Genomic DNA, 72,089 nt, shown 5'->3' with positions numbered 1-72,089 from the left:
TTTGGGCGCGGCTGGGAGCGCCGGAGTACCGTTCGTGGTAGGGGGTGCCGGGATAGCCGCCGAGGATGTGGACGGGGGTATGTCCAGATCCATCGCCGAATCCTTCGACAAATCCTTCTCCGGGATCGGAGGTGGTGCGTCCTTTCGATTCAACTGTTTGAATTTCATGTTCTTGATGCGCTCTTGGAGCATTTCTTCCTCTCTGTCTTGTTGGATAGGGGAGGAGTCCGCTGAGTTCGGGTTTGTTTGATCTGGTAGGTACAGTCATTTTGATTAGTTATCTATAAGTCTTTCTGTTTATATATGGTTATTCAGAAAGGATGACTAACTTATAACGGGATCAACTTCTTTTTCAGTAGCGATATTGATACCAGGAGTAGCAGCAATATCGCCGACTGCGGTGCGGATAGATTCGCTATCGGAAGCCACTTAATAATAGAAAAAGAGATTAGAATGTTAGTTCGATATAAGTAAACTTAAAAGAATAGAGCTTACTTCTTCTAAGTCTCCTTTGTTCGCGGTGATAAGCGCGGTGATTGCGAACTAGTCCGTTGATAGCTAGTCGAGCTTCAATGTCTTCTTGCTCGTGTATGTGCGCGTGGTAGACCGCAAGTTGGATTTGTTCCTCTTTCGTGAGAGACTCCCAAGCAGTAGGAACGTAATTGCGTTCTGCTTCTTCTTTGCGTAACCTGAGATATCGAAGGTAATACGCGATCAGTTCGGCGTTTTCTTTTAGGTTCACTAGAAGAAATAGATATAAAAGAATAATTCAATATTTTTATATTTTTTATGTTATTTCGATAGAATTAGAAAGATAAGAAATGAATTAGAATAATTTTTTGTTGGTTTGGTTTTTTATATATAGAAGAGTATGATAGGAGCCGAGTAATATGAGGATTACGAGGATCGTTCCCGGCCAGACCCCCAGTTGTCAGCCTCGGTGATGCCAAGAACAGCTTTCTTCTAGCTACACCGGGTGATAGCAAATAAAAGGGTAGGTTTTTGAGGTTGTTTTGTTTGGAATAAATAAAAGAAATATATATTTTTAAAGGAGGGGCCTGCGAACAGGGGTTGTTTAGATCCCTCCTAAGATAATAGCTGGGGCCTGCTAGCAGGTGTAGTTATATTCCCAGTCTTACAGTTAAAAGGAAATAGCGGCGATAAAGAGAAATGGTTTCTTACTTACTTATAATAAGGAACCAATCTGTTATCGCTGCAAGAGATGATCGAGAATTTACGGAAGGCTAGAGACGGCGAATGTTCGAAGACGAGATCGATCGAAAGCTGAGAGGAAATCGATGAGATACTGGTATTAGAATATCGGTGGGTTGTCTTAAGCTGAGGAAAAAATGAAATGAGGTCAAACAGACCTCCTTAAATATTCTTTCCTTATCTGGATTCAATGGGGATACTATTTCACTCGAATGTCTTCGCGGGCTGGGGCGGACAGTATTTCTCGATGACATTCGATTCTTGATGGGGTTGTTGCTTTTCTGTCAGTTTATCTTTCTCGAGTTCGGATGGGGCGGTTGGTTATCGAGGTCTATCGGCTTATCTCTCTAGAACTTGGTTTATCGCACTCGAACTCGGATAAGGCCTTATTTTGTCTGGAGAATATTATTTCTCAGACACAATATTATAAGTGACACCTGTCAACTGGATGTCATTGACATTTTTGTATGTAGCTCACGCACACGGGTGTAGTTTAATATTCACCCTGACTATATTTCAAATATTCACTACTTTTCAGATTAAACTTATATGTATTTATATCTTTATATTATAAGTGACAGATCAACTAGTTGTCTGTCACAAAAAATTCTAAATATCATTTATAATTATTTATACAAGTGTTACGCTGGCTTGCGCTGCGTAGCCGGCTGACACAAATCGTGATTCTAGAACTCTTGGCAGCCGCTCGTACAAGGTGATGCGGCATTTGATCAATGTTGTAGACACGTCGAACGTCGAACACATTGGAAATACGCTCGGGAGGCCTTCCCTTCGCGGACAGACACAGAGCATCAATCTTGCTCCATCCACTCGATCGGTAGCTAAACCCAAAACTCAACTGATGACCATATCAAAGCCAACAGCGGGAGACAAGTCGACTGCCGCATGCCGATTGGTGCCTAACTTGAAAAAAGTCAGCTCTTCCCAGCCATCAGCTCTACGACCGACCGCGAGTGCCAATCATGTTCAGAATACGACCTCAATCCCGGCTGCTGCCAAGATCATTGTAGAACCGTTCCGCTTGTTCCCCAAAGGGGCCGAGCTTAACAAAGCCTCACTGTGAGAGCCCCGCAGGGTCTCTGTCTCACAGAGAGGCTTACCTGGAAAAACCTGTACCTGGTCTGAGAGCCCCAGGAATATCCACCTGTATTAGGCTTTTTTCACATTTTCCTTTTTTAAAAATCAACCGTTCATCTGTTGAAGTCGCCCCTCGGGACTTAAGGAGTGCTCGGCATTGCGCTTCTTTTGATGCAATTTGAGCCTTGTAGCTCCCAATATAAGGCCCGATCCTCCCGGTTGAAATTTCCAATCATGGAGGAAAAGTGGCCGTGTAGGGAGTGAGATTTACTGTACAGAACTGTACAACTCTATTAGTCATCTCCAAGGATTCTTGGAAAGTGAGCTCCTTTGAGCCAATCTCCAGCTCATGGGAGGAGGGCAATGGTGGCAGGCCTACCACCAATTTGAAGAGGAGATGCAGGTCTTTCACCGGTTCAAGAGGCGGGCAACATGCCCTCTGGGAAGTGGGGGATTTGGGGGCACAAAGTTGGCCACCATCAAAAAACACCAACTGCACACGGGGCTCTCATGCCAGGAATCGTGGATTGCACGCAAGTCCCTCCCTGACGGGAGGTCGCACTTCGTGCGAGGCGCTTCGCGCCCCTGCCCCCCTGCAGGCAAGGGACTTGTGCTAAGTTCACAAAGGGGCTTGATTGCGCAAAGTTGTCAAATCCGAGTTTCAAGGGCTGTGTCTCCCTTCAGACAAGCGACTAGATTCATATTACTGGTTTCAACCCGATTGATTCAAATGCTCAGCAGATACTGTTAGGAGGCGAGCATACAAGCTGATTAAGAGAGGGAACACCGGCTTATGGAAGTGGGATGAAAAGGGTCAAACAGCCTGCTACACTGCCATGAAGAAATGCGACCCAGACTGTCAGAAATCAACTTTGCGCGCTGATTTCTCTGGATGGGCTACAATTAAGGTGGAAGGATCACCGCCCCCTTTGATAAAGAATCTACCAGCACAAATATTGAAGACTTCAAAGCACTTTCAGTGGTATTGGTACAAGGACCGCTGGCTCTTATTTTCGCTTCACAAGACATGATAGGGATCTTCTTTTTCCCCCTATTTTTTTACATCCATTCTTTTTTTTCCCTGTTTTTTTTGGTGGTAGCAAATGTCAGCCTGCAAGTAAATACAACATACCTCCAGCAAGTTAATGTTATATTTTCTACACAGTCTACAATAGTTATCTCCCCAGTTACTCTACCTTTACTTCATTATGGTCATAATATGCTTGTATAGAGTTAGTCAATTCATCATCTCTATATTAGTTGTACCTTGTTCATTTCTATGTTCCCCAGAAATCCAAGACAAGACAACATCATATCTACTTTCCTCCTCATCTTCAGATACATACTCAAATCACTGTCTCAAGATTGCCAGTTCACAATAAATATCCGAATCACTGTCAGAACACCGGCTTTGGATCTCTCACATCATCAACCAACTGTCGCACTAGAGACGCCGGCTGACACCCCCACTACCACACCCACACCCCTCAAACGCCCATCTACCAAAACACTCAACAGTGCCCAAGTCAACTGCAAAGTGGGCCCAATTTTCTTGAAGTGGTCAACAGCACCTGCTTGTTGTAAGTATTTGACAGCTCTGTTTATGAAGCTTAGGGCTAATAACCCTTCAACATAAGGGTTTTGGGCCCTAGCACTATAACTGTGCTGATGTAAACACTGGTAATTTGAATTACCAAACTTGTTACGTGGTAAATATGGCCACTACAAGGGTTTAAGCACTCTGTAACAGAGGAAGGATTAATTATGTAATTAATCCAAGTTTATTAAAATCACAGAAACACAGAAGGCAAGATCAAAGTTTTTGCCTCTGCTCATTAGCAAAAATCCCATAAAAGTTTAAATTAATCCCCAAACACCCCGGAAGGCACCTCGGATTGACCCTCCAGCCCGTCCCGGAGCAACAGGCAAAAAAAGGTCGGTCAAAAATGTAATCAAGGAGGCCCTAATCAAGTGATTGGTGGGCTCCAGGGAGGGGGTGGGGCAAAGAGGGGCAAACAGCTTCTCTCACACCCTTTAAGTATCTGAACCAGCTGCACAAGACCTGGGTTCTCATGCTTTGCACCCTGAGCACCTCAACTGTGGTTGCCAGGGCCCTGCGCCTGGGCAGACACAATGCTGGCCTGTACACACTCGTCCGAGTGGTCACAGGTCAGCTCAACGGTAAAGAGGGGACTCCGTCGTCAGTACATATGCAGTACAGTTATGTCTATGACCAATCTGGACCGGTCATCAAGGGGACTCACATCTCTGCTCAATGACCGGTCTGTACCGGTCATCGGGACTCACATCTCTCCATGACCGGCCTTTGCCGGTCATTGAAAGGACACATCTCCGCTTGATGACCGGTCTTTGCCGGTCATCGAGGTGACTCACATCTCTGGATGACCGGTCAGACCGGTCATCAAGGGGACTCACATCTCTTGATGATTGGTCTTTGCCGGTCATCAAGGGGACTCACATCTCTTGATGATCGGTCTTTGCCAGTCATCAAGGGGACTCACATCTCCTCTCAATGACCGGTCTGTGCCGGTCATTGAGGGGACTCACATCTCCTCTTGATGACCGGTCTCTGCCGGTCATCAAGGGGACTCACATCTCCTCTCAATGACCGGTCTCTGCCGGTCATTGAGGGGACTCGCATCTCTCAATGACCGGTCTGTGCCGGTCATTGAGGGGACTCACATCTCCTCTTGATGACCGGTCTTTGCCGGTCATCAAGGGGACTCACATCTCCTCTTGATGACCGGTATGGTGGTCAAAATTGTAGTCAATCGTCAAGATCAACCTTCAAGATCAAGACCCCGGTTCCAAGATGCTCAAGACTCAAGATTACCTTCTCAAGCCCTCTCAGTTCCCTCCTCCTCCTCCATCCTATTTCTCATTTCCAATCCACCTCTCTCAAATCTTTTCCACTGTCTCCCTTCTCATTCACTTATCCTTACATTTCTTGTTCCTAACACAGTTTATCTGTGGGTTTATTTGTTTGTTTGATTGGCTTGTTTTGTTTCTTCTAGCTCTGCTTCCCTCTTCTTTCTTCTCTGTCAGTGTTCTTATTTCTGGATTATTTTCTCCTCTCACTCTTCAATTTATCATGTCTTCTATATTTGCCTGCTTTCGGTTTCATTTTTTTTGAGTGTTGTGTTTTCTTTCTTCTTTTCTGTTGTTTTTTGGTGTGTGCGCGCGCACGGCGCGCGAGGAGATGATGACATGCTTGTGACAGGCCTCCAGGAATCCAAGTTCCAGGCGAACTTGGAGTATAGGAGGCCATAGCATCTGCTCTGATCCAAGGCGGCTATCAAGAAATTTATTTGATCCTCGATCTTTTTCCAATCCATTTCCCAATTTCATTGTGCGATACAACTTCCAACAACAACTGCCAACGAAGATCCAACCTTTGTTGTTCCCTCCAAAACCACTTCCCAGCTATCAATTTTGATCACACTTGTCTCACATCAGGACCATTCTCGAGGGCAGCCCCCAAGGCACTTTTCCCCTCCCAGCGCTGCCGCCGGCCTAGCACCGGACGGAACGCCATATTTGGTCCCCCGAGCCGGGATCGAACCAGCAACCTCAAGATTTACAGTCTTGGACTGTGGTTTTTGAGGCGCCTGGCGGTTATATTTTTCTTTTTCGCTTTTCTTCCTTCTTGAGCAGTCTGGTCAGCTTGTGGAAATCTCAGCTGAAAGGGATCTTTTCTTTTGTTCTGTACGGTCTATCATACATTCTACTTCGGATTCCGTCCATCGTTCGCCTCTCAGCTCGTTACCCGGCAGCCTCCTTGGTCCTCGTTTCAAAGGTTCAAGACGTTTCAGGGCTCGAAATCTTTTCTGTTCTTTCATTGTTTTTTTTTAGGTGTTCAGTCGCGGGGCATAGGAGAAGTAGAAGTAAGTCCCCTCCAAATCAGTAGCACCTTCGAAGTTCTACGTCTTGTGTCAAAAACATCCCGCTACTTCGTGAGCCGCCCTCGATTTCCGCTTTCTTCCCTCTTTCAGATCCTCTCACGATGCCAGAATCCTTCAACACCGCTATAAAGATGAAGAAGATCAAGCCTCAAAACAAGACGTGCATCTTCGACGGAAAAGACGTTGAGGAGTTCTTGGAGTTCTACGAGTTATCCGCAGAGATCGATGATGCGTTGGATTACAATCGAGCTCGTCAGGCAGGATGTTTTGTCACTGCGGATATATTCAAGATTCTCGTCACGCTCAATGGTTACAAGCCGCCGGATTGGGCTAAGCTTAAGGCCTCAATGCTCTCATACTGGGGAAAGGTTGATAAAGCATTGTACACCGAGCGCGATTTAAGCAAGCTGGTCGAGACTTGGCAAGCCAAGGGCGGAGTGTCAACGGTTGCCAAATACCAAGAATTCTGCAAGACGTGGGCTCCACTTCAGTCCTACCTCGTTTCTCGAAAGCACATTGATTCGGTGGAGGAGATTCGCAAGGAGTTCTACCAATCCTTCTCCCCCGGTCTTCAGGAGCGCATCAGAAATCAGCTAATTAAGGACAAGGCCATGCTGACCACTCTCGATAACCGGCGTCGGCTCCCAGAATTCAAAGTCCTCAAGGCCGCGGTCGATGAAGTTATGGATGGTCAGGTCGCCCTTACCTTCGAGGATTCTCGATCTACGGTGCCCGTGGCCTCACCCTTCCAGGCCTCGAATGAAATCATGAAGCAGATGGGGGAGGAACGGAAGCCCGTGCCAGCTAAAGCGACGTCGGCGCCGCCGCCCTCCATGGACGAGTTGACTCGGATGTTTCAGTCTCTGGAGCAATATCTGAAGAACAATTCCTCTCAGAACACGACAGATAAGCCTCCTTTGGTTTGTTTCTATTGTCACCGCGAGAGGCACGGTACATCTCGGTGTATGGAGCTTCAGAAGGATAAGGAAGAGGGTCTAGTCGAGCAACGTGGGACGAATTTCTTCCTTCCTAACGGCGCACTTATTCTATTCGACCGCAGTCGCCCAATCAGACACGTGGTGGCCTCATTTCAAGGGCCTCCTTCCTCCAATCCGCCGCGTCCGCCGACTCAAACCCGTCAATTGGCCAACGCGGCCTCCTCAGAGTACAAAGCCAGTTGTGGATCTTTAGAGCCGATGTGGTACCCACCTGCGGTCTCATCCCAGTCGTTCGCTGGCGCTTATGAAGCTGATCCGGCGGGCAGGAAGCGCCACGAGGAGTCTAGACCCTTTAAGGCGCCATTGGCTCCTGCCTCGCAGGCGAGACGGCCGATCCGAAAGCCCTCCCGAGAAGAGGTTGAGCCCAGCAAGACCGATCCGACGGAAGATCCCGAGCTGTTCGATCGGATCATGAATGGACCTGACTCCGATGCTCCTGCCGCTAAGGGCGTTCCTAGCCGACCAGCTACCCCGTCAAAAGCTTCGGGATCTCAGCCAAAGGTTCGGTTCGAGCGAGACGTCCTGAGGGAGCAGCCTGAGGTGGTCGATGAGCTGCTTCAAACAATTGGTGATTTGGAGGTTCCTCGGGTGACGGTTTCCAAGCTGTGCGCCGCGTCTCCTGCCATCGCGGAAGGCGTGAAGAAGTGGGTATCTCGCCGTCGAGTGGAGGTCGGATCCGAGGATCTGAAGGTCAATTCGGGTACGCTGGCTGAGGGAATTGATCCAGACGGTGAATTTGACCCCATTCTTTATTCCTGTCCACTCGGCTACCTTAACCGCGGCGTGGGAGAGGGAGAGGCAATCTCGTCGCCGCTGGTGGACTCGGGCTCTCAACTCAACCTTATCTCCGACACGATGGCAGCCAAGCTCAATCTTACGCCACGGGTCAACTTCAGCTCAGCCGTTTATGGGATCAACAATCAGGCTTGCGAGCTGATCGGTGTTGCCAAAGAGGTACCTATAAGGATTGGTTGTTCAATAGTGGGCTCCTGCCACTTCTGGATCACGCGGGCAGACGGGCCTTTCATCTTGGGAAGGCCCTTCTTGATGGACTTCAAGGCGACATTGACGTTCTCTTCGACGGCAGGCGAGAAGCTCATCCTTCCCGATCCGAGCGGGCGCAACATCGAAGTGACACTGTGCCCGGTCGATAAGGGGCGTTGGGAGCGCAAGTTTCCAGCCTACGGTGTGGAACTACTCAAATGGGAGAATAGAGCTGGGAAGGGAAATGTATAACTACACTAGTACTAATGTAAGCTATGCCAAGGATGCTGATATAAGAGCTGCCTTCCTGACTAATACTGCTGGGGATGAGTGTAACACTAAGAAAAAGAAGAAAGGTGTAGCTTTTCTACTATAATCTTAGACTGACTAATACTATGAGCTGACTACTTGTACCTGTAGGGTATGAGGAGGAGAGGAGGAGTAGCGGGGAAAAAGATGAAAGGTGGTGTCAGCCTTAGAGTCATCACAGCTGACCTAAAAAGCTGCCTGTTCTACCTTTGTTACATATAAATTACTTTATATCTTTTTCATCTTAAGAGATATCCCTGTTTTGACTTCATATTCTGTTTCCTCATGCAATTTTAACCCTAGTTACAACTTACCAATTCATTGTAACTATACTCCTTCCCTGAGTTACTGAGTTGTAGCGCCCTTGCGCAGTTGTGACGTGTCAGCGCTACTAGGCGCGCCAAACCACATGTACATATGTAAATTACATAAGCAAACTGTGAAAATTTTCGTAGTCAGGATCCCCCTTGCCTGAGGCGGATCCACAGACTTCAGTACACCAGAACCACCACCCAGATAACTCCAGGATCACCACCAAAGAGCCTACTCTACTCCCAGTATACCTACCGTCACAGGCGCCTAGGATATTGACAGTAAGTAACCTCTTTCACTGAACCTTGATTATCTCAGAGGTACAACTCTGTGTCTTGCTTGATCTGCCTTTTCTTCTTGCTTTGCCTCCTCCTTGATCACAGGGCTGTCCCTCCAATTCTACAGGCCTTTGCCTCTATCTTGATCACAGGGCTGTCCCTTCAATTCTACAGGCCTTTGCCTCTATCTTGATCACAGGGCTGTCCCTTATAATCACTTGGCCTTTGCCTCAAAATCTAGGTTGCAGGGCTGTCCCTCAGGTTTCCCATTAAGAACCTTGACTGTCCAGAGAGAAGTCTAAAAAACTGTGGCTGGATTAAACTTATCTAATCCAGATACCCTCCTGAGAGGAAGCTGTAGCACTTCTAGCACAGATTAGCAGCACTCTTCTGAAGAGTAGCATTGCCAGTGGACGTGCATTCCCACTAGAATAACCTAGTACTTCTCTTCTATCTTATCCTGCTTGGTTTCTTTCTCTCTCTTTCTCTTTTTCTCTTACAGTTGTATTTTCTTTATCCCAAGAAATCAAACTGTTGTCCCCCATTCCTTGTGTCCTGCTGTCACTATAGAGACTCAGGCTCACAATTGGGGGCCTCATCGGGAAATATACTCACCTTTTCATAATTCTAGACTGCTATAAAGCCAAAAGACTGATCCTCTTGACTAAATCAAACAAAAAACTCTAAAAATTCGAAAAATCACCTTAAAAAATTTTTTCTACATATCTTTCTAACGCTAAAATTCTTCTAAAATCATCCAAAATTGCTTTCACATTGATAAATTTCCTAACTGAACCCTTGAAAATTTTTTTTACGTCCTGTGTACTCGTGAAAGTGCAGAACTGCGACTCCTCCGCGCCGCTATTTATCCCTTTGTCGGACTTATCCTCCCCAGAACCCTCTATATCTTCGGATCAAGAAGAGATAGAGAAAAACGGAGTACGCTCAAAAGATTCTCCTGCTTCTTAACTATAATTGCCGCAATTGACCGTAAAAAAATTCGTAACGGCGCAGACTAGCGCAGAAGACGAAAATTGCGACGACAACCGCGTAACTGATCCGAAAGATGTAAGCCCTGCTCACCATAGGCTTACACAGACATGTCACTAGATTACATAATCCTAGTTCTCCCTTGTACTTAGTCTTCACCCTCTGCTTCCTTAGTCCGGCAGAGAGCTTCCCTCTCTCCCGGCTAGGTAAGCTCCTTTCCACTTTCTCTCATTCTGTCTAGTTGTACTTACCAGAGAGAGCTTCCCTCTCTCCCGGCTAGCCCTTTGCAATCGAGTCCCCCACCGTTTGGAACTAGAAAGTTCCCAAAGGCTCCGGCCTCATCCCCTTTGGCCCCGGTTTCCTTGTCTTCATCAGTGAGGGTCTACTGGACCCTTACAAAAGAAGGAAACTGGATCAATAGTTCCTCTTGGACCCCTATTGCTACTACTAAATACCCAAAAGTCCGTCGCCGCAAGGTCACCGCCGCTGTTAATATCTCTGATTGGACCTCAAAATCCGCCGCGAAACCCAGCGCAAAGGAAACTAAGAAAAAAACCTCTACTACAACGCGTAAAAGTAAAAGGTTATCTTCTAAACCTAAGTCCCAAGGTATTTTAACCTTGAATTAATTCTTAAAAACTTTCTCTTTCCGCTTAAATTAACCTCTCTTACTCCTTATCACGATGCCTCCTCACCTTAGAAATGGCCGAGACCTCTCCGAAGAGCTCCGCCACCGGTACCGCCTTAGCCCAGCCGCCGAAGAACGGCTTCGAAGGGCTAGAAGCAGCCTTGCCGCCTCTACAGGAGGATTTCCTCAAGCTCCCGGAAGAGGAGCCGCTCCCCCCAGATACCGGGATCCCTCCGGCTCTATACCAGCCGAGAGAAACGTCCATAGCTCTAGCGTCGAGCAGATCCACGCCGGTTCCACGGCCTGTCGGCAGGGAACAAATAGATTTGACGGTGAACCCTCCTCAGACGAGTCAGCCGCCCTCCCAGCCTATCAACCCAGAGGGCATGAGACCCACGGCGCCGTCCAATCTAGCCCTCCTTCCGTACACTCAGAGCCCTCGACGGGAAGCGTCCTCAGGACCCATGGACCTTATCCCGGAAGAGGAGGAGTTATCCAGCCTCATCAGTATGTTCAACAAACAATTCGACCTTTTTGTCCGCGCCAGGGAAGCGCAGAACATATTAACTATGAGGCGTCTCCTCTCCCAAGCCTCAATGACCCAAGAAATGATCATAGATCTGGTTGGGAGGAACGACGGGATACGCCTGTGTCAGGATTGGATCCCCAGAGAGGAACTCAACAATCTAGAAATATCTCTGACGCGCCAGAACAACGGCAACGGGCCGCCGAACTCGACCGCGCTACAAATCCGAGCTCCTTCGCAGCTAGCAATGATACCGCACGCCAGCCAGCAGCCTTTACTAGTCACGCCGACTCCAGAGCCTATGGGTTTTCAGCACCGAGCCTTGGCGCAGGAGTTCCAGGCTCCTATCCTTCCCAATCTTCCAGAATCCCGTCCACAGACGCAGCCTCAAATGCGCCCAGAGAATCAGAACTACCAAGGAACTCCCTTGCCGCCGCCGCAACCGACGCAGACGCTCCAAGCGAGGCAGCCACCAGCTTCTATACCGCGAGAGGTGGTTCAATTATTCCGCCCCAGCCCGCATCTTCAAACTGGCGGCTACAATCCACCCCATTATCCGCAAATGCCGCAAGAATTCGCAGGCCACAACCCCCCTCCTCCTCAAAACAACTGGAGAGGATCAGGGAGGAACTGGAGACGCCCTCAGGACGACACTCAGAGAGTTCTAGAAATAGGAGAATACTTGATGAGAGCCACACGAGGAGTGAGGAGAGGCTATGGACGAGGGAGAGCCAGAGGGAGAGGCCCTTATTAGATGAATCTTTACCTAAAAGTTCCTTAAGTAGTGATTCACCACTAGGCCTCAGTTTAGATATTGATAATCTCTCTGATCCTTCAAATAGAGAATTTTTTCTCAATAATCTTAACTCTGAAATGTCTAGAAATGGCCCCTTGTTTCTAGAAGAAAAATTACAAGTATTGTTCTCCAAATTTCTCTCTGAATTATCTGGTACTGTTGAAACCATTCCTGGTACTCTTCTTGAATCTTGTGTCAGCAATTTTAAAGATGTCCTGAATCATTCCATTCTTGATCTATTTAAAAATGAATTCATTCCCTTTTTGCTTGATCAAATCCTGAACAACATAGGAGAAAGTGCCAGAGAGAAATCCACAGTGAATAACAATGTGTTAGAACAACTGAAGAAACACATAGATGATAAGTTTGAGACAGTTCAAGATTTGATTCTGGTAAATGAATCACAATGTCATTCTAACATGGATACAATTGGCCAAAATCTGAAAGATTTTGAAGAGAAAGTGAGCAACAATCTTACTTCCATTGATAATCAGATCAATGACCTTCATGCCAATGAACACAACAGGTTTGAACAATCTAAGAGAAGATTCAGTGACATATCTTCTGTAGTAAACACCGTGAGCTCAAAGCTGGATTCCGTGTTAATACCAGATGACAGAGACCAACCCCCTCATCTCTTGTACAATAATCCCTTCCAGAATGTCCACCATGAGCAACAACAGGAACACAGACCAACTCCTCCTGTTCCTACTCCTGAACCACAGAGACCACCAAGAGATCACTTTACTAAGCCTGCTAGCAATACTACTGATACTAAGACCCAAGAGGAATTCCCCTACATTGATCATGGAGCTATAGACTTTGAAATGAGGAAAGAACTGTGGAAAGGTATCCCCAAAAATGGAGACTGGGAGAAATTCTCTGGAGAATTGCCTTACAATCATGAACTTTGGATTAAAAATACTGATATCCTGGTTAGAGACTACTTGATGCTGGATAACATGATAATCAGTAGATTAACAATCTTGTTAACTGACACTGCAAGGAATTGGTACCTAGGCATCAGAGATGAGTATGGAAACAAATCTTGGGCTTGGTGGAAGAATGCCATCAGAAATAAGTTTGGCACTGAGAACTGGAAATGGAAAATGCAACAAGAGTTTGAGAATGATCACTTTGCCTATGATGGGAGGAAAATCCATAAATGGTTTGGTAATCAGAGAGAAAGACTGAAAGCTTATCAACCTGAACTCAGTCAGTACCTTATTTGTGAGAAGATCTTAAAGCAGTGCCCTCCAAACCTTGAGCATGCTATTAAAAGCAGATACAAAAGAGATGCCACTGAAATGAGTTTTGAGGATATGGTTATAATTGCTGAAGAGGTCATAGACAGAGTCATGAAAAAGAACAAGCCTGTGACAAATAATTATAACACTCCAAACAGATCCCAATGGAGAAGCAATCCTGCCCCTGAGAAAACTGATAAGCCAACTGACTCCTCTGCCAAAAAGAATCCTGTCTCTGCCCCTGAGAAAGAAAAACTTATATGCCATTTCTGTAAACAAACTGGTCACTTCTCCAGGGAATGCCCTAAGAAGAAGAACAGAATCAATAATGTAGGAATGGATGATGATGATGATCCCAAGAGTGACAATGGAGAAGACCAAGGTGAACCACACAAGTCTGAATCAGAACTAGATGAAGAAGAAGAGAACCATAGAACCAATCACATGATTCTTGCCATGGACAATGGAAATGGTGCCAATTATGATCCCTTAGTTGATTTTGACTTTGGAACACATGCTGTAGAGTGTGAGATAAACCAAGACTTCTCCATTGCTGAAATTCAAGCTGAAACTCATCAACCTCAGACCTGGGACAAATCCTGCCAGTCTTCCCACATAGAAGATGCTAGACTAATGAAATTCAAGCCTGATAGAGGAAAAGCTCATCTTACTGGAAAAGCAAATCTTACTACTGTCCTCATTGAATCCAGAGAACAATCATGTCTTCTTGATAGTGGAGCTTCTTGCTCAATCATCAGCAACAAATTGCTAGATTCTATATTACCAGAATGGGAAAACAAGCTCATGCCAATTAACCATGCTAAATTCCACAGCTGTAGTGACCAATTACAGCCAATGGGCATAATAGAAATGGCTTTGATTTTTCCTCACACTAAAGGTTCTATTAGAATTCTAACAGAATTTGTAGTCATGAAAAATGCAAGAATTAACTATCTTATCCTTGGAAATGATTACATGTCTCTTTATGGCTTTGACATCACAAACAGCAAAGAGAGATTCTTTACCATTGGAAATGAGAACAAGAGGAAGAAATTCAGCTTTAAGTCTCATCATCTGGAGAAAATGAGCCCTTCTAATGAAATTTCTGCTGTAAAGAAGTCCCATCCTCAACTGCAGAAATTTATTATAGAAGAACTCTGTGAAGCCAAATTCAGTGATAAGTTGACTATTGAGCAAAAGGAGAAACTGTTTGAAGTCCTCTACAATAACAACCTTGCCTTCTCCAACACCAATCAGCCCCTTGGTGCCATTAAGGGTCATGAAGTTCATATCAAGTTGACAACTGAGAGACCTTACCCTCCTCTCCTCAGAAGACCTCCTTATCCTGCCAGCCCCAAAAGCAGAGAAGCTCTTGAGCAACACATTGAAGAGCTAGTAAAACTGAATGTTCTAAGGAAAGTTGGTCATAATGATGTAGTTGAGATCACTACTCCTGTGATCATTGCCTGGCACAATGGAAAGTCCAGAATGGTAGGAGACTTCAGAGCTTTGAATTCCTACACTGCTTCAGACAGGTATCCCATTCCTAAGATCAGTGAGACTCTGAACAATCTGGCTAAAGCTAAGTACCTGACTAGCATGGATGTACTCAAAGGTTTTCACCAGAATGTCATTGCAGAAGATTCCAGACATCTACTCAGGATTATTATGCACAAAGGAATCTATGAGTACCTGAGAATGCCCTTTGGGATCAAGAATGCCCCCTCTCATTTCCAGAGAATGATGGACATTGAATTCAGAAAGGAAATTGATGAGAAGTGGGCCATTATCTACATTGATGATATCATCATTATGTCCAACACTTGGGAGGAACACCTCAATAGGATAGACAGGATCCTGAAAGTTGTTATTAACATGAACATGAAAATCTCCTTGAAGAAGTGTAACTTTGGATTCGATCAGATCAAAGCTCTAGGTCATCTTGTGTCTGGTATTGCCATAGGAATAGACCAGAATAAAGTAGCTGCTGTTCTCCAAAAGCCTGTGCCTAGTAGTAGGAAAGAAATGCAATCATTTCTTGGTTTTGCTGGCTACTACAGACAACACATTGAGAAGTTTGCAGAGATAGCAAAACCTCTGACTGAACTGACAAGGATTGATGTCATATATGAGATGACTCATCATAGAATAGTAGCCTACAACTTGTTAAAAGAGAAACTGACCACAGCTCCATTGCTACTGTTTCCTGACTGGGCCCATCCCTTCACACTATATGTAGATGCTAGCATGACTGGTCTAGGTGCTGCTTTACATCAAGTCCAAGTCATTGATGGAGTGAGAAAAGAAGGACCCATTGTTTTCATATCCAGACAACTGAAGGACAGTGAAACAAGATATGGTGCTAGTCAACTTGAATGCTTATGTCTAGTCTGGGCCCTGGAAAAACTCCATTACTACTTAGATGGCAGTGTCTTTCATGTTGTAACAGACTGCACAGCTTTGAGATCACTGCTGAACATGAAGACTCCCAATAGACATATGCTCAGGTGGCAGATTGCTATTCAGGAATACAGAGGCAATATGACCATAATCCACAGAGATGGGAATATTCACAAGAATGCTGATGGACTGAGCAGATGGGCTTTGCCAAATGATCCTAGTAACCCTGCTTATGACCCAGAAGACAAGGATGATGATAGATTCCCCATCATGGGCATACATGTTTCCACTTTCAAGAATGAGTTCTTTGACTCAGTGAGAGAAGGCTACAAGCAAGACAAGAACACTACCATATTATCTGAACTTTTGTTGAAAGATGCTAAAGATGCCCAGCTGAAAAATTCCTTACAAGATCCTTGGAGAAAGCTATATGATGAAGGAAGGTTCTCTATATTTGATGGCCTCATCTACTTCAGAGAGAAACACAACTCTGTCCTAGTCCTAGCTGACAAAGAAAGTATCAACACCATCTTGCATGAATGCCATGACAGTGTATACTCAGGTCATTTTTCTGAAGACAGGACTTTAGAAAAAGTAGCTGATACTGCTTGGTGGGCTAACTGGAAACAAGACACTGGTGAATACTGCTCTTCCTGTGATAGATGCCAGAAAGCAAATAAGGCCACAGGCAAAAGATTTGGACTGCTCATGAAAATTGAAGAACCTTCAAAACCATGGGATGTTATTAACATGGATTGGGTAACTTCTTTGTCCCCTGGAGGAGCAGCTAGTTTCAATGCTTGTCTGGTAATAGTGGACAGATACTCTAAGACCCCTATATTTGTACCCTGCTTCAAGGATGACTCTGCTATGGACACTGCCATACTGTTTTGGAACAGAGTAATGCCTAGGACTGGCATCCCCAGAATCATCATCTCTGATAGAGACCCTAAGTTCACATCTGAATTCTGGACTGGTTTACATAGTATGCTGGGAACAAAACTCTCCTTCTCCACTGCTTACCACCCTCAGACTGATGGATTAGCTGAGAGGATGATTCAAACACTTGAAGACATGATCAGGAGGTTTTGTGCATATGGTCTAGAATTCAAAGACAATGATGGTTACACTCATGATTGGGTTTCACTTCTACCAATCCTTGAGTTAGCTTACTGCACCAGCATACATTCAACCACTGGAAAACCTCCTGCCATCCTGGAAAAAGGCTGGATCCCAAACCTTCCCAGAAATTTCTTGAAGCAAGACTCTGTAGACATTCATCCTACTGCTCTTGCTTATGGAAAGATCTTTGAGAAAGCTAGAAAACATGCTGAGCAATGCATAACAGAAGCTACATCCTACAACAAAGAAAGATGGGACAAGAGTCACAAAGAACCATCTTTTAAAGTCGGTGATAAAGTCCTAATATCCACAGCAAACTTCAACAACCTGTCTGGCCCTAAGAAGATGAGAGACTCCTTCACTGGACCATTCCTTGTGAAAGCTTTACATGGGAAGAATGCTGTAGAAGTGATACTGACTGAAGAGTTTAGCAGGAAACATCCCACATTTCCTGTCAGCTTGGTGAAACCATACAAGGACCCCAATCCAGACAAGTTCCCTTTGAGACAAAAAGTCAAAGTTGTCATTCCCCCTATGGATAAAACCCCTCAGAGTAAAGTCATACAAAAGATTCTCAGAGACAAGAGATTGAGAGTGGAAAACAGAGATGTTATCATGTACTTAGCTAGATACAAAGGTATGAGTGCTGATCATGATGAATGGCTCCTTGAGAAAGACATCCCAGACTCTGCTATCCTTCTCAGGAAATTCAGAAGTGACAAGAGGTCTAACCCTGTGGTTTAATTTCTTACAGAAATCCAACCCTTTTGGTGGTAGGGAATGTCAGCCTTAGAGTCATCACAGCTGACCTAAAAAGCTGCCTGTTCTACCTTTGTTACATATAAATTACTTTATATCTTTTTCATCTTAAGAGATATCCCTGTTTTGACTTCATATTCTGTTTCCTCATGCAATTTTAACCCTAGTTACAACTTACCAATTCATTGTAACTATACTCCTTCCCTGAGTTACTGAGTTGTAGCGCCCTTGCGCAGTTGTGACGTGTCAGCGCTACTAGGCGCGCCAAACCACATGTACATATGTAAATTACATAAGCAAACTGTGAAAATTTTCGTAGTCAGGATCCCCCTTGCCTGAGGCGGATCCACAGACTTCAGTACACCAGAACCACCACCCAGATAACTCCAGGATCACCACCAAAGAGCCTACTCTACTCCCAGTATACCTACCGTCACAGGCGCCTAGGATATTGACAGTAAGTAACCTCTTTCACTGAACCTTGATTATCTCAGAGGTACAACTCTGTGTCTTGCTTGATCTGCCTTTTCTTCTTGCTTTGCCTCCTCCTTGATCACAGGGCTGTCCCTCCAATTCTACAGGCCTTTGCCTCTATCTTGATCACAGGGCTGTCCCTTCAATTCTACAGGCCTTTGCCTCTATCTTGATCACAGGGCTGTCCCTTATAATCACTTGGCCTTTGCCTCAAAATCTAGGTTGCAGGGCTGTCCCTCAGGTTTCCCATTAAGAACCTTGACTGTCCAGAGAGAAGTCTAAAAAACTGTGGCTGGATTAAACTTATCTAATCCAGATACCCTCCTGAGAGGAAGCTGTAGCACTTCTAGCACAGATTAGCAGCACTCTTCTGAAGAGTAGCATTGCCAGTGGACGTGCATTCCCACTAGAATAACCTAGTACTTCTCTTCTATCTTATCCTGCTTGGTTTCTTTCTCTCTCTTTCTCTTTTTCTCTTACAGTTGTATTTTCTTTATCCCAAGAAATCAAACTGTTGTCCCCCATTCCTTGTGTCCTGCTGTCACTATAGAGACTCAGGCTCACAGGTGGTGTGCAAATGTGAATGATATATGCAGGGGGATATATTTCTTGGTATGTGTGAAAGTGTATAAGATGTGTGAATGGCAATGTTATCTAATGGTCTGGTGAAATGTGTACTGATGAAGGTGTATCTAATGGTGTGGTGAAAAGGTCATACAAGGTGTATGGGGTAGAAAGTGCCTGTGCATGAAAAGGTCATACAAGGTGTATATCTAGAGGGGAGTATATATGTGAGGAAATACAACAAGGGGAAATCATGATGAGCACAATGTAACAAGGTCTGAAGATGAGCAATGATGAAATGTAATTATGGTGTTCAAAGTTGGTTTGCATAATTTTATGCATGCATAAATCATAAAATCATAAAATATTTTTTGCAGGGGATATGACTGTCTGATTATGTAATACAAAATTTCCTCACCAAAATATTTTTATGATTTTATGATTTATGCATGCATAAAATTATGCAAACCAACTTTGAACACCATAAATGATGAAGTGAAGTAATGATGAGCACTATGTAATGTAATGATGAAGTGAAGTAATGATGAGCACTATGAGATGTAATGATGAAGTGAAGTAATGATGAGCACTATGAAATGTCTATGTATAGTGAGTGAGATATGTAATGTGTAATATATGTAGCTATGGTGATGATGACTGGAATATGTAATGTAGATGAAATGTAAGAAGCAGAGAAATACCAATGAAACTGTATATGCTAATAACTTCTGATCCAAAGGGAATTTCAGGGTGGTATGAGTGAGTGACTAGGGGTAAAATGAGGTGTAGAATCTGAATCTGGAATAATAATGATGGATATGTGAGAGATATGTATGATATGAGAATGGTGATATGAGTGGGAACAGGGTTACCACAACGGCCGGAAGGGGGTGCTAGCGCATTGCGGCCGCATCTGCAAGGACTCGACTTTTTTATGAATACCGTCGGTCAGGTACTTGGCAGGGTTAATCAAGGGCCTCAAGCTCTGCCCAAGGGATCGACTTATCACTCCAAGGCCCGTTTTCCTTCTCAAGACCTTTCTTCTGCTGCCTCTTTAGTCCTCTCTTCTTCTTCTCAGTTTCCCGGAAAATGTCAAACTCAAAAACATCAAGATAACCCAAAAATCACTAAAAACAGTCTTTCAATTTCTTTTCGGTCTCTGCTTCCTCAGTTGGCTCGGCCCTTTGCTGCGCATTCATCAAAAAACTTTCGAACGAGTTCCAAGCATGGGAAGTCCGCAGGGGCACAATCAACAGAAGTAAGTCCCCTCCATGGTGTGCATCCCCGGGTAGCTACTACCAATGCTGCAACCAATCTGATCCAATCCTTGTATTGGCCAATCCAGGTTATCGGATTGTTTTTTCAATACAGAGTATTGAAAACTGTGGATCGTATCGACTTCTCGATATGATCCCACGGGATTGTATCAAGAACCCAATAAAAAGTATTGGATGTATTGGTATCACATCACGATACCGATCCAATATAGATACAGGCTTGAAGGGATCCACTTTTAGGCACGTAAAAATTTAGATTTCATTTTTACTATACATAGAGTTGGTTACAGATTGCTGCCGGATACAATAATGAGGAATGCACTTTAAAAAACAATGTGTTGAAGTCTGAGAATCAGCGCTTCTCAAGGGCCTTCTGTGCGGTGGCCTGGGTGATGATGCTCTGAGCAGCTTCAAAATTTTTGTCCGGTTGAACTCCTTGGACGACCCATTGATGTGAACTGACGCAGCGTTCAATAGTTCTTGCGGCTAGACTCCCTCGATCGCCGCTGCAGGTATCGGCTGCAGCTGAGAAGCACCTCTCAACGCTTGCAGAGGTTGCCGAGCAAGCCAGATAGTTGCGGGCAAGGAGGGCCAAGGTTGGGAATTTTCGGCCATGGTCCTATCACATAAGTGAAGCTCAGAACCAATCGATCCTTTTAGTTCAAAGATAAAAAAGGCTTACTTTCCACCAATTCAAGCATTTGCTTGCTTCAGCCGTAGGTAACTTATGCTTACCCTCAAGATAGATAGTCAGCTCATCTGAGCAAGGAACATTGACCGATTGAGGAAAGTAGTTGATTTCTTTGCGAACTGTTTTGCTTGAGTTGGCTTTATCAAGAACTGGCGGGGCTGGGCTTGCACTAGACACTGCATCAACTTGAGCTTTCCGAGTGTTGAAGAGATTGCTCAGTAAATCAAAGACATATCCATGCTTGGCAGGGAAATACAACTTAAAAATCGACATTCGGAAGCTGGGATTGAGAACGGTTGCAATGAGGATCGCATCACATCTCATTGCCTCGTTAAGATATGTAGTCGTTTTTGTGAGCATCCTTGCAAACATTGTGTTGAGTTCGGGTTCGGAGCAAGATTCCATCTTCATCTTGATGAAGGTTTTGATGTGTTGATACTCCGAAATGATTAAGCACGCCGAGGAGTAGTCACCCTCCATTTTTTTGGTCAGATAATAAAATTCCTAACAAATGAGATGTTCCATGGTCTATTAGTGTTTTGTGCAATTGAAGCAAATAAATCGAAGATTGACTCACACTGAGAGTTTCATTCAATCTATTTACAATCTTCCACTCATATGGGAGTATTTCAATATTGGTGAAGTAGTGATTTCCACCCTCTCGTTCCACCCAATCGTTTTTGTTTTCCAGTAATTTTGCAATGATCTTTTGAGCTTTATAACCTCGATCCCGGCTTTGGAACTTAATGTTCCAGCGAATACCGTACCCGGCAATGAGGCTGGGCCCGTCGAAGTCAAGTTTTTTGCACCACGTGTCGTACTCAGATTGTTTGGCTGCTGAGGATGTGATCCTCTGGATAATAAAGTCAACCTAAGCGGAAAAACCAACTGTTAGCTTTGGAAAACAGCCAACATGCAGAAAAAGCGTGCCTTTTTTAAGCTTTTGTCAATTTGATTCTTTCCTCCATCAGGTATATCCCAGGAATCAGGCTCGTCTTCACTCTTGTATTCATCAGACTCCTTGTCATTGTTCTCCCTGAATTCGTTGTTGTTTGATGATCCCAGAATGGTGTCCTCAGTCACATATAGATCGGCTTCGTCGACTTCTTCAGATTCTTCTGCAATGGGGTCCAAGGTTGGGGTGATTCCGAGTGGGCCGTTTTTCGATGTGACCAACCCTTTTGTTGGTAGCTCAATCGCCCGAAGCCCCGCGTTGAGTATCAGTGCAATTTTGTGGCAAAAACACCTAATGTGATTTCCTGAAAGGTCGGGATCGACACCGGTCTTGGTGAAAATGAGCCTATCAACCTCTGAAGCCATTGTGAAGTTATTTGAGCCTGAATCAGTTGTTTGAGCTAAAATGTGTTAACAACAATAATAACCGATATGTTAGTTCAAAAAATCATCCATGAATTAAATTAGCAAGAGGAAATAAAAGCCTTATCTTGTCTCCGAGTTTGAATTTTGTTAAAATATTAGCAAATGGGATTGCAAAATACTTTCCCTTGTGACTCGATGCAATGAACTTCATGCCGAGATGCGAGATTTTAAATTCCCAATCTACCGTAACATAAGCAACTGAGATTCCAAGGAACGCGTGATGTTTACCTTTTGTCGTCCAGACATCATGTATTAATGTGAATTTGGAGTTCAGTTTCTGGAAGCAGACAAGTTCAGGATTCAGCCACCTTTGCATTTGAGAAACCAAGCAAAACAACATACCTGTAGGCCGGAAATGACATTGTTCTGTAGGTTGAGATAGAGCCGATGGGCCTCGGTCGCAGCCCAAGTCCAGGAAAAGAGGATGATACCTCTTCGGGCGTAATCAAATGCGACACCTAATAGAAAGTCTTTGATGCGGCTCCAGGGTAGCGAAAATCGCACAAGCCACATCACTAGAAGCTGGTTAAACACCCTTGGGTCAAAGATGGTGTGTTTTGCGTAGGCCTTTATCATCCCGTGTTGTCCTTCTCACATTTTGTTTTCAACATCCTTTGCGGTGGGTGGTAGGTTTGCCCCCGCAGATATTGCGTCCATTCGTGCCGAGCAGGGTATACGGTCCTGATTACCATCACGATGTTTCATAAGGTTTGATTTCGTACCGACTCCCTTCTTGTAAACTGTCGAGCACCACTTGCACTTATACATCATTTTCTCCCCCTAAAACAGGAAGATATTAGTGTTTTAAAGATTCCCTCTGGATAACTTGGTGTTGAAAATGAAGTAAAAACGTACAGTATCTCCTTCATTTGCATGAAATGGTGTTTCAAAGTAATCAGTGATATCATCAAATAAGCTATTTCGTTTCCCCCTCAGCTTCTTAACCTTCAAGTTATCTTCATCCGAGTCCTGTTCACGGTCAATCCCATCTTCTACTTGATCGGACTCGTTATCAGCAGCAGTACCAGTTTTTTTTCTCTTTGCCTTTGTTTTTGATTTGCGAGTAGAAGACGAAGTTTGATTTGTTTTTGGAGTTTGTTGGGAGCTCGGGTTAGGACTTGCTGGTGGCACTAGCGATCTCCGAGAATCTTGGTTAGTCCAAAGAGAGTTTGAATTGGTGCAGGCAGGCGTTCTGATACGAGTGGACTGGCGGGATGGTGGTCGAGATGGAGGTTGGTGGGGTGATGCAGATGGTTGGGTCATTTTTGGAGTGAGGTGGGATGATAGCCAGTGTTGAGGTTTGGTCGTTGGATGTTGGTTGCCGTCTGATGGTTGATGTGAATTTTCTTAACATACCGCCAACTATTGTGACAGCACACAACTTGGGGGGCTTGCGGCTATCTTGTCTATACAGCCCAATACGTATTGGGTTTAGGCTGGATAGTATTGGTCTGCCAGATACACACAGGTAAAATACTGTGGATCGGATTGGATGACCAATATGCAAGGCTGCCAATACCATGTATTGTATTGGGAACAAATACAATACCAATACCAAGTATTGGACAGTATCACAATACGATCCGTCCCGATCCCAATCCATGTCCCGGATTGGTTGCAGCGTTGCTACTACCACATCTTCAAAAACTCTATCTAGTGCCACACTCGTGAGCAAAACTTTTGATCCTTCCTCTTCTCCGGTCTTAGGTGGACCTTCATCCCATCAAGAACGTCTCCGCAACAAGAATAAACTAGATCCCAACTCACGTCTCCGCAACGAGAATAAACTAGATCTTGACTCTTGTCTCCGCAACAAGAATAAACTAGTTTTGTCTTTAAAGACCCTCTGCAATGAGGTTAAACTAGGCTTGTCTGCAACGACCCTCCGCAATGAGGCTAAACTTCCGAGCCTCCGCGACGAGGATAAACTAAAGATCCTCCGCAATGAGGTGAAACTATTCGTTTCAAGCACAGAGGTCCAGGTGAATGCGGAGGAACAAGGTATTCTGCGGAGGAATCGGAGACTGAAAGTAAGTTCTCTCCAATTATGCACCTCCGGGCGTGATGCTCCAAATAGTCGCCAAGCTCTACCTCACGCCACTCTCCGTCGTCCTGGTTTTCTTACGCAGATAAGGCCCCTTTTGAGGATTTTTTGGAACTGCGGACGTGGGCGTTGCTCCAGTATGGTCTCAGCAGTTGGTCCCAAACAGCGCTGTTGGATGCTTGGAAAGCGGGCGAGCCAGTGGTGTTCGCAGCAAAATACAAGCCTGTTTTGCAAAAGATCAAACCCGTCAATTGGCCGATGCCGCAAGGATTGAACCCCCCCCTCCAGAGACCGCCCCTCTCCCAAAATCCCTACCGACCTTTGCCCCGCTCCCTGGCGGGTCCTTTCACTCCCAAGGGTTGCGTCACCGCGGAAAGACTTCAAGTGGTGAACTTTGGTCCGGACGGCTGGCTCTGGCCGGAAGAGCTGAATCTTATCAAGAACGTCTTGGCCGAACGCAATCAGTCTATCGCTTTCGACGAATCCGAGCGCGGATAGTTGAAAGAATCCTACGGGCTCCCTTAGGTGATCCCAGTCGTCGAGCACGAGCCTTGGCAAAAGAAACGGATCCCAATACTGGCCGCAAAAATGGATGAATACACTCGAATTCTCCGGGAGCGGGTACAAAACGGCTTGTACGAGCAGTCCACCTCATCGTACTCGAGTCCCGTCTTCTGCGTCCTCAAGAGCAACGGGAAGCTTCGGATTGTCCACGATCTCCAACCGTTGAACAAGGTCACCGTGAAAGATGCCGGGGTTCTGCCGGCCACGGAGGATTTTGTCGAATCTTTTTCTGGTCGGGTTTGTTATGGCCTGGGTGACATAATGGGTGGCTATGACGAGCGCGCCCTCGATCCAATCTCCCGACCGCTGACAACTTTCGACACACCTCTCGGCCGGTTCCAATTGACCCGCTTCCCGCAGGGCGCCACTAATTCTGTCGCTGTCTATCAAGCGCAGATGATGTGGGTCCTGCAGGAGGAGATTCCCGATCATGCCGGCGTGTTGATCAATGATGGGGGCATCAAGGGCCCGGTTTCCGACTATGATAACGAGGTTTTGGCTTGGCATCCGGGAGTCCGGCGCTTTGTGTGGGAGTACGCGACCACTTTGGAGCGCGTCCTTTTTTGGATTGAGGAGGCTGGGTTGACGGTGTCCGCTGCAAAGCTGGCAGCCTGCGTGCCCGCCCTGGAAATCGTAGGCCACGTTGTGTGCAAAGAAGGTCGGCGGATGGCCAGGAATAAGATAAACAAGATCTTGTCCTGGCCAACACCATCTGATGCGACGGAGGTTCGAGGGTTCCTTGGGGTGGTCGTGTATGTGCAAATATTTATCCCCTCTCTGTCTCAAATCTGTATCCCCCTTCGGCGACTGACGCGCAAGGATGCGGTATTCATCTGGACAGAGGATTGCGAGGCCGCCTTTCGGCGGTTGAAGGGTCTGGTGGGGGAAGATATCGTGCTGGCGAAGGTGGCTTACGGACCTGGGGCTGGGAAGCTCCGACTGGCGGTCGACTCTAGTTTTCACGCCGCCGGAGCTGTCCTCACACAGGAAGATGCAAACGGTTTCAATAGGCCAGCGTTGTACGAGTCTCTCTTTTTTTCCGACGTCGAGTCTTGGTATTCCCAGCCCAAGCTCAAGCTTTGCGGCGTTGCCAGGATTCTCAAAAAGCTGCAGGTTGTCCTGTGGGGGCAGCACTTCGAGCTCCTTGTCAATGCACAGTCTCTCGTGCAAATGATTAACGCCCCGAGTCTACCCAACGCGCCAATGACGCGTTGGGTTGCCTTCATTCACCTCTTTTTGTTTGATATCACTCATTGACCTGGTAAATCGTTTACGATGCCGGATGGACTTTCCAGGCGTCCCCAGGGGGACAACGAGTCGGACCCCCCTGAGGAGGAGTTCGACGAAAAGTCCCCACTTATCCGCCCGGCACTTTCTTTCTCACTCAAGGCAGGGTCGGAGTACTCGGGTTTCCAGGAAGGTTTCTGGAGACAGCTAGAGGAATACCTTACAACTCTGTCTTGGCCTAGCGGTATGGACCAGCGGGCGTTTCAGGCTCTTAAGAGGAAAGCGTCGGAATTTTTTGTGCAGGCGGGTCGCCTTTTGAAGCGGGGTACTCCGTTACCCAGGATCGTCGTCACTATTCCGAGCAAGCAGGACAATATTCTCCGGCGTCTGCACGAAGAACTTGGCCATTGTGGAATGACGGAGACCTATCGCCGGATTTCCGATTGCTTTTGGTGGCCGGCTTTGAAGAAATCTGTTCAGACGTGGTGCCGCAGCTGTGAGGCTTGTCAGAAGAGAGATTTGCAGCGGCCGGTGGAAGTGCGTTACCCGACAGGCGAAGACACTCTTTTCGGGAGAGTCTCCATGGACGTCGTACACATCAAGGCGAGCGGCGCAAAATACCTCATTGTCGCTTGCGACGACTTCTCGGTGTGGGTTGAGGTCAAATTTCTTAACAGCATTACGTCGGAGGCCGTCGCCGCTTTCCTGCACGATCACTGGACCATGCGGTACGGCCTGGCCCGCGCGTACTCAACTGATGGTGGCTCTGAGTTCGGCGGGGCTCTCGCGGAAATGCTCAGGTCGTTACCCGGGCAGCATCGGGTGTCGACGCCTTACTACCCGGAGGCTCAGGGAATGGTTGAGCGCGGACACGCGCCTCTCAAGGCGGCTTTGGCTAAGCTTGCAGGCGAATCAGGAAAGAATTGCAAGAAATTTCTTCCACTGGTCTTGTTCTCTGATCGGATCTCGACTAAGCGCTCGACGGGGTATTCCCCGTACGAGTTGGTGTTCGGACAACGAGCGGCCCTTCCCATCAATCTGGACATAGAGTCATTCCTGGGTGTTGACTGGGAGGAGGTTTGCAGTACTTCGGACTTATTGGTGGCTCGCTCCCGACAGCTCGAGCGAAGCAAGGAGTCCCAATCCGTTGCCCACGAAAGAATGATGAAGTCTCGAGCGGAGTAGATCCGCTATTGGCAAAATCGCAACGCCGATCGACTGCGCGATTCTCTCCCTCCGGGCACTCTAGTTTTGGCCTACAATCGGTCACTGGAGGTTCAGTGGGGGCAGCTCTTCGCCCACAAATGGAACGGGCCTTATCAGGTTGTCAAGCAAGTTGAAGGCGGGTCTTCTGTCCTCTCGGAACTCGACGGAACGGAACTTAAGCGCCGGTTCGCGGCGGATCAGGTCAAGCGGTACTTTCCGCGTGGGGGCATTACTGACCAGAAGTAAGTCCCCCTCCTTAGTATGCACCTCAGGTCCTACTACTCCCTTTGTTGTAAGCATTACTTTAGCCACTGCCGTGAGCCGCTTGTGGGACCCCTTTCTTCTTTTTCTGTCTTTAGCGCGGTTCCTCTGCGGATTGTCGGCAACAAGTGTGCAGTCTAGGGACAGACTGTAAACGGTGGGGTGATGTGGTGGTCAAAATTGTAGTCAATCGTCAAGATCAACCTTCAAGATCAAGACCCTGGTTCCAAGATGCTCAAGACTCAAGATTACCTTCTCAAGCCCTCTCAGTTCCCTCCCCCTCCTCCATCCTATTTCTCATTTCCAATCCACCTCTCTCAAATCTTTTCCACTGTCTCCCTTCTCATTCACTTATCCTTACATTTCTTGGTCCTAACACAGTTTATCTGTGGGTTTATTTGTTTGTTTGATTGGCTTGTTTTGTTTCTTCTAGCTCTGCTTCCCTCTTCTTTCTTCTCTGTCAGTGTTCTTATTTCTGGATTATTTTCTCCTCTCACTCTTCCATTTATCATGTCTTCTATATCTGCCTGCTTTTGGTTTCATTTTTTTTTGAGTGTTGTGTTTTCTTTCTTCTTTTCTGTTGTTTTTTGGTGTGTGCGCGCGCACGGCGCGCGAGGAGATGATGACATGCTTGTGACAGGCCTCCAGGAATCCAAGTTCCAGGCGAACTTGGAGGATAGGAGGCCATAGCATCTGCTCTGATCCAAGGCAGCTATCAAGAAATTTATTTGATCCTTGATCTTTTTCCAATCCATTTCCCGATTTCATTGCGCAATACAACTTCCAACAACAACCGCCAACAAAGATCCAACCTTTGTTGTTCCCTCCAAAACCACTTCCCAGCTATCAATTTTGATCACACTTGTCTCACATCAGGACCATTCTCGAGGGCAGCCCCCAAGGCACTTTTCCCCTCCCAGCGCTGCCGCCGGCCTAGCACCGGACGGAACGCCATACCGGTCTCTGCCAGTCATTGAGGGGACTCGCATCTCTTGATGACCGGTCTGTGCCGGTCATCAAGGGGACTCACATCTCCTCTCAAGACCGGTCTTTGCCGGTCATTGAGGGGGCTCACATCTCCTCTTGATGACCGGTCAGTCCGGTCATCGAGGGGACTCACCACCTCTTGATGACCGGTCAGACCGGTCATTGAGGGGACTCAAGACCTCGTGATGACCAGTCAGACCGGTCATCAAGAGTAGATGTGAGAATTTGACTCCCCCACCCTGCCATACCGCTTGCGAGTCAAAGGCCCCCTCCCAAACTTAGCTACAAAAGTCCCTCCTGGGCGCTTAGCGCCCGCCTCCAAAGGGGGGACTTTTCAATCAGTGGACATTTTTGATGTGACGAGTTTTTCAGATTTTGCAGAGAAAATCTGAAGTCTGCAATAACTTTTTCAAAACAATCGCTATTGTGGCACCATAAAGAACATGATGAAGGTCTACACTTTGCCTACAACCTTACAAAATTTTGGGGATGTACCACTGCTCCTTCAACAAAAAATCAGCATCAGAAGATGACCTGCGAGACACTCCGCCAGGTACCCCAAAACAGTGAAGTACACACAGTTCCTTTGAGGCAAAAAAGTGACACATCTGTCTGTTTTTTCCATAGCTCTGACAGGTGTATGTACAGAGGATGAAAGGCAATTTTGCTTTTTTTTATGACACTGACATCAAATGGATTGCAATCTGTGAGACAATGCTCCTAGGGACCCCTGTCTGACCCATTATGGGGCTTTCTTTCTAGCTGATTTCTTAACAATTAGGGTGGGGTGCTATATAACAAAACAAATACCAATAGATCTGCAGGCTTCTTGCCTGTTGATGTACATACATTGAGCAAACCTGTCATGCCAAAAAGAAAATAAAACTCTTTTTTGTAAGTCCCTCCTTTGGAGGCGGAGGAGGGACTTAGTTAAGTTCAGCCCTCTCTGAAAAAACCCCTTGCCCCTGCGCAGGTGGTACTTTTGCAAGTGTCAATGGCAATCCCTGCCGCCCCCACTCCCAATGCTTCTACCTGGGGCCCTCCTCCCGGCAAAATTTATCAAACTCCAGACAGACCAGGTCACACAAGAATGGCAGGGAGCATGGACAGAGCTTGGTTGGATGTGGAGGAGTATGAAGTGATTAGATGAATCATAACTAAAGTGTCCTTGGATTTTTTTTAATAGTTTTTGCTATATATTAAGCATTCTCACAGAAACATCAGGGCTTGACTTATTCAGATTAATTAAAGACTTGTGCAATCCAATTTTTTTGCATATAATTAATTTGAATCAGAAATATGTATTTTTTACATGCATGGGATGCAATGTAGTGTGTGTTCCTTAGCAGGGAATGGGAGATGCTTCACAACAGCCTACTTAGCCAGATTTAAAATCATTTTTGCCTGTCTAATATGGCTAGCCTGTCAAGGGGAGGGGTGATTGAAAGAGGCAGGATGGCCATTGAATTTGCAGCGGCAAAGCTGCCTTGGCCTCTAGTAATATATCCAAGTTTATTAAAGCCTTGGAATCACAAAACAAAAATTCAAGGGTTTCCCCTACAAATCTCCAAAAATCACAAAAACAAATCAAGGGTTTCCCCTCTACAACTTCCAGAAAAAAAAATATTAAGGGTTTTCCCTCTACAAATTCCCAAATCAACAAAAAAACCACAATATTACAGCAACCAAAAATAGAAAAATAATCTGCACCCAGCCACCTAACATCAGCAAGCTGATGCACCGTGGCCCACCATTCATCCCTGTCTAGCAGGGTTAAAAAATGGTGAGAGGATGACCCCCAGCGCGCCGCATTGAAGGCATTATGCAAAGGGGGGCCAACAAGTTTAGCCCCTCAAACTGCGCAAGTGCAACAGCGGAGGGGGTGAGGACGAACCACACGCTGGAAGTACAGCGGCAGAGGACGCCTGAGGATTTATTGAACCCAATGAGCTCCTATTTATACACACCTGCCAACTCGATACAGCAGCTCTACCGCATCTCATGCGACAACAACAACCCACCGCCACGCCACTGCCCAATACAAACCGTGCGGCCCTGACTATGAGGGTGCACAATTCCACTGCAATCGCGCCCTCGTCATAACTACAACGCTGTTGCCCAGTCAACCGTACTCCACGTCCCCACAACTGGCGCTGTTTCTGCTCAACCATCTTCCCAAGAAGGCGTCGAACTACCAGATCAAGCTCGACGCCTCGTGCGTCCTGCCCCCACCTCTGCCCCTTCATTCAAACAAAACAGGCAACGCTGACACAGGCCTGTGTTTCCAGGGCCGAGACGCTGATCTTGCATGCGCTTGAGCACAAGTGGTCAATGATGGCGCTGTTCTTTCGCCCGCCCTCTCCGACCCCTTCCCTCATCCTCGCCGGAATCTTTTCAGCTTGCCGCGCTGCGCGATTCCGACCGCTCTGTCCAGGTAGCCAAGGCCATGGCCCAAGTCTTCCAACTATCTGGTCCGTCCTTTCCCTTCGTCTTCACAGAGAGAATGAACAGGTGGGCTCTTGCCAATGATTTTCATTTCACATTTGAAAGATTCCTACCCTCCCTGTTGCTGGTCCTCCACCAGGCCCGACCAGCCGCCAATTTGCTCCAGCCCTTCCGCCCTGACGATCCTAGGGCTCTGGCACTGCGTCAAACATGCGCCCGCAGCCCTCGCGCATTCGCTCTCAGCTTTTGGTCAAGCCCATGTTGACCTCAGCCCGACCTCGTCCGCGTGGGGCGCGCGATATCCTTACAACACGCGCGTGCTTTTGAATCACATGGTGCCTTACTCGGAACCCCTGCCCACTCCCATTCGGACGGCGAACACGATCTCTCCAATCGTCTCGTCCATATCAGCAACTTGCCGAACCCTACTAACCTAACACGCAGTAACAGTATGGGTGAGCTGCGCATTCCTTCGAGGATCACGTCCCAGCAGGGGCGCCTCTAAACCGAACTCAATCAGGTCAAGGAATTCGCCAGGGGAATTGAGGGTTAGTCCCATGTCTTTCCGGGAAATTTTCGAAACATGACGGCTGACTGTTTTCCCCACTGCACAGGGTTGAAATCGATGAGACGGACGTATCGAAAGATGCTCCGTGCGACACTCCGTCCACAGAGCTTTTTGAATGCGGACGAGCCAGATAGTGATTCAGATTTGCATCAGGAGCCGGACCGGCTGCCGGACCTCCCCGCGAAACAGGAAGACTCGGCCTCGGGCTCGGCTGGTCAACAAGTGAGTCCCGGGGCGCTGGACCGCGTGTACAGTGTGATCCAAAAGATCCAGGAAGAGTATAAAGAGTGGTGGACGTCCTGTAACGTGCTCATCGATCTCGGCGAAGGCTCGAGGGACCCTCGCACTAAGTTCTCATCTGACCGCGTCCGGGCTATCACCGCGTACTCTCAAGACCCTTCCCCGTCTGAACTCGACCCCCTGCCCGTCCCTACGACGACGGACGCAGGCAAGGCCCCGCAGGAGGCCCCGCCCGGCGTACATAAACACTTCGAGATCCTCAAGAGCATGTTCGCCCCCGACGGCTCTTCTGAAGCCTCGCCGAAGGGGCAGACAACAACAACAACAACAACCTCGTCGTCAGCGTCGTCTTCTTCTTCTTCGGCACAGACCAGCCCGGAGAGCGGTCTGGCGCCTCCTGAGCCGCCGATGCGCTGCCACACGCCGCCCATGGCCCTTCAGCCGGAGATTGACTTGGGCGACAAGACACCCATCTCCCGGCCTGTCAAACCTGCCAAATCAGCTGCAACGTGTGCCCCGCGAAAGCCGCAGACACTCACGCCGGCGCCTCAAAAAGTGCACAGTGTCGACCTCCTGGCCTCCACCTTCACCTCAACAATGACGACGCGAACGACGACGGTCGCTCTGGACAACCACTAACCACAAGCTCCAGAAGGACCTCAGCGCATACAAGTTTGATTGCTTGGTCCCCAGTCATAACCCTCATTGTCCCCCACAGACATGCCTCCATCCTGAGCACCTCTGGCACACCTTGCCAACCATTTTGTGCAGGCCAAGGCTCTCCCCACCATTGTCCATATTTTTCCTTTCTCCTGCCTATTTATCTTAAACTTGAACTTTAGTATTCAACTAGCGCTCCATCATTATGTGGAGATGATTTATGCTCAACAGAAAGTCTCTTTTTCATATTTTAATGTGTCTTCTCATGTATATTCCTACTCAGTTGTAATCAATCTTTCCCCCCTTTTCATGAGGCATTCAGTAAGACATTACTATTCGCAGCATTTTGCAGTTGTTGCACAATGTTGGATACACATTTCCAAAGTATTTGAGAGGACTGGATCATGCTGTCCTAAAGGCTTTGATCTCTTCATAAATCAAGTCTAACCTGGTTTGTAAAATGTGGTGAACAATGACATGAATGAATTTAGCACTGATGAATTTTTTGAACATGTTTTTGGCACCCAAAAGAGTCACTAGAAAGAAATGCTAGATTTCCCCCTAATTTAGGCCTTCTTCACAAGGATCTTTTACAGCCTGCAGTGCAAGTTAATTTCTTGATTTTGAAGAATCCATCCCTCAAGATTATTTTTGGCACCATAAGCTGCAATGTGCTGCTAGACTATACCCCTTAAGATGGGGAGATAAATATGTATATTTTATACCCAGCAATCTCCTGGCCATTGTCACATGTGCAGCTCTCCTTGGCAACCCTGGTGTCTGGCTCACAAACAATCAGGGCACACCTGCTCAAGTTCTGATTTCTCATTTGTTCTGTTATGCTGTGAAGGAATGTGCGTACATAGCTTGACAACCAGTTGTTCCAATCATCTCCCTGCATGCACAATCCCAAATAACAAATATTCTCACTAGACCTTCATGATCAGTATATACTAAAAATCAATTGTAATCTCTGTAGTCTGTTGTGACCATCAAAACAAGTAAATACTGCGTTTTGATGGCGCCAGTGCAGCGGAGGTCTGGGGTTTTGTCCTTGTAGCGGAACCAATCCGCGGACATATCCAAAGTCACTGGCCTCACTGCAGATTTGATGTCATGCAGGGGCTTCACAAACCACAAATTATGATTACATAATATGAATCAGTTTTACACATGGTGGCTTGTATGCGTATGTTGCACAGCAAATGGGGGCTAAAAATGCTAGAAGATGAAAGATGAACAACTGCTGTTACACTGATGGCTATCAAGCATTTCCAGTAAACATGTGTTTGCCCCTTAGCTTCATTTTTTTTTTGCCCTTAAACCATCCAGACATGCTCAAAAATGGGTAAGATGATTTTTTGTGTGTAACAAATGTGTCTTTGAGGATTTTTTCCCTGCAGCGGCGGAGCCGCCTTAGCCTCTAGTAATATATTAAACTCTTCAATTGTCTTATTCCCCTACTGAGCGGCATAAAAGGCCGCCTCCACCTCTTCATACTCATGGTAATTAGCAAACGTATGCTCAATTGCGTTAATAAAGGAGTTGAAATCACAAAGCTCAGCCAAGATGTAATCCATACCAGCCAACGCTCTAAGAGTTGGCAAATGAAGAGCCTCCGCATTACTCAAAACCAACCCACGCCACCACGTGTAAGATGGGACCTTGTCATCTGTGCGTCCGGTAGGAGATCAAAAATAACCCGATATCCACATAATCTTCTGTTTTTCAGTATTGAACTGCTTGCCAATCCGCTCAAACGTGTTTCTCATACTGAAGCAGAAATTATTAGTTTCGCGTGGTGCCCCGGTGAAAAAAATATGGGATTGATGGGGTGGTTCAATGAAAATTCTGGGTCGCTCCGAAATAGGATTAGTACTTAAGACTTCCAATTGTCCCAATCGGCCCCCCAGCGGATCATTCAAGCCTTCCAACAATCCGCAAAGATGAGCAATTGATTGTTGATGCTCCAATTGATTCTTCACCAACTCCCCATGAAAAATGTCCTTGATGTTCTTTGTCTCGGACTGTAAGGATGAAATCGATTTCTTGTCCTGTCAGGCTTGCGCGGTCAGAAGAGCGATTGAAGCCGCCTGTGCCTGAATCAATGTCGATTGAGTTGAATTGTCGACCCGCAGATTCAAAAGCAAAGCTGAAATGTCATCCTCCATATGTCCAGGATGATCGGCAAAATGAGACAATTCTTGAAGAGGTGGTTGACTGGGTTGAGGGGAAACCAAAGGAATGTGACGAGGTGAGAAAGCCATGAACAAAGGCGAATTATGGTCAATAGGAGAAGGAGTCCCGATGGCGAAAAACGGCAATTGATTTGACGGTCCTTGAGAAGGTCCCGGTATCAGAAGAGCTGCCACTGACGGGGATGAGGGAGTAAAAGTTGGAGGGTTACGAATAGGAGTCATTGGTGCAATTTTGGAGTTGTCGGACATTTTTGATTGGGTAAAAAATTTATTTACAAGGGAATATTTGAAAAGGATTGGGATATAATTGTGAAGGCCCGCCTACTAATCTCTTCGCTATATGGCTATGAAACTATCTAAGAAGATAGTTCGCCGGATGCCAGACTAGTAGAACTAGGATTTTTATGATTTATAGTTTTTGGTCAAGTTGATAAGGTAATCTGTTGATTGTTTGTTTGTATCATGAGAATGAATTACTCAGATAAGATTTTATGATGATGAGAAACTATAACAAAGAATATCCCGATAGGGAGAGAGAGAAAAGAAGGAAGGAAAGACAAGAACCGAAAAGAGGAACATAAAGACGAATTCTGCTTGACTCCGATGACGACATCATAAAAACAGATACGTCATAGCTCCACGTAGATCGAATCTAAATGATCAGTCCTGCCAAGCTGATCTGCATGATTCACAATCTACAAAGCCGGAGTATTAATCAGCCGTATAACTTCGTAAGCCATAATTTGTCAGCGCAAGTCGTTACACAAGACTCCTCTCAGAGATGTATGGTTTGAGCTTGGCCCACAAAATCCAAAGTGAGATTGTCCGCGCCCCTTGTTTTGAGGGGCTGAAACAAAGATTTGAATTTTTGGGATTGTCAAACCAAATGCTCAATCTTCCGTTCCTCTGTCATACGGGTTTAGTTGCAATGCAGATCATCTATTTGGTTCGCCCGTCAGGACAGGGGTTAGGCTTGCGCCTGAACCCCCACTTTCTGATGTGTGCCGGGAATAGAAACCTCAGATCTCTTTCTTTTCCCTGGTCGAAGCCAGCAAAGGAATCATCCTTTGCTGCCTCACTTCCCACACTTGCTGCGGGAGCTGCCAAACAGTAGCCCGCAGCAAGTACCAGGTGAGAGCAACAGCCGAAGTGGATTGGCGGGTGAAAGAATTGTTTGTTTCAGTTGTTATCTCAAAGCCAGAGTGCAAGTGAAGGAAGAACAGGCTAAGAGCTCAACCGCGGAGTTGGAGAACGCTCGACCAGGCACTCAAAGCATGGTAAAGGTGCCAAGATAGCCTGCATGAGCCTCCACGAGGCACGTGATTTTTCAGTCCCAGCAGCCACTGAGCCAAAGCCCATCGGGCTGGGCTTCCCAACCATCTGTTGGCCCCAGATGTTTATCTAGAAGTTCCTGGTTTGGCGCCCGCCCCCGCCGACGGTCGCGTCTGCGCCATTGACCAGCTCCCAGCTGAGTCTGCTCTCCGGTGCTTGCCGCGGGTCCACTCCTCCGGACACCACCCTGTTCCCTCACCGAGCTCTCGCACAGACTGGCCTGCAAGCATGCTGGGGCACTCAGCATGATCAAGGAGGAGCTGCTCATGGAACAATACTGGCCCATGTTTCCCACCATATTTGAAGTGCTTTCCTATTATCTTTGACGTCCCCAACCGCCGCCCCGCCTCCTGCTTCACCCTCTCTCCTATCTTATCAGCGGGTAGGCTAAGCCCTTTCTGTCCACCCTGTTGAACCTTGGATAGGCCTCCTCTGTGACATGCATTTTTCAGATCCTGTCTAGACAAGTATATCACCTGCTGACATGAAAATCTGAGTTACTAGGGTACATTTGATAAACCTTGGGGGAAAAAAGTAAATTTCTGAATACCCTCTTGCTCTGATCAAGTATAGAGAGGGAAACAAAATCCCTCTTTAATGTTGGGAAAAATTGAGACTCACTGACAATTAGATTTAATTTCAAGAAAAAGGTTCTCACATGAATGGTCTATCTTAAACATTGTTGAAGATAATCCAGGTGGATTGATCTTATTAAGACATTGGTTATAAAATTATTTTTGGAATTGCAATAAGTAAATTTGCTTTTTGGAAAAGCTAAAACTACAGCACAACAATAATCATGCTGAAATATATTCCCCTGGTTTTCAAGGGGGGAGGGGGATTGAGGCCTCAGGGTGCAGCAGCATAGCCCCCTAGGCAAATTCTATCCAAATTCAACCGGTGTTGACACTGTCACAACTCCTCTTGAGTTGTTCTAAAGCTTGTGAAAGTATGGGGGAATTCTCAGCCACTGTATCCTTGAGATTGCAGCGGCGTAGCCGCCTTGTGCTCTAGTTTGATTTAATTCATGCTAAGCAAGGAAGTATTTGAGGCACATTCAGAATAGACAAGTAATACCACTAAAGCAGATGAATTGGTTTGAAGCTGAAAGATAAGGAAAGAATATTGATGATTTCTTCTATTGCTTGCAGTTTGATGTCTTGAAGCATGTCTGAGATTGCAGTGGTTGAATTCTTGGGATGAAGGTGTATCAATTTGGGGGAAATTTATATCACCTCTCTCTGTTGAAGTTTGATTTTTTCCCATGTTTCACCTGACTGTTGTTCCTTAGTTTTGCGTGAAAAGGGAAAGAATAAGACGTTTTCTATGAAAATTTTCTTCTTGTAAATCAAGATATTTATCAACAACCGCAGCAGCCTCTTCTTTAACCTGAAGAACCCCAAGGATCCCCTCGAGGATATGATCGGTTGGCTCCAGGTGATGCATCAACTTGGTATAGAATACAGAGAAGATAACCTAGAGATGTATAGAGAATACGCTCAAATACACTACAGTGATATTGAGACATCTTTCAGATCAACAAATCAAGGAGGGATTCTTTGAAAAAGATCTATAAGGTTTAATGAATTTTCTTGAAAGACCTGTCCAGCTATAGTAAATAGTGCTATAGATTGTTTTTGAATGTTCCAAAATACTGGTTCAAGTGTTGAATAATATATGTGGGATAGAATGGCTTTGATAAGCTTATGATGTTGATTTTTTCAAGAGAAAAGGGTGATTGAAGCAAACTCAAAGAGGCTATAGCAGAATTTTTACTGGTATCAAGCAGAAGAAGTAGCTATTGGGGCAATGCCAGACTTGTGTTGATATCTGCTATTGAACACTGATGAGCTGATAATTGGCCTAAAGGGAAGATTATATGTTGAATTGAGGGCTGGCTGACTTGTGGTTGGGGAAAAGATGAGACAGTAAAAATATGCAATCCTAGAAACGTGTAAGAGAATATAACAAGATTTATGAGGCGAATTGGAATGAGACAGGTGCCAATCACCAAGTATGAAACACAAAGATAAGGAAATGAGACCTTAGTAAAAATACAAAATCCTAGAAACGTGTAAGAGAATATAACAAGAGGTATGAGGTAAATTTTAATGAGACAGGTGTCAAACCTCACATTTGAGACACAAAGATAAGGAAAGGAGACTGACAGCCTCTTTTTTTAGTTGGTGTTTGATTTCATGAAGGCTTCAAAAAATAGCAGTGCTTGAATGTGTGGGATTCAGTCTGATGGATCTTGTAGATTTCATCATACCCTGGCTCTCTGCAAGGGAATTCTTTTTTCCATGTTTCACTGGAGCATTGGTTGTTTGTTAAGCCATTTTCCAACAAAAGATGTGCCTTTGACTAATACTAGATGCCAGGGAGACTTTGCCGCTGCATACTCAGGCTCTAGTCTATGTAAAACTCCCATTTAGGCATAATTTGCAAATTCTTGCTATAGTTTTTTGCCCTTGAAGGTAGAGATGGCCTTTTGGTACCTGGTATCCCTTGGCACGCCAGCGCACCCAACCAATATTACCAGGTGCCTGATCTGGGGAAAAACCCCCAGGTGACACCCAGGTACACTCCAGAATACTACCTAGCCCCTGATCAATAACTTGCTTTTCAGTGGAGCTTGGACATATAAATTTGATTGGATATCATCAGGCAGTATCCACAATGTTGCTGAATACAACTCAGCTCCTATTGAGTCAACATAGCCTTGAACAGGAAACCAAACCAATCATAAATCAGCAGCCAACCTAACTGATTGGTTACCACTATAAAAATTTGTGGGGTACCTGTTGTACCCTCTCTGGTGGTACCTTATTGTTGGAATACAAACCCTCTTAAGAGGAGTACCCCTCGTGCGTAGTACTTTTGTACACTCAACAAAGAAATCATAATGAATATTTATATTTATTATGTGTAAAACTGTGACAGGTGAGGTACTGTGTACAAGTCAAATCATAAGAAGCTTTGCGCTATTATGTCAAGCAATGACGCAACAAACGTCATCACTTACAACTTAGGAGATTACTAGAGGCCAAGGCGGCTTCGCCACTGCAAATAAAAACATAATCATCAAGTATTGAATCAAACCTGCTACCCGGAAAGGCTTTGACCCTCACCAATGGCCTGGGGGTGGATTAGATTTTTTGAATGAGCCTCAAGGCAAAGGAACTATATTCTTCCAGATTCTTCACTGTTTTCCAGATTACCAACTATCAACAACAAAATATTTGTATGAGTGGGAGCTATTGAAAGATTGATGGATCCCCATGCTGTTCCTTACAATTCAATCATAGCTGGGGGTTGGTTTCAACCCCTTCTTCTGTTGCACTTTCACATTCTGAGCAAAACTTGTTGGTCACTGCTGTGAAATTGCTGGTCACTTCATATTCTTGGGTCCTTTACCATAGTTCTAAGAATATTTTAGCAAGATTAATTTGGAAAATTTCAATTTTCATGCCCTATGGTACAGACCCTTAGTTCAAAATGAAATGAGAATTTCACTAAGTCCTCCAGAACTTTCCCCAACATGAGATTGAAATCATGCATTCATATTCTCTTTCCCTGTCCAGTTCACTTGTTTGGTTTCATCACATCTGAGTTTATTAAAGACAGACAATCACAAAAACAAAAATCAAGGGTTTCCCCTACAAAATAATCAAAATAAAAAAATAAAAATAAAAAACAGCCCAAAAAAACACCCAGCCCAATACCCATCCTCTTCTAGAGAGGGTGCAAGTATTGGGCAGATGACCCCCAGCGCGCCGCATTTAAGGCAAGTTGCAAAGGGGGGTCATCACCTTTCACCCTCAAACTGTGCAAACACAGCAGCGGAGGGGCTTGAGTCAACTCACTGGCTGGAAGTGCAGCACAGCGAGTCGACTGGCAATTCCACTTTGCCAGAGGCCGCTCTATTTATAGGCGCACCCTCCACCCTCACTTCTCTTTCCTGACCGTCACCCATCGCAAGAAAACACCAAGACTGCCACCGCAAGCCTCCCGACCGTTGCGAGATACTCGGCAAACTAGGACTCCTACCGACAAGCACCCTTAAATACACTTCACCCCAGCCACAATCTACCGCGGCGCTGGGAAGCCCAGAATCCGATGGTGCTGGGCTCACCATTGAGAACACAACCAGGTCTCCAGGACCTATGTAACCTCCAACCAGCCAGTGTTAGACTGGGATTGCACGTGCACGCGAGCCCAGTCGTAGACTGAGAATCCCCGCCAGATGTCTGGAATCCCGCTGGCTTGAAACCGGCTTCAATCCCGCGCGACTTTCACTTGTCCGATATCCCCACCCATCACTCCACACCGCCCGTACACTCCAAATCTCGTGCCTTCACTCCAAACCCCACCGCCGCCAGCCATCACACAAGATCACCCGACAATGTCGGGTTCAACTCATTTTGGGCTAATGTTTGAGGTGCTGCTAGGTGAGTCTTTTGTTTTTGTTTTTGCGCGCATCGACCAGCGTCATCTGATGGGACTCGTCGTTGATCTTCTCTTTGCCCTGACTGGCCTCCCTGCTTCTCCGGTTCCCAAAGATCCCGTTCAGCCTTGTCCATCTGCCAAGACCCCCAGCGCCCTTCCGCCAGTCATTGTGTTCTTCCGCCGATCCAATGCTTGCACTCGGCCTTGACGTTGGCCAACACAATCATCTCAGCAATTGTCCACCACGCACCGCGCCTTCGCACTCGGTAAGCTCCATTGGCTCCTGGGAGTCGAGCCGGTGACTGTTTTCAGTCTCTATCGCGGCGATGAATCATGTGAACAAGGATCTCAAGGGTGATGGGGAGAACTTGGGTTTAGCATTGGGCCTCAAAAAAGACAGGTGAGGCGACATTGGTAAAGTCTGCAGGCCATCCAATTCCTCTGTTTTATTGTTCAGTACTGGAATTCCTGGTGGCCGCATTGCAAAATCCTGCAGCCTTCTTGGAATATTCTTTTCGCCCCACACCACCAGCACCAACAGAACGGCCGCTTTGGGGCGCCTTTCGCAGCCGACGCCGTGTGTTGTGAACTCGCTGTGGCACGAATGGACGAGCGGAACTATGGAGATGTTGGACATGAAGGGCGTGGCGGACGACGGGATGGACTTGATCCGGCCGCACATCGAGCGCGCCGTGGCGTTCATCGAGGCCTGTCGCGTCGCCGGGGGAAAGGTGCTCGTGCATTGCCTCGTCGGCGTCAGTCGCAGCGCCTCCATCGTCATCGCACACGTCATGAAACATTGCCGGCTCGACCTCATGTCCGCGTACCTCATGGTCCGCTCCCGCAGACTCAACATCCTCCTTCAGCCAAACCACCTCTTCATGTGGAGCATCAAACGGCTCCAAAACGACTTGTTTGCCTCCGCCGCTGCCAATGCTTGTACCTACAGGCCCATTAATTCCAGATTAGTCATGAAAGCTGTACAATCATTTTACGCAATTTAACAACATACATGTTAGCTTGCACTTAACTTCTTGAGGACAGCATCCATCAAGGCTCAAGACCAAGCACAAAAGTATCATCTCCAAACATAGTTTGGTATCCAAACTGGCTATGTTTGGATATAAATTTGAGCCAATAGCATGTAATTCACAAACAAATTGTACGCAGGTAGGCTCTTTGGTGGTTAAATAACTTCTGTGTTGTTTAATTTGAAAGCACTTCCTCAAGAGCATGGTCCTTGGGATCAAGCATTAATTTTCAAGGAACCAGCTCAACTCCATGTGAAGTTGCAATAAACATATTGTAGCACCTAAGGAAACTAAGCTACCAACACATAATTGTGCCCTCATATTCCCTCATGCCATGAATAGCTAGGTCACAGGCAATCCTAAATCAGAGAGTTGATGATAGTAGGAAGTTCAAGACCAATCTATAAAGAGGCGTAGAAAAAAATGTTGATTTTTATTGAACTTGATTCAGGTGGGTGGGTGGGTACTGGGTAGGGTGATCCTCCCTAGGGAGGGAAACTCAGGGGAGGTGTCTCAAGGGAGATGAAGAGTGGGAAGTCTGAGAGATTTGAGGGCTGCATGGGCCAAGTATGTGGTGTGAACTTCACACCACATACTTGAAGGGAGATTAAGCACAAGACTATAGGACTGAACCTGAAATCTGCAGCGGCGAAGCCGCCTTGGCCTCTAGTACCCATAGCAAAATCATGAACTTCAAAGATCCTGATTAAGGGTCAGGGGTGGTCTTGATAGTGACACACCACTGAATAACAAGATTCTAACTGAGGCAAGTGATAAGGGTCAACCAGGCATTGAAACAAGCTTCTGATGAAGTAAAGATGAGAATGAAAACTGGATAGCAAAGGGGGAGAAGAAAGCTAAGGATATGAAGAGCTATAAAAGAAGAAGTAGAAAGCTCAAATCACGACTGAGTTTTAATTTCTTGGGCTTGGTATGGTTCTCATTCCAAGAATATGTCTAGTAAATTAACTGGTGAATCCACAATCCAAGGAGGTTGCCTAATTAAGTGATTTCTAATTGATGCACTTTGAAAGTCCTTGCTCAGATAAATATCCCAAAGGAGGCCATAAAACTCTAAAAGGAATAAGTCATTCCCTTGTGTCATGTGAGTGTTAGCTCTTGCCGCCATCTCTTTGCGGTCTTATGGCATGTTGAGGTACTTCTTCAACACACTTGACCGCGGTGATGGTGAAGACGTCAATCCATTTGGAGGATAGCACCAAGTAAGGCTGATGCCGGTGAGAAAGAGCCAGATCTATCATGATAATGAGGAGGGGCTTGAGTGGCTGGTGTCTGGAAATCAGTTCAAGTCCACTGCCAAGCCAAAGATTGGTTATCAACAGGAGATGGTCAGCTGTGGTGTCTACTGGGAGCTCAAGAGTCATGCCGCCAGATAGGGTGAGATCCAGAGTTGCAGCCTCTGCCAAGCAATCAGCAGTTGTGGCGTCTTAGTCTCGGAACTTGTGGCGTCCTACAGGTGATGGCAAGGCGTGGCACCTTCTAGGCGAGCCTTGAATGTCAGTAGACCGCTGAGCAAAATGAGTTCCAACCATTTTTTTTTTCCAACCATTTTTGTCACCCCAAAGCACTGCAAGAAAAACTCTAGAAACTTCTTGCAGTTGAGATGCAAGAGCTCAAGGCAAGCTGTGCCTCATGCAAGAATCAAGCACTGGTTGATTCCATGCACATTGTTTAATTTATGCAAGAGTGAGTCCAAGGTACAAAAAACTAAGTGCAGGAGTTGATACCTGTGCAAATTCCCCTTTCATGTGCACATACCCCTTTCATGTGCATATATATATCCCTTTTGTATGGGGTGGATTAATTTTACACTGTATTATTTACACGCTTTGGGCAATGTAAAAAACATCAATGTAAAATTACATCTTACCAGGTGCAAAAATAAATTCACATTGGTCCGTGCAAAACCATCTAGAGATGTTGACTTCGAACCCGTTGCGGGTATCCGCTATCCTCTGGCGGGTATCCGCCAAGGCTGGCGGATACCCGCCAGGGGATGCGGATGCGGATGCGGATGTCTGGTTTGCTGGTAAAAACCAGATGATACCCGGGTATTCCGTCGGTTATCCGCTCATCCCAGGGTCTTTGCGCCGCAGCTGCACAACACACAATCTTTGACCCAGCCTCTGTACTCTTGGCCCCGCACCCCGCACCCCGCCCGCCCCTTGGCCCCGTTCCCCGACCCCTGCTCCCCTATATGTCCTCCCACCCCAACTATATCCTCCGATCCGGACCATATCATCCTACCACCACATCATGAACCGACGCAAGCGCCCCCGATCGATCATTCCACCATCACCATCACCAGAACACAAGGCCAATCGAACCACCGTGGAGTCACAAGATGAACGTGACAATGGAGAATCATCCACCCCTATGGCAACCGATTCAACCAACGAGCAGCGCCTTTGTAAGTACTTCAAGAATATTCTAGTCATTCATTGCTCCTCCAGCTAACCCTTTTGCATGTAGATCATGCACAGAGGCTCGCATGCAACCAAGTCAGTTCAGCTTATGCTTCCTATGAGACACCGACACTTTCCGATCAGCTTGATAAATTCAAACGCCGCATGATCGCATGGAAGTGTAAGACGTGAGTTTATTTTCTGCTATTTCGCGAGACCAACCATCACCGACCGCAAACCCATCATCAATCTCCGAGCGCCCCTTGTCCCCCAGTATGTACCCTGATCGCTCGCACGGCTTAAGGCTGACGACCATCAGGGCACTAAAGGGGCTCGTGTGGTTCTCGGCCACCTTCAACCACCCCATCTCTGTCAACTGAGCTCAAACCAGTCGCCTCCAACGCCCGTAGCCACGACATGCTATTTCTATCAATGGATGAAAACTAATCAAAGACTTGCACCTTTCAGATGTTGTAAGACTATCAATCGACCAACATACGAATCATCGTGCAGCAATCTCCTCACGCATGCAGGCCGATGTCTGAGGAAGCAGCAAATACCTTCAAGTAACAAGACACTGGCATTGGTTGGCATATCCGGCACGGGAGACATTGACCCACGGGAGGTGGGTGTTTTTTGATTAGTAGAAGATCATATTTTCATTCAACTGAATTGTCTGTTGACTCTCACTCTCTTTAGGTTACACAAAGATGTGCCATCTGGTGCGCCGAGGGTGCCAAGCCGTTCTCGGCCTTGGAAGATAGAAGCCTCAAGAACGTTCTACATCCGACAATCCTCAAGTATCTACCAAGTCGAAATACGGTCGCCAAGGCCGTCCACATGTTATACTTAGCGGTTCAGGAAAGGTTATGTATGGAATTGAAGGTGCGCCCATATTTCATTTTGTTTGATTTCCTTTTTGATTGACTATTGCTCGAGATATTCAGCACCATGAGGGGGCGCTGTACTTAGGAGTGGATGCATGGCAGACTCCCAATGGTTATGACATCATTGGCACGGTGATATACCGCCTTTCCGAAGATAGTGCCGGTAATGTTGGATTAGAAGCATCCCCGCTTGACTTCGTTCAGCTTAAAGAGCGGCACACCGGTGAATACTTGGCTCGAATGGTCCAGTATATTGTTGAGAAGTTTGGCTTGACCAATCGGGTGAGAATTGTCTTTTCATATTCTGGCTTGATTTCACTTCCCTCTAACCCTGCTCTTTGCTCTCTTCCTCTCTTTAGATCTTTGGTATCGTCTCTGACAACGCGGCAAATAACAAGACAATGATTGGTGAGTTGGCTAAACTCAATTGGAAGCGTTTCCAAGGGGAGACGCAGTGGATACGGTGCTTTGCACATATCCTAAATCTTATCGTCAAGGCCATACTTCGACCGTTTGCACGTGTCAAAAAAACGACCTCAGGGGCTGCCGAGTTTGAGGATTCGGATGAAGAAGAGGAAGCATGTGATCTTATTGATAAGTATGCCGATAACTGACACTCTCAGTATTTTGGTGTTCAAACTAGCTGATATGTGATAATTGCATCTACAGCTTCAAAGATCCTGACCAACGTGAATCAGATGATGAAGCGGATTCTATCCGAAGCAATCAACCATCAGAAATTGATACCGCCGATGAACCTGCAGAAATCGATGGTGAGCTCGCTGACAAAGATGAGCTCACTTTGGCTGATCTGGAAGACCTCGAAGAGGAAGGACCAGGAGATACTTATAGTTCGGAAATGTGTCGCCGAACCCTTGCAAAGGCAAGTTTGTTTCACTCAGTCTCACATGATCGTTACATTATCTTCTGTTAGTTAACAATGACCCAACGGTTCCCTACAGTTCCGAGGGATTGCAAACAAGCTCAAGAAGTCTCCAAACTCCAAAGCGAAGTTCGTCGAGGTTTGCAAAGAAAACCAAGTCGAAAAACCGCACAGCATCGAGCGTGACGTCCCAACACGCTGGAACTCCACCTACATGCAAATTAAGAGCATTGTCCGATGTGAGGATGCCCTGTAAGTACAATTGAATTGTTAACACTCTGCGGGTCATCAAACCTGACATCTTGTTCATACCAGCATCATATGGCAGCGCAATAAGCAGTTCGGGACGCCGCGCAACCTTCATGTGACCCAAGAGGACCTTGACTTGGCAGCCGACCTGGTCCAGCTCCTCAAACCTTTCTACGAAATTACACTGGAAATATCGAAAACAGGATCAGCTCGCGTGGCTCAGGTGGTTGTGATGATCAATCAAATAACAGCAAATCTGTCGACGGTGATTGCAAATACAGATGGACACTACCCTCCTGCTTTAAGAAACGCCTGTCGATCGGGCCTTGCAATCACAAACAAGTATTACTCTCTTACTGACTGCTCACCGATTTACAGGATAGCCATGGGTGAGTCTTTTCATCGAGCCCATTTCTATTTCATGATAAATGTTTCTAATGAATTCAATTGTTTTTCTAAACTTGAAGTGCTGCATCCATCTTTTAAAGATGAATACTTTAAGCTAGCTAAGTGGCCTCAGTCCTGGATCTACGAGGCAATAAATCTCACTCGGGACATGTATAATACCTGGTATAAGCCAAGACAACCTACCGCAGCGCCAAAACCAGCCAAAAAAGGATCCCCAAAGGTAACTCAAAGCTCTCCTCTAGATTCTTTGTCCTTGTCTGACTTAATCTTCCTACAGCCATCCGGCGTTTTGGCAGGGCTCGGGGCGGCCGCATTAGCAAGATCAGCCAAAGCTTCGTCGGACCCCGTGGATATATGGCTCAGCGGTGGGCTCTTTTTGGAAGACGGCGAACCACTTAACGGTCTCACTTGGTGGGCGGAGCAGAAACGCAGTGGAAATACACATCATGGGCTGTTACAAATGGCCCTCGACGTCTTGTCTTGCCCAGGTAGGTGAGATTTTCCTCAAGTATCTCATCATTTTATGGTTTCCTGAATGTGATCTTGGTTGATTAATAGCGACGACAGTCGATGTGGAGCGTACCTTCAATTTTGGCCGGGAGTATGTCTCTGCCAGGAGACACAACCTCCATCCAAAATCAGTAGGTCGAGGCATGGCCTTGTCGTTCTACTCAAAGAACGACAAGATTCCACCTCTTGCTCTTCACGAGTACTTAGAAAAGCGCAAGAACAAGATCAAGTCGAGAATGAAGGCTCCTGTGGTGACAGTGGATTGATATTGTCATCACAGTGATGCCATATAGCAATGAAAACATAACTTTTGTGTCTTAGTGAGTTTTGAGGGGCGGGTATCCGCTGATACCCGCGCGGGTATCCGCCCATAACAGCGGGTATCCGCCATTGGATGCGGATGCGGATGCGGATGTGAGAAATTGGGAAAAAAAAGCAGCGGGTACCCGGATGCAAAGTCAACATCTCTAAAACCATCCCATGTAAACTTGTGCCATGTTACACACACCTTGTAAAAACGTATCTGGTGGCGCCGCAGTGACAATTTCACACCTGAGGGCAAAACATGACCTATGCGGAGCATGCAAATCTGCTAATCCCTGCGGGAGAAACTAAATTTACATACTAACTCTTACACTTCCTCATCATCCTCAGAGTTAACCCTGCATGACAGCGCATGACGCTCCCATTTTGGAACATCACCTCAATGAGCCTCAATGGATATCCAGTCAACCAATGGCCGCAGATCCCCTCATCGTTTGACGCCTTTGACCGCGGAACACCGTTGCATTCACTCAAATCGAGGTCTCAACATCAACGGTATGTACCTGAAGAGCTCCCCACCCCCTCGGACAGATTCAATAATTTTTTCCTTCATTTCAATATTGCCTGTAGATCTTTCTAAGCTTCACATACTGACCTGAGTTTATTTTTCTCACACAGTGTGCACAGAATTGCCAGAGATGTGCTCCTTTGCCAACAACTGTGCAATGGCTTTTGAAGCAAAACAAGGCCAAGAGTACTTTTGTGCCGCATGAAGATGTAGTGGAAGCAGGTCAGTCATCCTTTATCCATGAGTTTGGTCCAATTTTCAAACTCTTTGCTCATCCTGCCAATGTCTGAACTCCGATAGGCATTGAAAACCCGACCGGCCCCTTTTGTTACTCATCTTTGACTGATCAACGGTTGCGGAGAGATGAAAATTGGCGTCAACTTTGCTATTCTATGTATTTTGTCGATCCGTAGCCCGATTTCCCGTCTCGGCTCTTAGTGGGGCTTTCAATCACTCTTGGAGGCTAACTGCCGGGCATGAATCCAGTGCTGCCTTGCTCCTTTGCCCAAAAATCAACTTTCACCTTTGTAGTAACAAGAAGGATCCTCCAGCCAAGCAACGCGAACAGTTTGCCATACCTCGTCGACCTGAGCAACTCTGATCATTCAGACGCACGGCCATATCAGATTGAACACCACGCTAGTTGTCGTTCCACCTCACTTTTTGGGTCAATGGCCGACCGAGTTTCCGAAGTTTACCGGCAAGCGCACCACCAAGGTCCAACAAATCATCAACATGACTGACTTGAATTCAACACATATCAGTGACTTAAAAGAGGCTGATGTGGTTGTTGTATCGGAATGGTCTCAGATGCACTGTCCGCCTCTGCATATGTTTTAGTGCGTTGATTCTCTTCATTCTTGGGAAGCTGCATTGTGACCACTCATTGACCTCTCAAAGTACAGCTGGCGTCGCGGAGTGATTGATGAATATACCTATCTGGGAGGTCGAGAACGACTAGCCGTTGGAACCATCAAGTCTTGTAGCACCTGGGTCTTATCAGGTAAAACTCCTGTTGCCAACTTTACCGAGATCATATTGTAAGTTCCAATTGCGCAAGAGGCTATATGCTCATCCCTAGCAGAGTTAATTGAATTTTGAATTTTGTTTCAGGATTACTCGACTGCTTCACATTCACTTAGGAATAGATGATGATGGCGAAGGCCCCAAGGAGATTTTCAAGTCAATCATGAAACACCAAACCGCAGCCAAACAGTTCCATTCATTCCGAGAAATCAGATCTGCTGCCTGGTATAACCGGCGAGATGAAGTGCCTCAAAAATTTTTCGAGCAATTTATCAGGCAGAATGTTGCTGAGATTGACGAAATACTGTGTGAAGAAAGTTTGGAGCCTATCATCCTGCTTTCAGCCAAATGGGCAATCTATTTGGAGCTTGATCATCATGATAAACCAGCTGGCCGTCTCGAGGGATACAGCATACTACACACCTATGGCCAATGGCGATTAGGAGAGAACGCAGCCCCGAGCTGGGGCCTACTGGCAAGAAAATCAATGGAAACCATTGTTGCACGATGCAGTTTTTGGTGTTTTTTTTTTGTTATGTTACTACTGTTACCTGTTTAAAGAGGCGGGTAAGCTGAGTGCCCAGTCCTACTTCTACTAATTGCGGCCAATTTCTGGCCTTTTTCTCTAATTTGCTTCTGCCGGATGTTAACAGAGTAGCATGTAAAATTGCATCCTGAGACAAGATAAGTGAGTTTTACATTGTATAATTTTTACATTTGTGGTGCCTTGTGAGGCCAACAATGTAAATTTAATTTAATTGCCTCAAATTGCAACTTTTACATTGTGAAATTTTACAATAGCCTGGCATTGTAAAACAAAGCATGTAATTTCTTTCTTGACATGCCCTAGCAGGCACTTTTACATGGCATGCTTTACTTGTCATATTTAACATGGTACCTTATTTAGGCCAATAGATGTAAAATTATTTGTTTGGTGTGAAATATGCAATTTTACGTGTTTGTTGTTTTACGCTCCACAGGCAATGTAAAAGACAGAATGTAAAATTCAACATCCCCCTTTTGTATGCATTCATCCCTTTCACAATGTGTACATAGCCCTTTATGTGCACATACCCCATGTGTGTATATCCCTTTCATGTGCATGTACCCCTTTCACAATGTGTACATACCCCTTTCATTATTTGTTCATGACCCTTTCATTTTTAAATGTACCCTTTGAGTTTATTAGATCCCTTTCAATAACCCTTTTATCATTCAGGTTTACATATCCCTTTGATTTTTACATATCCCTTTCATGTGCAAATCCCCCTTATTGCACATACCCCTTTCATGCATAAATACACCTTTCATCATGTGTACATATCCCTTTTATGTTTTAATACACCTCCTCACATTTCCCCTTCATGCATACATATTTCTTTCATCTGTACATACCCTGTTTATGTTATTCTGGCTGGATTCAATGGTGCATGGAGTGTTTAATAAAAGAAATTAAAAGGGTGCTCAGGGGGATGCTCATTTGCCCCAGCCTACTGCATGAGCACTACAGCATGCAACATTGAGATGTTGAACATGGTACACACTCCAGGTGCACCAGCACGGAATTTGGGTGCTTGACTCCAGCTTGAGCTGAAGCTTTATTGAAGCTTGCTGCATCTCAATTGCAAGTTCAATGGTGGGTCGCTAGTTTACTCTACAATAACCGGGGCTGTAGAGTAAAGTAGCAAGCTGCACCTAGTATTTTTAGAGTTATTGTTAGTGCTAGCCTGCGAATAGCCGCGTCACGGTTATTGTAACTGGCCTTTTTTTGTACAGCCGTTACTAGTAAAGTAACGTGTTATCGAGAAAATTAACATGTTATTAAGCAATTAAGGGTCAAATTGGCCCTTATCAAGCAGAGCAACACGTTATTGAGCAGTGAAAGGCCAAATCAGCGACCACCTGTATCTGGAAAACGTGATGATGAGCCTGACTACATTGTCTGTATAGATGGTAATTTTCAACACCAAAGACACATGAAAGCAAGTGTTGAGATTCCCAATCATGTGAAATGCCCTCCCTTGTTTGTTTGACATGAAGATGTGTCGAATATGGAACAAAATATGAATCAACAGTCTACTGAGGAAGCCAACAACAATTCAACGGTGCGCTCTTTCCTAGTATTATCTCTCTGAAAAATTGACTGATTCTTAAAACTTTTATCACCTACTAGGACCAATGCACTGAGCAACATACAGCGGCTGATGATGTGCGGAATGGGAAGACCTGGAGAGAGTGTGATGAGACAGGCCTTTTTGGGATGGCATGCCGGCACAATCAAATACTGGCACTGATTAATATTGTCCAGAGTGGCGAGAAGTGAGTCCCATACTTATCCTCTCCAAAATTGATAGAATACTCACCAGGTACATGGTTTATGATTTTTTCTCAAGGGCTTATTTACCAATGACAATGATAGCTAAGCTGATTGAGAGTACCAGGGAACATGATGGCGGGTTTAGAAAAAAGCTGGCTTTTCTCTATGATATTGGTTGTAATATTGAAAAAGGGATCATTTGTGTATGTATATGTATCATTTTAGTAGCTGCTCAAGCTCTGTGAAATTAATGTGAATTAAATCTTTTTACAAAGAGCGGAATCAATTTCCTGAGCATTTGGAATCAAATCTACTAATGTTTGGAACCAGTGTATTCCACGCGTATGTCCACCAGTGGTCTTGCCAACTGCACTATAATCCGAGGTTAAATGATGGATGGGGTATGTCAGATGGTGAAGGTATGGAGAGGATATGGGCTTTCTTATCACCCTTAATCAAACAGATGAGGTATGCAACAAAGAACAACTGGCTTGTTGGGGTGGATTTAAGATCTGATCATCACAATGATCTTGGGACAATGTACGCAGGTGAGAAAATGTGAAAGTCAAATGTATGTATCTTGATTTTGTGGTTGCTAATACCTGAGATTTTTCAGTTCTTTCGCTTTTTGAAAGGGGTAAAAATGTAGAGGAAACAATGAGAGAAGCATTATACATTTTGAACAACTTGGAGCTAGATTTTGGACATACAAGAGAATACTTGAAAGGCCAGTGGGAGCGACAACGGGAAATTCAGCTTTCCGTGATGGAGACTGAAGCTGAGAAGGAAATGATGAATAAAATTGAGGTGCTTGTTGAATTAGAGGACAGACTATGTGAGACAAAGTATGTTATTTTATATTATTTAAATCTTCAGAATTTTCACTTTGTATTTCCAACTAGTCAGGAGTTGCTTGAACTCCGCAACACAAGGAGGAGGAATAGGACTGCGGCTCAAATTCAGCAATTGGAGCAACTTCCCAGTATGGTGGCCTCTTTAGAAGATGATATAGATAATATCGTTGAAGAACTTGGTTTGGAAAACTTTTGCAACTTGCCTGGGGCCTTTGGTGAGTGGAGTCCTATTAAGTAACACACTTGTATGGTTAATACTGAATGGCTCTCTGATTTCTGTTAGATTCTGAATCGAAGGCCTTGGTCAAGCTGAGAGTAAGCAAATCAAGGCTTTATGAAGCAAAAGTTGGAGTAATTGAGATGCAAAAAAAGTGGGATCGTGGGGGATCTGGTACATACATTTCATGAAATCAAATTGCATATTTTTCCTGTCTTATTTTTACTTTCTGTTTTGTATTTTTTATGAATAGGTAGACAATTGCAGGCACAATTCAAGAAGCAGATGACCTCCAAAGTCAAGATTTTGAAGAAAAAATGGCAGGCATACAATAATAGGGCACACGATTACAACTCTGAATTTCTACCTCGGATCCCGTTAGCAACACCTTCTCTTGATGATGTGAAAGTCTTTCCAATAGAAGATGCATTTTGGAACATGGGTCCCCTCAGTCACCCAGACGAGCCTTGGGCGGTGGATTTGAACGTACAAAAAGGTATTGAGGCCTACCGGACATAGACACACTGCCAAGATGAACTTCACCGGATAGCTCGTGAAGCAAGACAGGCAGTCCAGTGGGCAATTCAACAATAATCAAAGATTGATGATGTATACATTGCATTGAATACTGGTGATGTTTCTCTTTTGAATGCATTACCATAATAAACTAACCCTTTCTATGAATTTGTTTTGTAGGATTTGAAGAGATAGGACCACTCACTGATCAGATTCAACAAAGGATATTCAACATTTGTGTTGAACACGATATCCCCAAATCTGTTCTTCAATCCATCTGTTGCAATTTGGTTAAGGAACACTGCCGCTTATAGATTTCGTGGAATTCTAAGTGCACAAAACTCTTACGTTGGAGCGAACGGTACATCAATCATCATCCTGATGCAAATAACAACATAATCAAACAATGGGATTCGCTCATTACAAAACCTACTGATATTTGGGAGAAACTGGTGACAATAATCATGGAGTTTGGAGATCACGCTGACCACGAGGAAGAGCAGATTTTGGATCAAGAAGCTCTCCAATTTGTTGAAGAAACCACCAATTTTGATGATGTAAATTTTTAGCTGCAATCTACACACGCATTTTCCTTCATTTTCATTTTATTCACCTGTCAGATGTAGTTTTAGCAATAGTTTATCCACTGCACTACATAAAAAAGCAGCCTTTATTCTTTGTTTTCAAGCAGAACAAATGTGCAAGGGTCTGGCCACTGTGCCGGTGTGAGAACTCCTTTGGGACGGGTGGCAGTTCTGCGAGGGGGAAATACCAGTTATAATATTTCAAAGATGTAAGAATCTATTACAACTGTTACGGGTGGTTTGAAAGACCTGCCCCTCTATGATACTACACAAGAGCTATCACAACAAATTTATTTATTGTTGTGGCAAACTAATGATAGAGAAAACTATGTGCAGCAGTCTCTTATCAGACCTAGATCAAACTTGAATTCAGCAGAAAGTGGATTTTGTATGGGAAATGGAGTTAGAGTGGTTTACAGCAGCCTTGAGTCAGATAATGGAAATGAGCCTAAACGTAAGATATGTTTTAAATGGTTTGATATGTTTGTGATATGAAAGTGGAGATAAACTGATACAAGACTTCTGAGAGAACTGATGCTATATGTGAACTATTCAAAGTGTCTTTGCCCTCTTCCTTAACCTTCAGTTAAGAGCACAATGGGTTAAGATCACATTGACTTGTTAAGAGCACAAGTGGGTGATGCTAGCTACTTGACTACTTAGAACTACTCTGAGGCATGAAAGATGTTGATGGGCAACTTGATTGAGATCACACTACTGGATTTATGTGGATGAGGCTTGTAACTCTGAGTGAGATGTGTGTTCTGGTTAGGATTGCCTGAGTGGCATGCTGAAAACTGAGGAGGGAAAATCTCCTCCTTTTATAGTAGATGTGAGGGATTTTTGCTGGTGGGGATCCTTGTGAGGGATTTTTGCTGGTGTGACCATCACACAGGTGTCCATGTGGTGATGGTATCCACGTGGTTGTGGTGGTGGTGTCCATATGGTATCCACGTGGTTGTGGTGGTGGTGTCCATGTGGTGTCCAGGTGGTGGTGTCCATGGCGCCTACACAATTATGGAGGTGTCCACAGGTGGAGCCATGCTGTGGTACGTGGGTGGAGCCAAACAACAACCCTGGAGGTGTCCACAGGTGGAACCATGCCGTGGTGCGTGGGTGGAGCCAAACAACAATCATGGAGTTGTCCACAGGTGAAACCATGCCATGGGCAGAGCCAAACCACGCCACTACATACACTATAAATATGTCCTTCAGTCTAATTCTATACTATGTACTATCAAGATATCTCTACAGTATGTAATTATGCTTATGAACACAGTATAATACTAGTAACTTTTGACTGAGTGCAGCTAGCCTAGTGGTTCCAGTGAGTGACTAGGGGTTAAATGACCTGTAGAATCCAATTATGCAATAATACATCTAGAAATATGTCTCCTTCTCAATATTAAACTGTGACTTTATGTGATTTGATACTTGAAACACATTTGGCACACCACACCGGTTAGTGGAGTGACACATGAGCCTCCACTGCACTAGATGTAGTGGATACAACATTGGTTGTAGCTGGTGGGACAAGGTGGCTGAGCTGGATATTTTGGGTGGGTAAGTAGAGCTGAGTGAGCGTGGAGTGACTGGCGGGAGGAGCTGGCTGAGCATATTGGGTCAGTGAGTAGAGCTGAGTGAGCTGGGAGTGGATGGTGGGAGGAGCTGACTGAGCTTGATACATTGGGTCGGTGAGTAGAGCTGAGTGAGCTGGGAGGAGCTGACAGAGCTGGATATTTTTGGTGGGTGAGTAGAGCTGGGTGAGCTGAGACCAGAGCTGAGTGCGCTGGGAGTAAATGGGTACTGACTGAGCCAGACATTTATGGTGTGTGGTTGCAATAAATGTTTTTTTAGAACATCTCACACCTATCGGACCAATGGCCATCCCTCTGGAGCATCCAATTTTGACTGTAGTGGAGCTGACCGTGTCAGCTCCACCTATTTTTTGGATTTAAGCCAAAAATGTAGACATACATATCAACGGTTTGATGCCAAAGAATTTTTGTGACACAGGTGGTATATGAAGGAGTAGGAATAAGGGGTTACTTTGAGTGGGTGACCCCCCTCAAACTAAGGCAAGGAATTCATTTCTGCAACAATATACAAGTATTTACAATCCAAGTTTATCAAAGCCTCTGAATCACAAAACAAAACTTCAAGGGTTTCCCCTGAAAATCTCCAAAAATCAAGGGTTTCCCCTCTACAACTTTCAGAAAAAAAAAACATGAAGGTTTTTCCCTCTACAAATGCCAAAATCAACAAAAAAACACCATTTTACAAAAACCTGCAACCAGCCACCTAACATCAGCAAGCTGATGCACCGTGGCCCACCGTCCATCCCTGCCTAGCAGGTTTAAAAAACAGTGAGAGGATGACCCCCAGCGCGCCACATTTAAGGCATTATGCAAAGGGGGGCCAAAAAGTTTAGCCCCTCAAACTGCGCAAGTGCAACAGCGGAGGGGTTGAGGACGAACGGTGTAAGACTCAAAAGTGGTAATGAAACCCTTTTGCTGAATGGTGAAGGGTATGATGGAGTTGCAAGCTCTGCCCTTCTGTTATCAGTCAACAAGACCCACCAAGCTCAGCTTGGCAAGTTTTATTAAGTGATAGGTCTGGTCTGTTCCAGATGAAATCTGTTTGACTGGCAATGTGTAAGTGTTTTAATTACTTCCTTATAAGGGTTGAATTGTTGTTATAACGGTTGATTTATTGCTATAAGGGTTTTAGGATTTGAGTGTGGATGAGTGTTGGGTGACTTGTGAGTTCTGGGTGAGGAACTGGGGAGCAGACCACTGGGGGTGGAGAGAGCTCCTTTTATAGACAAAAGTGGAGCCCCAAAGGGGCTTGTGGGTTAGGGTTTCAGCTAATCTAGACAACAGGGTGAGGGATTTTAGCTGGTGGGAGTAGATACAAATGATGTCATAACCCCTCAGGGGCGCATGAATGGTGTCAGAATATACAACAGAACATTCTAAACATGCCAGGGGTGCATACATGATGTCAGAATATACAAAAGAACATTCTAACGCATGCATGAGGTGACAGTAGACTGCATGAGCTGTCATACAGGGGGAGGACCCAGGAAAGCCCCTATGGAACACAGTAACCAAAATGTATGTTTTTTTTTGTCAAAAAACAAAAAACCTACGCACCCCAGATGTATGAATGGTCATTTTGGCCGGTAAAGGTACTCACCTCAATTGTATGAATTTTTTCTGAGGGCAAGGGGGGTAGTAACCAAAAATTTATGAGAATCAGGGGCTCAAGCTAAGGATGAAATCCTTGTCTGTAATGATTTTTCAGTCTGAATCAAGTCTACAGTTCTAGGCTGGAGCGGTACCACACTCACCTACCCTCCGGCTGGGGCTCCAGTACCACCGCCACAAGTATATACAAAGTATATCAATCCACCTCCCCCTGTGCCACCCAATTGATCCACAGGTTGCATCCCACTTTCTGTCCTTCTTATTAACCCTGCCCAAGTGACCCCATTCCCCCCCCCCCCCCCTCAACAGTTAAAGCAGTCTGGTTCCCAGTTTTTTTCTTTTCTTGCCCCCCCTCTCCACCTCCCCCCCCCCCCCCCCCTTGGCAGCAGCATCAATGCTGCCCAAAAAAACGTAGGCACAAAATTTGTATGAATTTTTAGACCAAGCTATGAACCTACACACAAAACGTGTATGAATGAGCTCCAAAAATGTATGAATTTTTCAAAAATATGGGAATTTAGGTTACTGTGTTCCATAGGGGCTTTCCTGGGTCCTACAGGGGGAATTAGTGTATACACAAAGTCTGAGGCTGCAGAAACAGTGTAAATGATGACATACTATGTATATAAATGAGTGTATGTAGTTAATATGTAATGAGTGTAGCCTGACAGGGAGATGTATGTTTGTATCCTGTGATGTGTATAAGTGTACTACTGTGAAACTTGGGTTGAGGCCGGTGACAGCTGGGTTACTGGGGCTGGCCGTGTGATAGGTGTCCATGAGGGGTAACTTCCACACTAGAGGGGGTCCAGGGGTACTTCCAGTGGTGACTAGAGGTAAAATTGGCCGTAGAATCCATTTCTGGGGTCCATTTGATGGTATCTTGAGGCCTAGTATGAGTAATTATGTGGCATAGAAAAAACGTTTTATTTTTCCACTTTTCCGTCTACCACAACGGCACGCTGGAAGTACAGCGGCAGAGGACGCCTGGGGGATTATCTGAGCACAAGAGCACCCCCCTTTTATACACCATTGACCAGCCAGCCTGCCTTGAATCCTTCTCTTGACTTTGCTTGCATGTATCCCTGACAACAATACCACCGCCACGCTGCCAATTTATTTTTGAGCCGCGAGGCATTAGCTACTGATTGGATCTTTTGGCCGTCCTGGTTGACACATCTGACATGCGCTACTGGAAGCTGAAACCAACCCTATACTTCGACCTGTTTGGGCATTGTGGTGCCACTGCCATGTCCCTTTGACGCCAACGCCACAAGGTGGGCCACCGATTTTTGCACTGCCTTGCCTTGCCCATTCACTCGTCAGCCCTGTACGTGATACTTCTCAGGCTCTTTTCAGATTCACATCAGCATTGTTGCGCATTTCAGACCCTTACCATGCTTGTGCACAGAGAATGCCCATGAATTCCATGATCTTGAGATGACCAAGCAACGCCGGATCAAGGACACCATACGCTGGAAATCCAACCCCGCAACATTGCTTCCCTCCGACTGCCCCTTCTGTTGAGGTGTCACTTCTGTGTCTCATGTTTTTCCTTTTTCTTTTTCTGTTTCATGCTTCAAACCTTTCCATCATCTTTCACGCCTGTGACAGCTTGTAGGTAGTTACCCTGTGGCAGCAGAGACGTGGAAGTCTTTTCCTCATCCTTCCACGAACTCGCTCACTCACTGTGTTCTGCTGCCACAGGTTAGTGTTTCTTTTTCTCTCTTCCTTTTCTCTTTGTTCTCATTTCCTTTCCTCTTTTTCATTGCAATGACATCATCCTTCCACAAACTCGCTCACTCACTGTGTTCTGCTGCCACAGAGGATGATTCATCTCATCACCTTCATCTCTGCCATCACCACATTGGCCAACAACAGAATCATGGCTCAATCAGTGCCAAGACATATCATCACCCATTCAAAAGCAAGCTGTAAGAACATGCTTATCTTCTGTTCACACTTTTGTCATTATTTAGCTCACTTTGAATGCTTAAATTATAAAATCTTTCTGAATAAATAGATTCAAAAATCTGTGGCCCTACGAGCATACCAGGACCCGTCTAGGGTAAGGACCAATGTGAACAAACCAAAGATCACATGAATGCGTTGAAGATCAGTTCGGTTTCTGATTGGATGAAGCCCCTCCCTCATTGGGCCCGTCGAGCCAGCAGGTGGGCAGCTGGTGCTACATTGCCAGGCAGGGCCCATTGAAGTTGACCTTGAAAATTTCTGTTCAGAGGTGGGAACATGGATGTGGTTCTGATCATCACAATCCAAAGACAGCACCAGGCTGGGCCCAAGAAGATTACGGATGATCTGCGCAACGGACATTGCGGCAACTTGGCCGACTCCGTCAACCATCTCCCCTCGGACTCCGCCCTCAACAACCCGCCTCTTCCTCCTACCACAAGTCACCCGACAAGCCCAAGACGGAAGTCCTGCCCCCAAGAACATCCATCCCAGGAGGGCTACCCGAGCCGACCTTCCTGCTCCCCAGATTGGCCAAATTAGTTAAGAGTGGATGGCCCCATCTTCGACAAGTCCCCACGGCCAAAGATGTGCTGCAGCTGATTGCCGAGTCGCAGCGGGCTACCCACCAGATCCAGTGTTTTAACGCCCAGGGTGTTGACACCTTTTCCACCAGCCACCTACTGCCCCAACCCAAGGCCGTCGGCACCAGTAAAGGTCCCGTCATTTTTCATTGCTCTGCGGACGTTGGAAGTATCCAGAAGACAAAGCAAACGAAGTTCATTGCTAAAGATCCTGAACTTGCTCCGCCGGGGCTGCAGGATCAAGCTTGGCCCAACAAAGAACGGCCTGTTTGAGCAGCTCAAGCGCGACAACACCCTCCTCCAGGACCTCAGCATGATGGACTACAGCTTGATCATGGCCCTCCCCAATGTGGCTCGCGGAAACAAAGAGGGGCTTTGGAATGATCAGCTGCTTGTACTCCACATCCGGCTCACCTTGTTTACTAATCTATGAGCAGATGATTGCTGACCACCTTCCTGTTCTTTTGCTTACAACCTGTCTCTGACGACCAGGACATCAGCACCTCTGTCTTTGACGCTGCTTCAACTTCCAGGGCCTCATGCGTCGCCTCCTTCATCATCCCGGCCGCCATCTCCAGTGTTGGCCTCACAGGCGTAGCCTCCGGAGGCGTCGGCGGGGATGATTGGGTTGTAATCTGTGCACATAGTGCTAGCGCAGAGTCAGTGGAATTACGCAATGGGGACAACACTTTGAGAGGATTAGTTTTTTGAAACCAAAGGCTATTATTACCAAGTTTGGCAATGACAGTGAAGGTTTGCCACATTTTTCTGGGAGGACCCACGCGTGCAAACCAATCAAGGAGGCTTAGATGATCAACTTGACTGTAGTTCTTAGTCCTAGGTCCCCTGCCTCCTGTGTAGCTCATTCTTCTACTAAACTACGCAAGCCTTTTCCCTTTCTCTCTCTCATGATTCTTCCTTCCACCATTGTTCCTTTTGAGTTCCTCATTTTCATATTATCCTTAATTGTAAAGCAGAAGATACTACTGATAATTCTAATTGGCTAGAAATAAAATTGATCTTGGGTTCTAGAAAATGTCTTTCCCAGGTTAGAAGGTTTTCCTCCATCATCTATATTTAGTGAGAAGTGTTGTCAGACTCTTACCTTTTCCTGCCCCACGCCCTTTCACCCAGGCACATTTCCTCTTCAATGTAGAGAGCTGGCCAGTACATATTTGAACTGGGGAGAGGTGAGAGACAGTTGGGGATGGGCTACTGCCCCCTGGCCCCTGCAGCGGCGAAGCCACCTTTTTATAGAGTTATTGCAGCCTTTTGGATACCTGTAATATCTCTAAGGCTGGCAGTATACTATTTAAACATTCAGATTATCTCCGTCATCTTTATAAAGCTCTGCAGCTTGGAGAATGGAACTGATCATCCGGCCCCATGGAGCCTCAAATTGGACTGGAGAAGCACAAGCAAGAAGGGAAAACTGAAAAATAGAAAAGACAAGCATGGGCCAAACATACTAGACCAGGACAATCTGTGGAAGGACATCACACCAATCCCGCAGGCGGATGTGGATTGGCTGATGTTGGCTATTGCGTACACGCCGGAGTACAGAAAAACAATGAACCTGTTCCAGGCGGTGCTGGCGCATAACAAATTGACAGAGGGGTGTAAGACTCAAAAGTGGTTGTGAAACCCTTTTGCTGAATGGAGAAGGGGATGATGGAGGTGCAAACTCTGCGCTTCTATACTATCAAGTAACAAGACCCACCAAGGTAAGCTTGGCAAGTTTTTAATGAAGTGATAGGGTTGGTTGGTTCAAGATGAGCTTGTTGATGACACTAAATAAATTTTTGTTATTGTTAATGTAAGGGTTGTTTATGTATGTAGGTTGTTAAGTATATGTAAGGCTGTAACTGTAAATGTTGGGGTGACTGTGATTGGTGAGTGATAACTGGGGAGGAGAGAGCTCCTTATATAGACAAAAGTGGAGCCCCAGAGGGCTTGTGGGTTAGGGTTTCAACTAATCTAGACAACAGTGTGAGGGATTTTAGCTGGTGAGAGTATATACAAATGATGTTATAATGTGTCAGGGGTACATAAATGATGTCATAAGAATGCAGAAGGGCTGCATGAAGGCTGCGTAAAGTGACAGTAGACTGCATGAGTTGACAAGTAGATGCAGGGGGCGCATAAATGAAGTCTGAGGCTGCAGAGTCAGTGTGTGATGACATTGTAATATAGAAATATAAGAGTACTTGATAATATGTAATGACTGTAGTCTGATGGGGAGAAGTATGTTTGTATCCTGTGATGTGTATAAGCATGATGCTGTGATCCTTGACTTGAGTCTTGTGACAGGCTGGTGACTGAGTATGTTGAACGTGTGATGGGTGTCCAGTGTCCAAAGAAGTGTAGGTTCCAATCCAGTGGGGTTCAGGTGATGCTTCCAGTGGTGACTAGGGGTAAAATTGGCCTTAGAATCCATTTCTGAGGTCTGTTTGATGGTATCTTGAGGCGTTTTGTGAGTAAATATATGTATGAGAAAAAAAACTTTTGATTGTTCACTTTTCCGTCTACCACAGCGGGCACTGATACCACATCACCCACTAAACCATCTGGTCAGTCTCTCTTTCTTTCTGCTCATCATATCTTGTGTGTGGGCGCAGCAACACTGGGAAGTTACGTTACCAGTAACAGAAAACGTAACAACAAGGCTGAAACGCTGCGCTGCGCTACAAAAAAGCGGTCTTTTAGCGCAGCGCAGCGGGGAACCGCTGCGCAGTCAGCCCAAAAAGCGGTAGCGCAGCGCCAGTCTTGCTGCGCTACCGCTTTTTCTAGCAGGGGCCTGCTTTTTCCGCGACCCAAAAAGCGGTAGCGCAGCGGACGGGGCTGCTCCTTTCAGCGCTGCGCAGCGGCCACCAAAACAGCTGCGCTGCGCTTTTTTGGCTGGCAGCGGGGGAGCGCTACGCGGCCAGGTCAAAAAGCGGTAGCGCAGCAATGGGTCCGCTGCGCTACCGCTGAAAGTAGCGCGTTCCCGCTTCTTGCCAGACCCAAAAAGCGGTAGCGCAGCGGGTGGGGCTGCTACTTTCAGCGCAGCGCAGCGGCCACCAAAACCGCTGCGCTGCGCTTTTTGAAGCGCAGCGCTTTCACCCTTGGTAACAATAACGTAACAGTTTCCTCATTGTTACCGTTACCTTTACTGGTAACGCTGGCTCAATACGTTATCATTTTTTTTGGGAAAATTGGAATTCCCTCTTGTTACGTTATTGGAGCAGGGAATAAATACAATGTTACTGAAATAAAATGGAATCATTACTGGTTGATAGAAGTAAACAATAAAATATTCTTATTTTTTGGTTGAGGTCAAGGGGACTACAGTGGACAATGCTTTCCCTACCTCCGCAAAGTCTCCTGTAAGAGGCACTCCTTCACGTAGCCACATGAGGCTGCTGACGGAGCGAGACATAGTGGAAGGGAGCAAGCTACCCCGGCTACTGCTGCACACATCAGAAGCAGCGGTATGGTATACAAAATGGGAAAAATCAAAAGTTTTCTCTTACTAGTACATTTCACCCATAGAAGGCCTCAAGATACAACCAAACAGACCCCTTAATCAGATTCTACAGCCAAATTAACCGCTAGTCACCGCTGAAAGCGTAACTGGAGCCCCACTGCACTGGAAGTTAGACCCTCCGGAAAACCTGTAGCACCCTGTCATTCCCCAATATACACATACATTTCCCTACTCCATGGTATCTCCACTGCATATATTAGTTTGCCTTTGTTTGCTATCTGCATTACATCATTCAGCACTACCCCTGTAGTCTGTACCATTGTTCTCCGCAGTCTAGAACTTTCACCTCCACTTTTGTTTGGTTTTATTGCATCACATGCCATTGTTCCCCGCATCATGCATGCACTCCTTGCATAAATTGTACACAGCCCAAGCAAGCAAAAATCCCTCACTGGGGCTGCCCTGGAGCTAAAATCCCTCACATTTGTCTATATAAGGAGCTCTCTCCCCCCCCCCAATTTTGTTCCTCAGTTTATTACTCATCAGTGATTCACTCACCACCTTGTACTCTCAACACTTACAAATTACAACTATACTCATAACAACCCTTATATATCAATAACAACTCTTTATATGGTGTATTGAACAAACTCATCTTGAGCATCCACTCCTATCACCACATTAAAATTTGCCAAGCAGAGCTTGGTGGGTCTTGTAGCTGGTAGTATAAAAGGGCAGAGCTTGCAACTCCTTCATCCCCTTCTCCATTCAGCAAAAGGGTTTCACAACCACTTTTGAGTCTTACAGCGGAGAAGAGCCTCTCCACTGCACACGAGCTTCCTGAGCAGCCAAGGTACCCACGCGCCATCCAAGATAGTGTTGGATAGGATTTTGATTTGGCCTTCCACCATTTCAATGGTGTTGTTTTGTGATCCAAAGCACCTTCCTTGAACAAAAGGTCAGCCTTCAAGAATGCTTCTATTTTGTCCTTGTGCATAGTTGCCTGTTGTGTCACCCAAGATGTAAGACGGTTGCTTTTTGGTTTCTTGGGTTTCTCAATGACCGTAATATCAGAATCATTTTCAGGGCCGGTTTTCAACTGTGCCATGTAGTCTAAGAACCTTTGGTTGAGCAAATTGAGGCACTCAATGACTTTGCTACTTGCTTCGCCAAATCCAAGCTCAAAGATGTGCATTTGGTAGCATGGGTGCATGATAGTTGCAAGAATGAGGGTCTCGCACTTCATAGCTTTGTCTAGATACTTTTCAACCCTTAGGAGCATTGCGTTGGACATTGGATACAAGGAGTCATTCAAGGTTGATTGATCCAACTTGGCTGAAATCTGTTCCTTGAGATCTAGATATTTTGGAATAACGTGGGTACCAGTGGCCTGGTTGCCTTCCATGCACTAGAGATCGCCAGTGGGTACCCGCCAGCCCTTGGCGGGTACTGTGTGCGGGTCCAGGTATGTAAATTTTGGATGGCGGGTACCCGTCCAGGTACCCGCTGCAAAAGGTCTGGAAACAAGCAGTCGCGGAAGACCTTTTGCAGCGCAATCATGGCCCCCGCTAACCTAACCCTCTTGGTGTCCAGCACATGCTGGACGCCAAGAGGGCATACACTCTCAATGTCTGGCACAGAGCGGACATTGGGAGGGTGCACGTATGCCCTCTCAATGTCTGGTATGTGCTGGACACCGTGGGGGCATACACTCTTGATGTCTGGCACAGAGCGGACATTGGGAGGGTGTATGAATGCCCTCTTGATGTCCGGTATGTGCTGGACACCAAGAGGGCATCCACTCTTGATGTCCGGCCCAGACCGGACATTGAGAATTCACACACAAACATACCCTCTTGATATCCGGCCCAGACTGGGCACCCAGAGGGTATATACACCCTCGATGACGGTCTATGCCGGCTTCAAGGGATACCCTCCCAATTTCCGGTCTTAGCCGGTCATCGAGACTGTATGCCCTCTTGGTGTCCAGCACAGACCGGACATCAAGAGGGTATACATACACCCTCTCAATACCCGGCCCAGGTCAGGCATTGAGAGGGTATATACACCCTTGATGACCGGTCTGTGTTTGTCATAAAGAGGTTACACCACCCTCAAAGCTGGCATAGACCGGCTAGAGGGTTGAATCGTAGGCGGTACCCGTGATACCCGCCACGGGTACCTCTGGTACCCACCCTACAGGTGCCGGGTCCGAGTCCGGGTATCTAAATATGCCCAAAATGACCGCAGGTACCCGCACCCGCCATGGGTACCCGGGTCCACTTGGCGATCTCTACCATGCACGCAGTGAGATCTACAAAAACCTAGAATTTGAAACATACATAAGTATTAAGTGAGATTAGCTGGTCTTTTACAAAGTATTAAGAGACCAAGTGGAAAAGATCACCAACCTCAAGCTCTTGATTTAAGCTGTCAAGTTCTTTCCAGTCTTTTGGAGAAAAGAAAACATCGGCAAACAACACACTTTTGTTATGATGTTGATCTTCTTTTAAAAGGCAGTCGATGACGTCCCTGGCCTCAATGGCTTTCCGGTGACTTTGATATTTAATGTTCCATCTGATTGTTGCAGTGATGAATCTGGAACAGCAGAATTGATGAGGATGTTTGTGGAAGGATTCATCATTAAGGGTGTTCAAAGTTGAAATCATATTTTTTTCAAATCATAAAATCATAAAATCATAACACTTTTGAGTGATCATTTTTTATGTACCATTTTAGAATTGTTGCTCTTTTTTGAGTGATTGGGTGTTACACATTTTTTTCAGATTAAAATTTTATGAATTTATGGTGTTATAATTTTATGCAGTCAACTTTGAACACCCCTATTGCATCAGAGAAAGAAAACAAAGAAGAAAAGAGAGAGAAAAGAAAAACAAAGAGACACTCACCTGGAACAGCAGAATTGATGAGGATGTTTGTGAAAGGATGAGGACAGGTCCTTCCACGTCTGCTGCTCCAGGTGACTAAAAAGCTGAAATGTCACAAGTTGTGATATGTACAAGAAAGGTTTGAAGCATAAAGACTTGAGGAAAAAAGGACACAAGACTACACAACCTCAACACTGATGCCGTATCCAGCAATCAACGGCGAAACATTGAGGTTCAGCTTCTTGGCTGTGCAATCAAAGCTGGCCCGCTGCGCTGCTGCTCAAGTAATTTGTTTGATCACAACATCGAGTTTCTGAGTGAGTTCTTGAAGGCGGGGACTGTTACTGATCTGATTTGGAGATTGTTTGTTATCATCAACTGTCTTACAAGAAACTGATGAGTCATCATCAGAGAGCTTGTCATCAGCATTACCATAATCACTTTTGGATGCTACGTCAATGTCAAGGCCATTGTTGCAGGTCATTGTGTTGGTTTTTGTTTTCTCAGAATCTGACGCCAGCTTCAAATCAGCCATATTGGGGAGCTGTTCTTTGTCTTCCTTGAGCAGTTTGCCAAGAACCGGAAAGAAACCAAGGACAGATTCCTTTGTTTTTGCAGGAGGTAATGTCTTAAGAGCAAGTGCCGCAAGGCCTGCATTGCAATCAATGCAAGCTTGTGACAGAAGCACCTAATGTGCATACTAGTTGGATTCCAAGAGTCTGCCAAATAATCCATCTCAAGAAATGAAGCCATTTCCTTTGCCATCGTGTTATTATTGGATCCTGAGTCCGTAGTTTGTGTGAGCATCTTGGTATAGAGTTCTCCTTTGTTGAGGAGGGTAACAATTGGGCGCGCTAAGAGGTGGCCATGATGTTTCCAAGGTATCATCTTCAAGGTCAGGTGGCGTACATTATATTCCCAGTTTGGATTGATGTAAGCAACAGCGGCACCAATGAAAGCAAATCTTTTCCCTTTGGTTGTCCATACATCATGGATCAGAGTAAATTTTGTGTCAAGATTCTTATCAATATTGAGGGGAAATGGATTTTTCAGATCAGCATTCAAAAAAACAACATGGCCAAAAATCAAAGCAAAATGAGGACATTGTACCTTCAACTCATGAAACACATGATTCTTGAGCATCAAGTACAGCCTTTTGGATTTGTTGGTGGACCACCTCCGACTGTAGAGAAAGGCCTTGGGATTTGCGTACAGAAAGGCAGCTCAAAGATATTTGTCCTTGATGCGGCTCCATGCCAGAGCCTGTCAAAGCTGCCAAATCATGATGATCTGATTGAGGACGCGGTTGGAAAAAATGACCTTGACTTGGACAAATCCATCCATCGAGGTTTGCTGCGAGTTGCCACCGCCCTGACTTTGTTGAAGATTGCGTTTGCTGACAGTTAGTGGTAACTTTGCTCCTTGTGCCTTTGCTTCATTTCAATTCAGACAACTGTGACTCTTCTTTTCCAACTGAGTAGAGCCATCTCAATGCATCTTCAATTTTTGTTTGATGAAGAATGAGCTTGAGTCCATTGGCTGCACCACTTACATTTGTAGTTGTGTGCGGTATTTGGCTTGTCTCCATGCTTCCACACAGGCTCGTGAAAGTATGCAAGAACCTTGTCGTACAAGGCCTATTTCATTGTCTTCTTCTCTCTAGGATGGATGATTGAGCAGTCGGAATCCTGGTCAAAATCATATGCGTTTCCATCTGCCTGCTTTGCCTTGAACCCCCCCCCCCCCGCCAAAAATGAAACAAATATTGGCTGTGTTTCATTTGTTTGGTATGTTTACTGGTTTACACACCGGTTGATCTTTAACAGCCCGAGTCGACTTATCAGGAACCGTGCGCTTTTTGGTTGGTTTCTCGACTCCAGGCTGAGGTGAGGACTGTTCCCGGGCTCTCTTCTGGTTGCGCTTGTCTTTTTGCAACATAGTGGACTGGCCTGAGTCGGACAAGGGGGCAACCGTTTGTTTTGAACGTTGGGGCTGAGTAATTGAACGTTGGGACTGAGTAAGCTTCTCACGGGCAAGGACAGATGAGGCTTGTGGTGATTGGCGGAGTTGGATATTGGCCTGGTCAGATTTGTTCCCGTTTTTCTCTGCATTTGAATCTTGGGCTGGTCCAGCTTCTGTGGTTTGAGAGGTCATATTCTTGGCTGGGGTAAAGTTGAGGTTGCTTGGGGGAATGGTTTGGTCTTTGGTGGATAAAACTAAATCCGGCTAGGCCCGGACTTAGGCAAGGGTCACACAATGACCACAGCTCCCCCGGTACCCCGGGCGGGCCAAGCCCAATAGAGAGCCAAAACAAGCTGTAGGCTGTTGCGGCGCGTTACTGGCCGTTACATTAATACCGGCTTGGAAAAAACCATCAAGTACACAAGTTACATTACAGCAAGCACTCATAATGAGTTGTTACTGAGTATTGTAACAATTGGCAAAGTAACATAGAATAGCTACATTACGGATTTTGCCCCAGTAACATAACGTAACGTAACTTCCCACTGTTGGGCGCAGGGACTGATATTTGAGTGTGTGTGTGCATTATTGCTCCCAGATCCTCAGACACCTCCACCACACCAACCCCAAGGGCCAGCACATCAAACATGAGCTGACAATGCCAAACAGGCACATGGGTGACCACCATCGCCACAACCCTCATCCAAGAGGAAAAAGGACAGAAAATCTGCATAAAAATGTATGTAGAGTCCTGAAAAGTACCCACAAGCCGCTTGAAACCTTCAAAAGCTTTGTGCTCCCACTGAAAAAGTCTATCCGGCAGCTCAACAACAAAGAAGGCTGGTAAAAGGACCTGAACATACTCGTGATGCTCCACTTGCAGTGGTGTTACCATCCGCACCAGGCACCAAGTTAGCCCGGATCTAACTTAACTAAGTCCCTCCCCTGCGTGTGGCTGGGGGGGGGGGGGGGGGGGGGGGGGGGGGGGGGGGGGCGCCGACCGCAGGGAGGGACTTATACCCAAAGCAGGGGTGCTTGCCTGAGAGCATCGGTCCGAAATCTGGTTGAACTTTGAGAGGCTGTAGCTCGCTTGTTATGCGAGCTACATATGAGGTTAGAGATGGCAACTTTGCACCTGTCGCGGGTACTTGCTATCTGCTGGCGGTGTGGTGCTCCATTCCAAACCATAAGTAGTATTTTATTGCTTTCCTTTACATATATTCATCACTACATTGCCCATTTCCCCATAACTCTTTACAAATGCCTCATCATTATTGCATATTCAAATTCTACGCCAAATTTCACCTATAGTCACTCACACATAGTACCCCTTTATCTTTAATGGTTCAATAGTTTTAGAGGATATAAGATTTACAGAAAAACCTAAATTCTTCATTAGTTACATCACTCATTTCATTAGTAACTTACTTAAATCATTACATAACATTCCTTTTACATATATATATTCTCACATACTAAACCCTTTACATAAATTACTCATTATGTACTATGGCTACTGTACACATTACATCATTGGATCTGTGCTTACCCCTTTCAGTAGTGCTCATCATTAAAAGTTTTTACTATGTTCACATCACTTTCCCCATTTGTACTATCTTTTATTCCCATAGCCAGAACCTTTCCCCATTTGTACAACCTTCAATCCCTTAGCCAGAATTCCTCATTGTCTGTGCTCATCCTTCCTTCTTATAGGAACTGTCCTTCCCCCCCCCCCCTCACTTGTACCCCAGCAAATAGCAGAGAATTATATGCAGTATTCTAGATACAGAAATTATAGTTAGAAATTACTCATCACCCATTGATATCAGTGCAGTTGCTCCTGAACCCATTGCTGTTGAGCCTTGCCATTGCATTCGCCTCTCTCATCACTGCTCCAACCCTCTCACCCTCAGCAGTCAGTAGTCAGCTCATAGTACTAGCTCCTAAGATCAAGTAGAAATCAGCCACACCCATTTCTTCTTTTTTCTTAGTGTTACTCTCATCCCCTCAGCATTAGTCAGGAAGGCAGCCTCATCAGCACCCTTGCATAGCTTACATTAGTACTAGTGTTGCTAAACATTTCCCTTCCAAGCTCTATTCTCCCCTTTGAGTAGTTCCACAAGTGGTGTCCCAACAGTGGCTTTTCTATACTTCAGATATATTCAGCCTTAGTAACACTTTTACCATCAGCTACATACTACTTTACCTACACTTCTCACACTCCTCCTTTATAAACCAACCTCCTACTATTAGAATCTATTTCAACCATCAGTAACACTATCAGCACATCCACTATCAACCTTCAACACCTCCAGACTTAAATTCAACTTACCTATTCCAACTATGTCTCACCAAGGCATGGCACCTCCTGCTATACCCAGTTATGGACCCTACAGGGACAAAAATCAACAGTCAGAAGAATCAGAGGATCTTATAGGTATTCCAATTCATTTTCCCAGATATCAGCGCCAAAGGGACCATTCAAAACACCCCACCAGGTCCAACACTCACTTCTTAAACAGAGAACCAGCCATGCCAAGGTACCAGGACCCCATCAGTAAAGGAGTTAAGAAGGTCAAATCAGTAGTATTTATCTACAGGAGGAGACTCAATAGGACAGACACCCCAAATGCCAAGGACAACTCACCTGCCACCACCAGCAAACCTTCTCCCTCTATAGTTAAACCTTCCAAACCTGCAGAAGCCACTCCCTTGCAACAACAATTGGATACTCTCACCAAAAAGTTTGCAGCCCCACTGCAGATGGAAAATTCCTACCTCCTCACATGGACAACAACATCATTGGAAAACCCCATCAGACCCTACAGGAAACTGAATTAATGGACAATTTCATATCTGAGGAGCTGGCTTATCAACCTGGATTGGAAATCACTGCTAGAGAGGACTCACCATCAATCATGGACTCACCTGGACAGGATTCTGTTGTACCAATTATCCTACCCAACATTCAGAACTGGAAAATCAATATTCAATCAAACATAAATCACCCTGGCTCAGCCTTTGCTCCTCTAATACCAAAAGAAATCAACTCAGTGGACCAACCTATTCAAACTTCTTCACCCCATCCAGCTTCAAACCACAGGAAAATAACAGAAATCTACAGATTGGGATCTAAATCTTGGTGGTCAGTGGTTAAGAAAAAGACATCTAATCAGTGCTTTCTAGTGTCCAGGATCGCGCGAAGGTCTCTGGAGGCGCAGAAATGATTGACTTGTTGGATACAGGAGGAATAGCGAATGACGATGGAGTTGACTGGCTAGGACGCGATAGGAGGACAAATGACGACCGATTTCCCTTCAGACTACCTGGAATTATAAATACAGGAGGCATGGGAGGCTCTAACTCAAACGCGAGCAGTTCGCGACCAGCCTTTTCTTCTTTCGGAACGAGTCCGAGGCCTTCACACTTGAAGTCTCAACAGCTTTTATCGACTAGTTACCCCAGTGTACAACCCGAAGTGGAGTGTTGTTCTCATATCCTCTTGATTAGCAGCGCCAGCGGACAAACCAAAAGAAATTTCCTTCTATCAGATACTATGAAGCCGTTTGCATACTCGGATTGGATCATTTTTCTCATGAGGCTTGCTACCAAGCAGTTCTCTAGGAAATGCATCTTCCCTGCTAGCAAAAATTTGTCCAAACTTCATCCACCACAAAAGCGCCTCTATACTCACCATTATGGTCATATTGTATACTCGAAACGTTTGCCAGGATCCCCTCTTTCATTCGATACCGAAATTAGCATTAGCCCACGAATAGCTCAGGAGATATTAGCGTCTATTTCGGCTATCTTTGCTTTGTTGGATTCGACAGGCACCTACTTTGTCACATTCCAAACGCTGCAAAAACTTCCGCGCTCGACATTTTGGGCTGATTGTTAGCTCGATCGAACCACCATACCTTCACCTTTTTTTGATACAAAAATTAAACAAATCTGTCCACTAGTTTCCCTTTAAAACCCAATTTTCTTTCTCATGACGATTTTCGACGCCGGTGCGCGACCCGGATAGGTTTTCTTTTATCTTTCTTTCCCCATTTTGACGCCGGTGCGCGACCCGGATAGGTTTTCTTTTCCCTTTCTTTCTTCAATTTTGACGCCGGTGCGCGATCTGGATAGGTTCTCTTTTCTCTTTCTTTCCTCAATTTCGACGCCGGTGCGCGACTTGGATTCTTATGGACCCAAGGGGGGCATGAATATCCATCCCATCAACAATCACCTTACCCTACAACTTTTTCTCTTCCATCTATACATCCTTCCATCCTTTCATCATTTCATCCATTCCTAGAGAGAACTCATCCTCTTTTATATCCATCTTAGAATATCAACCTCAAATCAGATAAACCATCAGAAGAGACATCACCCAACCTCATTGGAAATATGTAGAACACCAACAAATCAACTCATCTTCAACAACTCATTCTTCCTGTTCCTCTTCCATCTAAATCACCTCATCCTACATATTTCCCTCTTCTGATTAGGCTTTTCCTGCATATTTCTTTCATCATCTTTTCTAAAAATCTCTGCATCATACACCTCACTCATCATCTCACTGGATCTTTCTCCCATACCATTTCACCTTTTATATAGTTTTGAGGATACTGGACCTAGCCATATCAAGGATTAAAACCCTCACAAACTCAGCCTCTGTTGTACACTATCTCAGTTCACATCTTTTCCCTTATAGAACACTGGACCTAGCCACTTCAAGAATTGAAACCCTCATCAACTTAGCCACTATTGGTCACTATATCACTTTTCCTTTCCCATCACACATCCATCACTTCTTCTTTTTTTCATCATCTCTTCTTGATTATTATTCTTTCCAGTTCATATCACATCCTCTTCCATCAACACTTCTGATCAGCAACCTTCAAACATCATTCACCCTTCAAAATATTTTCATCATTAAACATCATATCTTCCAGACTTTTGCATCACTTCACATCTTTCATACATCAACATCCCCTTCAATTTCTATCCCCTGAATCTGGACCCCTCATTCTTCCCTTGGATCAGTCATCAGTTTCCTTCAGAAATAGTTATATGGCCATACTGGATTTTCTGGAGTTCTTGGACAGTTGCTAGGTATACCCTTCCTC

General features: G+C 45.6%; 4 protein-coding genes across 4 annotated transcripts; 3 read left to right on the top strand and 1 right to left on the bottom strand.

Annotated features, from left to right (window-relative positions):
* Window positions 1-30,703: 30,703 nt before the first annotated feature.
* On the top strand, window positions 30,704-32,149 carry PtA15_1A760 (uncharacterized protein; the record flags this gene model as incomplete). The annotated part of the gene is made up of 2 exons (XM_053165821.1): window positions 30,704-30,728; window positions 31,317-32,149. The coding sequence occupies 2 exons, from the start codon at window positions 30,704-30,706 to the stop codon at window positions 32,147-32,149; spliced, it is 858 nt and encodes a 285-aa protein (XP_053016974.1).
* Window positions 32,150-48,175: 16,026 nt separating this feature from the next.
* Window positions 48,176-48,419, top strand: PtA15_1A759 (uncharacterized protein; the record flags this gene model as incomplete). The annotated part of the gene is made up of 2 exons (XM_053165819.1): window positions 48,176-48,214; window positions 48,276-48,419. The coding sequence occupies 2 exons, from the start codon at window positions 48,176-48,178 to the stop codon at window positions 48,417-48,419; spliced, it is 183 nt and encodes a 60-aa protein (XP_053016973.1).
* A 9,779-nt stretch (window positions 48,420-58,198) lies between these two features.
* PtA15_1A758 (uncharacterized protein) lies at window positions 58,199-59,364 on the top strand (the record flags this gene model as incomplete). The annotated part of the gene is made up of 5 exons (XM_053165818.1): window positions 58,199-58,272; window positions 58,339-58,453; window positions 58,513-58,791; window positions 58,862-59,047; window positions 59,146-59,364. 5 exons carry the CDS (start codon window positions 58,199-58,201, stop codon window positions 59,362-59,364), a joined length of 873 nt encoding a protein of 290 aa, XP_053016972.1.
* Window positions 59,365-66,783: 7,419 nt separating this feature from the next.
* PtA15_1A757 (uncharacterized protein) lies at window positions 66,784-67,161 on the bottom strand (the record flags this gene model as incomplete). The annotated part of the gene is made up of 1 exon (XM_053165817.1): window positions 66,784-67,161. The coding sequence occupies one exon, from the start codon at window positions 67,159-67,161 to the stop codon at window positions 66,784-66,786; it is 378 nt and encodes a 125-aa protein (XP_053016971.1).
* Window positions 67,162-72,089: the final 4,928 nt, after the last annotated feature.

Source organism: Puccinia triticina, chromosome 1A (assembly GCF_026914185.1).
Source record: "Puccinia triticina chromosome 1A, complete sequence".
In the NCBI taxonomy this organism is placed as follows: Eukaryota; Fungi; Basidiomycota; class Pucciniomycetes; order Pucciniales; family Pucciniaceae; genus Puccinia; species Puccinia triticina.
This window is presented reverse-complemented; position numbering and strand designations above follow the sequence as displayed.